Genomic DNA, 71390 nt, shown 5'->3' with positions numbered 1-71390 from the left:
TAAATAAATAAATAAATAGCGATAGAATGAAGCAGCGCCCTGCAGTAACAAACATGTTCTGTATGAGTTCCATCACAGGAAGTCTTCAGCCATGACCACAAACACCAAATGACTCGCTGTTTTCACTAACTAAGAGTAATGCTGCTTTAAAAAAACTGTCATCACACCTCTGGTGCCTAGTTTCACTGTCTTCGAAGCCATGTTGTACAGTTTACTGTTACCTTGTTTTAGAGTAACCCCTGGATTCTATGCCAACATGTTGTGTAGTCTGCATTCGACATTAGCTTAAAGGATCCTTACTGATCCTCTCTTTGTATTTGTAAATAGGTGCATACAGCTCTGCTCCTGTAAAGACACAGTGTATTAATCATAGGGCATTTTTTAATCTAATTTTGTGGAAAGAAATTAACTATTAAAGTAAACATTACTTTTCTTCCAACTGTATGGATTCAATTCTCACATGTGTCTCTCAGTCTCTATTTTTTTTATTGTCTTTGTATTCTCCTTGATTGTAATCTGAAGATGAAAATAAAACATATTTGAGGTTTGGTGGAGGAGGAGCCAGTGAAGGAAACTGATCTCTGTCAGATGTCCTTATATGGAGAGTCTGCAGGGAGGTACACTGTCTTGAGTCTCTATTTGGATATCCTGACTTTTTATTGTTTAACTGTCTCTATTGTACAGTATGCTGACATAGTGAATGTGTATATGAGAAATACAAAGGGGTAGCTTCCTGACCTGGCTGTGTTTGCATGCACAAACAGTATGGGCAACAACAAGTGTTGGGCCCCCACCTCGTTATTTTCCACTGTGGTTTTAACACTTTGTGTATCGGCTAAAGCGAAAGCCACAGGAAGACTGGCCTTCAGCTCTCTGCAATAAAACCACAAGCATCAAAAGCTGCACTACTTTTCACGCAAAAGCTTTACTGCTGTCTCTTCAAATGTAAATATATATTTTGCTATAAAAAAATGCAATCACCTTCTTCACAGATGACGCTGTCAATTTCCTCACACTCATTTTACTCTTTTACCTTCAAACATTTACACCCTGCATGCAGAAAATATGCCTCTTGCAGCCTCATACCTGCACAGCCAGATGACAGTGTCATTAAACTGAGAGCTAGGAGCCTCCCACTGGTATGTGGACAACATACATACCGATACACATTCTGTTTGGTGATTCCCAAACAGCTGAGTCATTAAAGAATCAAACTCACTGGATGGTAGGGTGGGTGCTATGAGCGACAGTGGTTTCTTCCTGGAAGATATGTAAATGAGACCACTGTTTTAATCAGTTATAAATGACTGCAGTCCAGCTTCTGGCCAGCAGTGGCAGCATTGAGCACAGAGCTGCTGAGCAGCACTCCAGCTGGTGGAGGAGGAAGAAAATGTCATGTCATGGCAAAAAGATGTTTGGAGTGTTACTATCTCCTTTGTCACCAGAACCAATGTGATTTTGTGATAATGTTCCAGTATTTATGTAAAATGTACATCGTTAATGATGACTTCCTATTGTTTCTTTATTGTTCCTTTCAAAATCTTCCTGTCACTTTGCCCATTGGACACAGATGACTGTGGGACAGAGTGGAGCAGTGAGTGAGGTACACTCACACAGCAGTAGTGTCTGAGCATGTTTTTAAAGTTGATAATGTGTCTAAAAATATGAATTAACCACTGGCCTAGATTCTGTCATGTAGAGAAAAAAAACTACAACTATTTGCGGCTAGATGTTTTGGAAAGACGCTAACCAGCAGGCAACAAATAGTAACAGTAAAGTCTCAACCACAGGAAGACTAGTGATCACACATAACCACACACATCAAAAGCCTAGCAGTTTTTATAAGATCAAGAATGATGCTACCTAATGAGTTTCCAGTATTTATCAACCCCATCTGACACTGTTTCAACATCAATATCTGATTTCTTGTGGAAAGCTCCAAACTCCCACGTGCACAACCAGATATGAGAGCATTTACTGTGTGCATCTTAAAAGATGAAAGAAGACAATGAAGCTGCATTTTGGCAATCTGAGAGCTACACAGTGAATGAATCGGGGCCCGCCCACTGAGTCACCTGTGCAAGTCCTAGAAGACACACACACACACACACACACACACACACACACACAAAACAATAAATGCAACAAAAAAAACGCTGCATCCAGATTGGGAAGCGTGGTGACCCCTTCTGTACAAAAACCACCACAGTGGACACGTACCATGAGTGTGAATTGTGTACAGTGGGCATGCAGCTATTAGTGACTTGCTGCTCAGAGTTAACTCAGTCAGCGGTTCCTCTGTCAGCATCACAGCATCTCTCCCTCCCTCTCCTCTGGGGCCAGAGTGTATAAAAAACATCAAAATACAATCAACTCAGCGAGGAGAGTTGTGATATTATGACATGCTCATGAAGTCTCGGTTTCCATTTCTTTTCTGTTCTCCAGGGGTTTGATTTCCTTTTAATAAACTCCCTCTCAGCTCCATCTTTTCCCTTTCTCTCCTTCTCCCTGGGCTATTTTGTCTCCACCCTGCTCTGCCACGTGTATCAACAATCTGGTTACTGAAAGCATGTGGTCCATCAGAAAGACCAAAACCTCACGCTACAAAACCCTCAGCAGTAAGCCTCACCAACAACACTGACACTGCCTATTTTTCTGCATGGAATTCTTTTACTTTTAATACTTTAAGTACATTTCCTTGATGATACTTACATTTTACTTAAGAAATATTTTCAATGCAGGACTTTTACTTGTAACAGTATTTTTACAGTGTGGTATTAGTACTTTTACTGAAGTAAAGGATCCCAATACTTCTTCCACCACTGGCAACGAGAGATGCTGTTCAGAGTCAAACTGATGCTTAATTTATACTAATCTGCAGACGGTGGACAGGAGTGACCATAACTTCGTCAAAAGGACAAAAAATGTGCTGCCTTCTTCTTCTTAGTGCTGCGTTTTAATTCTTATCTCTTCTAAAGACGTAATTAGAGTATACATACAACAATTTGACATAATAGCATTTGTATAACAGTGTATTAAATGGTATTTGTAGTTTAAAATAATATACAAATATATCCTCCAACAACAAAGGCCTGCATGTCCCTTAAGAGCACTTATTGATCATGACTTTTTAAAAGGGTTAGCTGTGAACAGGGCTTAATTTGAGCCGGAACACGATCCGGCACCTCCGACGTTGGATCCGGAACTTTTTTTATTGGATCTGTCACCTCCTGTCTCACCGTGAAAAATGAATTGCCTAAATGAAAAAATTAAATTACTGTTTGTGTAGTGTTTAATGTTGTTATCTGTCTTGTTAGTCTTTATTCCCCATTGAAGTTCCACAAAAATCTTGTGTTTGCATTTCCGATGCGTTTTGAGGTGAATTTTCAGGGTAAGACGGAGGGGGGAGAGGTACGCTTCCACTCAACAGCGCCTGCACTTCTAGTGACACAAGCGCTTGTGCTGCTTGAGATTGCTGTTATAGCCTCGTTTCACTCAGGGGGGAAATGTCAAAAAGACAACAAAGTTTGCTTAACTTGTTCAAATCGCCAGCCAGTCGGATCCCAAACAAGCAAAAACCGTTTCTGCCGATCAAGAATGTGGAGACCACGGTGGGTTTCTTGGTTAATTTAATAGTCCAATGGATAATTGCTGCTTGTGAAAACGATTGTTGCAGTGTATTTTTATTTTTACATTTCGCACCGATGCAGTGCATGTTCTAAAATAAAAATAAACATTGCCCTGATGTACACACAGCGTTGTTTAGGTTTTTTTTAGTCAGAGAAGCTACGTAGGCAGTGTCATTTTTTTTGTTCCGTTACCTCCAACCCCCGTTTTGAGATGCCGGATCCACCCCCCCCTCCCTCGTCTGCCTTCCGGGACCTTTTCAGCTGAATCTTAAGAGGTTAAAAGTGTTAGCTCTAAATAAGTGTTAAACTTTTCACCACTTCCTTCTTCTTTAAACTCACATGCCCTGCTATACCTTCACATAGTGTCTCTGTCTATTAACAGGTGTCTGAAGCAGTGTGACAGTTGGACAGTCAGATATAAAAGCTTTACTCTGCCTATTAGTGTTAAATGATCATACATTATTACTGGATGAATCATTCTAATGCATGCTTCAAACAGTTTAATAATGTACTACTGAGAAAGGAGGCACTTTAACTTAGCAATGTTATCTCACATCCCGTTCACTGTTCAGGTCGCTACTTCAGGCTGCGGCCGACAGTAACGTTGCACATCGCGGATAAAATTGTTTGTAAAAGTCGTTCTATTGTTTTGGGGACAATGACGTGGCTGGATAGCTAGCATGTCTTGTTGTTCAACATACTGTCAAATAATTTTTACTGATTGTCACTGTACACCGTGTTATTTGACTTTGTATGTTGCTAGCATAGCATTAGCTTTCTGGCTTGTAGCTAAACTGAAGGGTTCTACCAGCTGAGTAGACTATAACTATCTCCCGTTGCTAAGGGAGGCAAGTCGTATCTAAGGTCTTTCCTATTTCCTGCATGAGTGAATAATGTTTGCATTGCATAAGAACCTGATGGATGGGAATGATTGTTCCAGGTATTAGTCAAACCGTCAGGCGTAACCAGGGAAACAGAGTTATTGTTTGGATAAACTTTAGATTTTGATTGTAAAACAAATTAACATATAAACTAATGTTTTAAAAATATCTTATTTGGCAAGTGACCACGGTATAAGCGGGTTAATGCCCTTCGAGGTGTCCATTGTCATTGGACTTTGGCTGCGCGTCGGATGGTTCACGCCTCGCCGTCGTCCATTAATACCTGACAATGGACACCTCATCAGGCATTAACCTTTACTTACTTACGGTAGTTTGATTGACCTTTTCCCCATCCGCATCCCACAAAGACCCGCCCTACTGATTGGCTAGTACTTGTTGTCTTCTTTACAGAATGCGGTGCAACGGAAAAAAAGAACCCCGCTCGAGCGGGAGGGACAGATGATGGCAGGCTTAATGCTGATACGGCACAATGATTGACAACATTATTTTAAAATACCACTTCAAATTAAAAAAGTAGACTCCTAATTAAATTAAAAGGAAGGAGTCAATTTGGCATCACACCATGTGCAGACGCGGCGTCCGCCGATTTTCCCGGGGCTTCAGTCTCAAATGTGTTGAGTGTAGCCCCGAATGTATTTTGAAAGGTTTACTGACGAATATGAAACCGGACATAAACCTTTGTAAAAACCCCGAAATCATAAGTTGCCTTATTTCATTGTGCTTTGGCTTTGCACATACTGCATACAGCCTGTTAAAATAGACATAGGTCTTAAAAATAATCTAGCCTGTAGAATAAATTTCTTTGCCGTCTCTAAGTGAGGAAAGCTGTGAAAGGTGAAATTTTCGGAGAAATTAAAGCCAAATCTAATACATTGATGCCATCAACACAAAGTTTAGGAGGGCGATTTAATGATTTAGTTTGAAGTTCCCGTGACGTAACGTTTACAGTCTACGGTTCAGACTCAAACACACGGAGCTCTGAAGTAGACCTGTGTGTCGCTTAGTGTCCACTCTCGCTGTAAAAATAGAGATGAGCAGCGCGCCTTCCGTGGTCTGTGCAGCATCAGGTTTTTAATGGATGCGTTCTGCTGTGGAGATCTGCGGCAGATGGGTCGCGTTTGAGTTCCGTAATTCTGCTTTTCCACCTCTGACGTAGAGCAGCGTACGGCCACTTCCCTAAACGTTCGCTCATTCAGAGACCAGAGACCCAAACAGGGCTCTGAGTCTGTCAGATGGTCTGAGATCTAGCGTATCAGCAGAGCGGTCATGTAATACACAGCAGACTATATAGGTCGATTATTTTCTAAAATATAGTGACTTTATTCTTGTGATAGCCTATTATGACTTTATTTTTCTCAAAATATCACAACTCCAAATCTCAGAGAACACATATATTTTGAATGTGCACAAACATTTGAACATGAGCAGAAACACACATAAAAAATATTACAGTCCAGAGGTTTATTAAAATGAATTCATGTATCATTGAGGTGGATAATTGCTATATGCACATTTAAGGAGGTTACTTCCCCAACAAAAGATGCAAAAGAGGGGGGGGGGGAGTAAATGATTCCTATAGGGTACATGTGTGCTGACTCAGCTATAATTAGAAAAGCCGATCTACAGGAGAATAAATAGATGAAAGCAATACAGAATGCCTGAGAGTCTTACTGCAATATATTCCATTATGTTTTTATATTTGGATTGTAATCTGTTTCCCTTTACATAAAGATATTTCCAGCATAAAGTGTTTAATGCTCAAAATCTTATTTCTAGTATTATTTATACAAAGGGCTTCATGTCAAGAGCAATAGTTGATCATGATGTTTTAAAAGTGTTAGATGTAATGCTGATATGGCACAATGATTAACATTATTTTAAAATGGCACTTCATATTACCAAGGTTGCTGACTTCTGAGTTAGATTAAGGAAGGAGTGAGTGAGTTACACATCACGCATCAGTATATGCAAGTCAGTTTGGAATCATGTGTATAACTGTGTGTTAAATGTAATTTGTATTGTTACTGAATACTAAGGCCTTCATGTCCCCAAAGAGCAATAGGTGATCGGGACTTTTTAAAAGTGTTAGCTGTGAATAAGTGTTAAACTTTTCATCACTTCCCTCTTCTTTAAACTCACATGCCCTGCTATATCTTCACATAGTGCCTCTGTCTATTAACAGGTGTCTGAAGCAGTGGGACAGTTGGACAGTCAGATATAAAAGCTTTACTCTGCCTATTAGTGTTAAATGATCATACATTATAACTGGATGAATTATTCTAATGCATGCATCAACAGTTTAACAATGTACTACTGAGAAAGGAGTACCTTTAACTTAGCAACAGCCATAAAACATAATAATTAAAGTGGTAATACTTTTGGTCTATATTTCACTTTGGTTGGTGGTGACTGTAATTTTGCACCCCTTTAGAGACCGTTATAAGATTCAGTAAGATTGTTGTTGCATTTGTTTCCTTTGACTCAATAAAACCCATAAAACCACAGAATCTGTTGTCTGTCCTTCAAACTTGAATAATGTGTGTGGGCCAGAGCCAGACTGGCCACCATCCTTATGATGATAATAATCATCAGCTCAGAGACCCACTGCTGGGAGTATGTATGGATATGGAATGATAACAGATCTTCACACTCACACACTGAAGCATGTTGTGGAGGAGAACAGCTATTCTATTAGATACTGAAAAGTATGTTTTTTTTTTTTTTTATAAAAGTCAATTTCTTAATTCAGCTTGTGCACAACAAACATGAACAGCATCTGTGAGGGAAACCACTACATTCTGAAAATAGATTGCATAATATACTGTAGAAAATAGGAAGTTCCTCGCTTACAGAGCGTGAGAACGTTAAGTTTAAAATACAGACTGTCTGCTAAAGTAATTTTATGGTCCAGATCAGCCAAGGTTATGTGAATCTTATTTTGTATTAGTGGATTTGTTTAGACCGTCTTACATAAAGGCCTCGATGAACCTGATGTAAATTGGTTTCAATTGGTTTGAACATTACTCTGGCAACTTAATAGGAAATGACCTCAAGAATAACTTGGTCTGATATCTGTTGAGGCGATCATTTGTTGTCAAAGACTCCACCTCTGAAGTTGAGAGCAGCCTTCCTGGAGCACAGTTAGACATCACAGAGCTGTGATCATACGCACCACGATGAAACGGAGCCTGATAACAGCTTTAATTCTCTGCAGCATCAGTAAGTACTGACAATACTTTTCTCTCAACTTGATAACTTCCAGCATTAAAACTTATTATATGTATTAAGAGGTATTGTTTACCTTCCTATAACAAGTCTCTGCTGTTTGTTTCAGGCTGGATCTCTGTCTCAGGTTCTGAGTCTCACACTGAGACTGTGGAGGGTCGGCCGGGTGAAGAAGTCACACTCACATGCTCTAACCCGTCCAACCGAGACGCTCTAACATTCTGGTTGAGAGTGGTCAACAGAACCAAGGCCAGCTGGATCTCCACGATGATCAGCTCTACAGGAACACCGTAACCTTATACAGTGATGTAAATCAAAATGGAAGATTCAACATGAGTACCAACATCTCCACTCTCTTTCTCCAAATCAAACATGTGGATGTATCTGACTCTGGACTGTATTTATGTGGATTTTACATTGAAGGACGTTATAATTTCAGCGTGATACACGTCAATGTTAAAGGTAAGATTATAAAAATCCAGTGTTCTGTATTCTTCTTTTTATATATGCTAATATCAAGATTGGCAAAAAAAGAGCACACTTCATCATTTTAAATGTGATACCATTTTTCAAGGTAAAATCAGACATGAACTTATCTTGATTTTGTTTAAAGACAGTTGTTGAAAATTTCTTTTTTAGGAGTAACCCCTTGAGATGCACCATCTCATTTTCGAGGGGGTCCTAAACAATAATTGAATATACATTACAATCATAATTGCATACAACAGTTAACAAAACAGAAACAGGCAACAAAAACAAACAGATAACAAAAGATAACAAAAAAAAGGAAAAAAGAATCAGTCCATCATAATCAAGTTTGTAACAAAGTAAAAATAATTCTGAATACTGCTCATAATAGAATAGAAGAGGTGTTATGGTGTTGTAGAGGCTTAAAAACAGGTACAATTGTTACTGTAATAATAAAACACGGCATTTTTAAAGAAGTGGAGAGATTGAATGGACCGAATATTTACAGGTAGATTATTCCAGTCAAAAAAAAGAGCACATTTCATCATTTTAAATGTGATACCATTTTTCAAGGTAAAATCAGACATGAACTTATCTTGATTTTGTTCAAAGATAGTGATGATTCTCATGATGACGCTGACAGGAAGTCTGAAAGTAAGATTCTCTTTCACATTTCTTTAGTTGAGCAGAGTGACTGCTAGTCCTTTTAAGATAAAACAATGTGTCTATCCTAACTTTGGTTAATGTTCTCACAGTTCTCAAGCCCGTAAATGAAAAACAGTCATAAACGTCTTCTATATTTACTAATTTATTAATTGCACAAAAAGAACACATGTGGCTATTTGAAAATATTCCAAATAAGAGAGTGATAAATATTTCAAAGTAAAATCAAAAGTAAATGTCTTTTATTTTGTTAAAAGGCAGCGATGAATCTCATGATGACGACGACAGGAAGTCTGAAAGTAAGATTCAACATAAAAGATTGAATGTTCTCACAGTTCCTGAGCCAGTAAATGAAAACAGAGTAATTCTATTCTCTTTCTTTCAGCAGAGTCTGATGGAACAGCAAAGCTGATGAGTTTGATCCTGGGAGCTCTGACTGTTCTCCTCTTAATGGTCATCATTGGTCTGGTTGTTAGAATCAGGAAACTTCAGAAAGGTACTTCCTGAAAGCTACTCTATTGTGTGTTCTATTTAGATTGTTTGCGATATGTTGAAAGAATAAAAAGTGTTATGTTTGCCCAATCAAAATAAGAGTAAAGTAACGATGAATAATGATTGTCAGTGACCTGATTGGATGTTTTGTCTCTTTCATTCAGCTGCCAATGAAGAACAGAATCCACAACAGCCTGAGGTGAATCAACTTTGATCATTTCCTATTATATGTTTTAAAGGTAGCAGAGGCATGATTTAGTTGTTCTTACTAACTCAGCTGTTCTGACTCTTTCCAGAATCTGGACTCTGACCTGAAAGATGCAGCACTGAGTTTGTATGCAGCAACAATAAGGAAGAGGAGGCCTGCATCAGAGAGAGAAGTGGAGACTCATGCTGTTTATGCTGTCTGCAGATAGACTCAGAGTGGAACTGATGCTTTATCATATTCATCTCCTGCTGTCTTCTTTTGTGGGTGAATTTTTTTCAACCTGGTCCCCATTTCCCCATGTATTTATGTCTAATAGACTGATGTGACCAAAAATCTTTGAATTTGGTCCAGTATTGAGCGAGATCTTAACCCTTGTGTTGACCTCTGGTCAAATTTGACCCGTTTTCAGAGTTTTTTTTATATCAGAAATATGAGTTTCTTTCAACCAAATTGCCCCAAATAACATGGATGCATGCATGTACATTGTATGGAACCTAGATACAACATTGTTCACAGGTAAAATTAATTGATTACTTTGTTTTATTAAATTTTATAGCATTTGAAAAACTTTTTTTTTATGGTTTCAAAACAGCATCCTGACAAAACTTTGACATGTAACAGTCTGTGGTTATCCACTCAACATCCTCTGATCTTAATTAGTCAACATAATTCATAATTACAGCTTTTTTTCCAACCCAAAAGTAGGTATAATGTCATAAATGAGAAAAATGACACAAAAAAAACTTTAAAAGCGTCAAATAATTGAAAAAACAAAAAAAGTGACAAAAAATGTTGGAAAAAGTGACTAAAAAAAATTAATTTTTTTTTTTTTAGGAAGGACAACAGCTTCATGGTTGACGGGAAGACAACACAAGGGTTAATGATGAGCTGGCGCAAAGCGAGCTACAATGTAACCTAATGGGGCAATTGTGGAGCCTTGCAAAAAATAAAAAAATTAAAATAAAATTAAAAAAAATCACTTTTATTGGACAAAAATCCAATTAAAGTGATTTGTTTTTGCCACTGACAGGCTCAGATTGTTACTAAAAGTGTCTGAGAACATTACAGATCCCAGGATGTGACTTTTTTTCCAAAGACAGCGGTGTGGAGAGTGGAACGCGAGACGAGAAAAAGGTGTTCAGGTAGGCCAGCTAACAATTTTTGGTTCTCAGAACGTTCTGGGAACGTTCGTTTTTGGTTGCGCGAACGTTCCCTGAAGGTTAGGTTTGGTTGTGTTTTGGTTGGGTTTTCGTTATTATGGAAAGTTGGTTGAACGTTTTGGGAACGTTCGTTTTTGGTTACATCGATCGTTCTCCGAACGTTCCCCTAACGTTGCAACCTTTAGTGAACGTTCTAACGTTGTAACCTTTATGGAACGTTCCCCTAACGTTGTAACCTTCAGGGAACGTTCCCCTAACGTTGCAACCTTTAGAGAACGTTCCCCTAACGTTGTAACCTTTATGGAACGTTCCCCTAACGTTGTAACCTTCAGGGAACGTTCCCCTAACGTTCTTTTTTTACATTCCCCTAACCTTTAACAAACTTTAACAACAATGATACTAATTTTATTATTACTTTAAACCGTCTGCATGAGCAGGAATGAATTATATATTAGCAGGAATGAATGAACAGGCAAACTTGATTGGATTTAAAACTTTAATTTACAATATACAAAGAAGAATAAACAAAATACAAAATAGATAAGGATGTAGAGTGCAAAGTAATAGTGCAAGATGCATATTGGAATGATAAAGTATGTAATGTGTAGGTGAATGGCCAAAGTGGGGAGGAGCCCACTTATCAGCAGTTCAGGAGAGTGATGGCAGAGGGAAAGAAGCTGTCCTTTGTCTGGTTGTTTGTGTGTGCAGGGATCTGTAGCGCCCGCCAGAGGGGAAGAGGCAGGAGGATGGCAGCAGAGTAGAAGATGGCCAACAGCTCATGCTTCTGCAAAAAAAAAAAATAGAGCTCCATGGTTTTGAAGGCTCAGTCCTTCTCAGCTGACCTAAAAAGAAAGAAACTAAAGTTTGATATGTCATACTAAGAATAAACACATTAACAAAAGCAAGACAAATTGCCTGACTAACAACCCTGTTTTTATTCTGATCACAAATATTGATAGTTTTTGATTATTATGATTATTATTAACATCACAGAAGAATTTCAATTTACTGTCTGTGTGGGGCAAACTTCAGCACCAATCAAGTCCTCCGCGTCTGCTGCAGTCAGCGCGGGGAAGTTTTTCTGGGAGACCGCTAGAGTAGAAGTCAAAATGAAGCAACGTTACAAGTCAAATTAAAACCTTTTATTAGCCAAGCTAAGCATAATACTGATGTGAACAATAAAGTTATATATTATATAATAACTCCTGCCTGTTATAACCCTGCAGATAGTCAGGTCCTGGAAGGCCTTCTTTCCCTTTCTGCCCCGCAGGATATACAGTTTTAGAACATCATTAGTTGCGACTCGCCGTAGTATGCGACGGATGGCAGTACCTCCGGTCGAACCTCCGGGCTTGTCAGGAAAAGTTGCTGTAAAACATATAGAAACACAAATTATACACGTGGAACAAAGTGGAGAGCTTGTACAATCTCATTTTGTAAGAGAAGTCAGTTCTGTTATAATTTCAGTTATGCAAAAGCCACTGTACCTTCAACTGGGTCCCAAGATGAAGTGGCAGGCCGAGCTCGCGTTAGAATACACCCATCCAGCTCTGGGCAACCAGCTGGTTTCCTGTGTGGTGTTGACTCATCTAAAAAGAAAGTAGATATGAATATTGGTCAGTTCATTTATGGTAGGTTTCTTGCAAATGCCATTGCATAACTACTCTGTTACATTAGATAATTGCAAAAAAGAAAAAACTTACATGCAGGTGGTGGAGGCAGTGATGTCTACTGACCTGAAAAAAGGCAGGAAGAGACAAACACATCAGAACAGTCACATGATAAGCAGCAGGTTGAGGGTCAGTAGTTCCATGGTAGGAATATGACTCTGGTTTCTTAAATGCATGTATAAATGTTAACTTACGGACAGGGCTTCCAGACACACGCTCCGTCCTGGAACACTTTCTTGCTTGTGGACCAGAGTCATCTGAAATAAAAGACCATACAATTTGTACTGATTGCAAAAATATTTGAATGTATACAGTGTAAACAAACATTACAACATAAACATTGTATGTGACGGTATTTCTCAGGACTTTTGCATTGTAGCCCAGAGACTTTCTAATGGGGAGACACAGCATCCATAGAAATGCATGGGGTTAGTTTGTAAAGCCAGTATGGCAGCTGTGTAGCCTACACATATTCCGTCTCTTCCTGTATGCTTCCCCATTCACTTCAATAGGAAAATAGCTTGCCGATAACTGCCCAAAGTACGTTGCAAGGTGGCCGCCGAGTGACTTGCCTAAAATGACTGATTGTACTGGCTATCATGTATGTACTGTACACTGAAACTAATTGAAAGAGCTGGTATGTCTTATTTGTAACAACAACGCAAGCAGGTTAACACGATGACACAAAACATACAATGCGGCAAAGCATACATGTCGTGCACAGCAGCAAACAGTCCATTTAAAGCGTACCTCTCGCCACAATGCAACCTAGGATCTTTTTGTGAATGTACCAGAGTTAAATTTCGTTTAAAAGCATAATTAGGACGGAAACGCCACTTTTAAGACTGATCGTATTGTCGTTTTCGGGTCAAATGGCCTTTTGAATGGGAGAACTAGAGGCTACTTTTATCGCATCAAAATCACTATATGTAAAACACTAAGAAGGCTCGACACAACATGAAACTTTGCACGAAGTCTCACCAGGGGATTTACACATGAACTCGAGCATTGAGAACATTGTTTGTGCACAAAGAGTTTACCAAAAATAAAAAGTTTTTAACAAGTCGCTGCTTGACTGGCAAGATGGCGACGAGGGGAAAAACAAATGCTGAAGTGAGTTGTTGAACCTTTTTTGGTCAACTTGATCAAAACCGGAATATAACAAAGCACTACGAGGGAAAGGGCTTACGGTTAAACCCAAACCGTTACATTACAACCATAACATCATGAAACTGTAACGTATTTCACTTACTTTTTCGTGAGATCGTTTGGCGAAGCAAATAAAATCTTTCTTTGTCCGTGTGATCGTATCAAACGCAAACGGAAGTCAGGAGGACAGGACTTGAATCGGTCACCTGAGAGCAGAGGCACGGTCTTCCCCTACTGGCGGGGGGGTGTAACGGTTGGATTTAAACACTGAACAGAGCCACTTGTTAGAAGTGAAATGAAAGAAGTGAATTGTCTTAGTTGTGAAAATCGATGGATTCTTGTTTGAAGTATTTTCATTTAATACAGTTAAAAAAACGAAATCAAGCACAAAAGTATAGTTTTTAGCAAAATTGATTTCAGCCTAAAAGTAAATATATTATCTTGCTATGTTGTTTATCTTACTTAGATTTCATAAGACCAATCATTTTTGAGTGAATCTAAATCAAGTGACTGCAAACCTTTTATATGCTACTTCAAACACTTATATGAAGCTGGTTTAAATAAACATTTCAAAACCGCACTCTGAACAACCAAAAACAACCAAAAACAACCAAACGGGAACGTTGTGTGGAGGTAACAGTGCAACCACAGGAGAACGTTTCAGTTGGTTGGTTCCCCTAACGTTTAGGGAACGTTATAACCATGAGGGAACGTTCCCTAAACGTTAGTTTTTGGTTTGGTTCAAACTAACCTTTAGAGAACCAAAAACTAACGTCCCCCAACGTTCCCTAAACGTTCTGTGTTAGTGGGGTGTTATCTAAAAGATTTTCAATGTAATGGCTCAATATTTAAATGATTGACAGTGTGGATGAGGTTGTTATAGTTCGGCCAGCCAGAGTAGGCTACAACGTTACGGATGAAGAGAAAGAGAGAGAGAGAGAGAGAGAGAGAGAGAGAGAGAGAGAGAGAGAGAGAGAGAGAGAGAGAGAGAGCGAGAGAGAGGCAGAGGAGGGTGAAGCAACAGCTGAAGGGCTGCGAGGCTCGGGATATGGACAGATGATGGCAGGCTTAATGCTGATATGGCACAATGATTAACAACATTTTAAAATGGCACTTCATATTACCAAGGTTGCTGACTTCAGAGTTAGATTAAGGAAGGAGTGAGTGACTTACACATCACGCATCAGTATATGCAAGTCAATATGGAATCCTGTGTATAACAGTGTGTTAAATGTAATTTGTATTATTAATACATACTAAGGCCTGCATGTCCCCTAAGATCAATAGTTGATCGTGACTTTTTAACCTCTCAAAGATCACCGTCCCGTCAACGGGATACTTTGTGACTGTGGCGTCGCTGTAACCTCGATAAAACTTCCACTCATTAGCGTTTTTATAACTTTAAAGCATTAAATCTTAAAAATATACAGCCATGCGTCACACCAATTGAAAGCTTAGTCTCTAATGATTAATTTAAGCCCACATACAAAGCATAAGATGATTTATAGCAGTTACACAACTGTTACAAAGTAACAGAAAATAAAACAATGCAGCCGTAAACCACGCAGATGGCGATAAGTGGCTAAATCCTTTTTTTTCAACAAAGTTGTATTTTGCCCAAAACTTGATTTTCATAAATCCCCAAGAGTCCAAGGAAATGTAATATCCAAGCTTTATATTCCAAAATGATGTCTTCGCCTCACAATGTTGAAGTTTCTGGCCGAATCACAACGGAAAAACGTGAAAAGTTCTCCATTTCCGCACTTGTTATCGCCGCTCGCTTCTCTGCTGTCAGTACCCGATCCGTTCCACCGGCACAATCCGTTCTGCGCATTCGCAAGATGTTCACGCATGTGCTGTGGTACGAGGATTTACGACACTACCCAATCTGTTCCCACGCTAGCTAACGTTAGTTTAGCCAATAGCTAATTCGGCGGACCGCTAAGTGATTATAGCGGTCTGCCGTTAGCCTCCAACGGGAAGCTAACGTTAGTTTAGCTAACGTTAGTTTAGCTAACGTTAGTTTAGCTAACGGTTAATTTGGCTAACCACTAGCTGATTGTAGCGGTCTGCCGTTAGCCTCCACAGTTAGGCTAACGTTAGTTTAGCTAACAGCTAATTCGGCTAACCGCTAGCTGAGACAGCATGTAAACTTTAAAAGACCCTCAAAATAAAACTTGAAAATAAACGTTAACATATATAACAGCTGTTACGTCAGTTCTACTTGTGCTCATTTAAAATACAATCACTCAATACTTGTCTTTATTGTTATAACTGTAAAGTCTTAATTTAGCTGTAGCCTGCTTTTCCCATTATGTTTGACTTAACGTTATTTTAGACTGAATCTAGCTGTCCGTTCTGCCTGCACGATCCGTTCTGCGCATGCGTTATTTTAGACTGAAGGCTGTCGGCTAGCGGTTAGCCGAATTAGCTGTTAGCTATCCCGGTGGAGGCTAGCGGGGAACAGATTGGGCAGGTCGTAAAACGGTATTATCATCTGCGCATACGTCATGGCATACGTGTCATCTTGCACATGCTTAGAACGGATCGTGCCGGAACGGATCGGGTACTGACATCTGCCCAGCTTGCTACATGCTCATAGTGGGCGTTATCGTATTCCCTAGCTTCTAAGCTTTCGATAGACATCTCATTTGAGCCAATCCGTTCAGGTTTGCTTCTGATATGGCCAATGAAAGAGGACAAGCCGATGACACCATGTTAGGGACCACGAGGAGACGATCGACATTCGCACGGACCAGTTAGATTTAAATGCTACAAGACCCGTCTAACTTTTTAGCCAATGAGCAGACAATTCGATTGATATGCAATATGGGCATGACATTTTAACCCTGTGTTGGCAGGAGCTCTGTCAAAGCAAAAACTTGGCCTATCATCAGAATATCACAGCCTATGGAATTTGTAATGACTTATTTCTATATTTTTATGTATATAGTTATTTCTTGTATGTGTGTGATTGATGTGGGTGTGTTTGTGTATTTGAGAAGTGTTTTATTATATATTTATTGACTTTTTTCTTTGCACTTTTCAAATTGAAATAAGAAAAACGGACAGACATTTCTGTAGAAAACAATTCATATAAAATAAATTTTTGAGTCTTTTGGCTTCTGGATTTTTCTATAGTAAGCTGAGACATGTGGCTATGGCCTGGGTGTATCTGTATCTTACCAGATGTGTTTACAGTATTTTATTTTAATCATTTTACAGATGTATGACTTGGACGGAAATAAAAACCTCCATTCTAGCCTCTGTAACTCTGTGTCAGTAAGGCCTAGAATCACCCTGACACTTGTAACAAAAAATTGAGAGTGTTACCTTTCACACATCCCAGAGTGTCAAAGTATATGGGAGCTGTACCACTTTTAATTTGGGTATGACGTTTAGACCAAAAAGCATGAAATTTCAGCTGAATCTTAAGAGGTTAAAAGTGTTAGCTCTAAATAAGTGTTAAACTTTTCATCACTTCCCTCTTCTTTAAACTCCCACGCCCTGCTATATTTTCACATAGTGCCTCTGTGTCTATTAACAGGTGTCTGAAGCAGTGTGACAGTTAGACAGTCCGATATTAAAGCTTTACTCTGCCTATTAGTGTTAAATGATCATACATTATTACTGGATGAATCATTCTAATGCATGCATCAAACAGTTTAACAATGTACTACTGAGAAAGGAGTCACTTTAATTTAACAACAGCCACGAAACACAACACCTAATAATTAAAAAGTTAGGATGTTTGGTCTATATTTCACTTTGGTTGGTGATGACTAACTTTGCAGCTCTTGGAGACAGTTATAAGATTCAGTAAGATTGTTGTTGCATTTGTTTTCTGTCCGCTTTTAACTTTGACCCAATAAAACCACAGAATCTGTTGTCTGTCCTTAAAATTTGAATAATGTGTGTGGGCCAGAGCCAGACTGGCCACCATCCTTATGATGATAATAATCATCAGCTCAGAGAGCCACTGCTGGGAGTACGTATGGATATGTAATGATAACAGATCTTCACACTCACACACTGAAGCATGTTGCGGAGGATAACAGCTATTCTATTTTAAAAGTATGTTTTTTTTTTTTTAAAAGTCAATTTCTTAATTCAGCTTGTGCAGAACAAACATGAACAGCATCTGCGAGGGAAACCACTACATTCTGAAAATAGATTGCATAATATACTGTAGAAAATAGGAAGTTCCTCGCTTACAGAGCGTGAGAATGTTAAGTTTAAAATACAGACTGTCTGCTAAAGTCATTTTATGATAGAGATCAACCAAGGTTATGTGAATCTTATTCTGTATTAGTGGATTTGCTTCGACCGTCTTACATAAAGGCCTCGATGAACCTGATGTAAATAGTTTTCAATTGGTTTGAACATTACTCTGGTAACTTAATAGGAAATGACCAAGAATAACTTGGTCTGGTATCTGTTGAGGCGATCATTTGTTGTCAAAGACTCCACCTCTGAAGTTGAGAGCAGCCTTCCTGGAGCACAGTTAGACATCACAGAGCTGTGATCATACGCACCACGATGAAACGGAGCCTGATAACAGCTTTAATTCTTTGCAGCATCAGTAAGTACTGACAATACTTTTCTCTCAACTTCATAACTTCCAGCATTAAAACTTATTATATTTATTAAGATGTATTGTTTGCCTTCCTATAACAAGTCTCTGCTGTTTGTTTCAGGCTGGATCTCTGTCTCAGGTTCTGAGTCTCACACTGAGACTGTGGAGGGTCGGCCGGGTGGAGAAGTCACACTCACATGCTCTAACCCGTCCAACCGAGACGCTCTAACATTCTGGTTGAGAGTGGTCAACAGAACCAAGGCCAGCTGGATCTCCACGATGATCAGCTCTACAGGAACACCTTTATACAGTGATGTAAATCAAAATGGAAGATTCAACATGAGTACCAACATCTCCACTCTCTTTCTCCAAATCAAACATGTGGATGTATCTGACTCTGGACTGTATTTCTGTGGATTTTACATCGAAGGACGTTATAATTTCAGCGCGATACACGTCAATGTTAAAGGTAAGATTATAAAAATCCTGTGTTCTGTATTCTTCTGTTTATATATGCTAATATCATAATTGGCAAAAAAGAGCACATTTCATCATTTTAAAACAAGACAGTGATATCATTTTTCAAGGTAAAATCAGACATGAACTTATCTTGATTTTGTTTAAAGACAGTGATGATTCTCATGACGACACCAACAGGAAGTCTGAAAGTAAGATTCTCTTTCACATTTCTTTAGTTGTGCCGAGTGACTGCTAGTCCTTTTAAGATAAAAACAATGGGCCTCATTCACCAATATCTTCCTAAGTTTTCTCTTAAATATGTTCTTAAGAAGGTTCCTAAGAAAAGTCTACGTCGGATTGATGACGTGTTCTTAAACAACCGAATTGTTCGCATCTGTGTTCTTAGGATTGATGAATCCCACGTCTTCGTAACTGAAAGCGCGTGCCAGTTGTTCCTACTTAGCATAAGAAAACGAAGTGTCATGTCCCATATAAGGACATGACACTTCCTGTGCACCTCCTGGGAGACAGGTTTTCGGAGATTGTCGGAGCCGCGGTGGAGGAAGTACTGAATCTCAGTACTTAAATAAAAGTACAAATAACCAGAGACATATTTACTTATACTTATAAAAGTAGAAGGTGTCCACTACCACAAACAAGGCCTGGCTTTCAAAAAAAGTTCCTATCCTAACCAGCATAAAACGGAAATGTGTTGTTAGAATCGGAATGCGGTTGGTTTTATTCATGGATGTATTTTATTTTCTGTAACCATGCAAGTAAGCAAATAAAGTGTGTGAAGCAGCGCAGATGGGTAGATGTAAGAGGTCCAGCCAAATAAATAAGATATGAACGCGTCTTACGCAGCCCCGGCGGAGGAGTTAACGGACGCTGTGGAGAGAAATAGATATAGCAACTTTGATTTAAAACGCAAATAATAAAACAAACGTTTTCATTTTCACTTTTACCGGAGGCTGTATTACCGAGGGTCAGCGGCGCTGTGCCCGGGCTCTGCAGCACCAGCCGGCTTGGATCAGCGGTGCCCCATATATACAGTATCTACGGCAACCAAACTTCACTGGTGAGACAAAACGTGTGACGGTCAGGAAGACATTTTGGCAGGGGGAAACTGATCAGAAAATGTAACGGAACATTGTAGAAATGTAGTGGAGTAGAAAGTATAGATAATTGCTGAAAATATAACAAAGTAAAAGTCAAAAGTAGGCTATGCACTATTGAGTCTACTTAAGTAAAGTACAGATACGTGAAAAATGTACTTAAGTAAAGTTACGAAGAATTTGTACTTTGTTACATTCTACCACTGCATTTTGGCCATATAAATAGCAATCACCAAATAACGCAGGATTTATTCAGTTTAACTGCTAATGTAAATTGCAGTGTTTGTGTTTTTTTGCATAATATGATTTCTTTTTCAACAAATGATCAGAAATACATTACAGTACAATACTATCATTGTAAACGACTGTAGAATTAAATAAAATGCATTAACCAATTATTTGGAGCAAATTGTCATCACTCAAATGTGCGTAAGAGTGCTTTTCAGTGTTCGTAGATTTTGTTCTTAGCTAAGAACAAATCCAAGTTAAGAAAACATTAGTGAATGCCAGAATCTTCGTAAAACGTTTGTAAGAAGGGTTTAAGAACACATTTCTTCGTAAGAACGGTTGGTGAATGAGGCCCAATGTGTCTATCCTAATTTTGGTTAATGTTCTCACAGTTCTCAAGCCCATCGATGAAAAAGGTAATAAACATCTTTCTATATTTGCTAATTTGAAAAGATTCCAAATAAGAGAGTGATACAATATTTCAACGTAAAATCAAAAGTAAATGTATCTTTTATTTTTTTCTTAAAAGGCAGCGATGAATCTCATGACGACGACAGGAAGTCTGAAAGTAAGATTCAAAATAAAAGATTGAATGTTCTCACAGTTCCTGAGCCAGTAAATGAAAACAGAGTAATTCTATTCTCTTTCTTTCAGCAGAGTCTGATGGAACAGCAAAGCTGATGATTTTGATCCTGGGAGCTCTGACTGTTCTCCTCTTAATGGTCATCATTGGTCTGGTTGTTACAATCAGGAAACTTCAGAAAGGTACTTCCTTAAAGCTACTCTCTTGTTTTCTATTTTTATTTCTTCACTACTTGTGTGAATATATTGAAAGAAAAATGTTTGCCGAAACAGCATAAGGGCGAAGTCACGATGAATAATGATTGTCAGTGACCTGATGGGACGTTTGGTCTTTTTCATTCAGCTGCCAATGAAGAACAGAATCCACAACAGCCTGAGGTGAATCAACTTTTATCATTTACTTTTATTTGTTTCATCATTTTAAATTGTGTCAAGTCATTATTTCGTTCAAGATAAGGGAGTGTAAATATTCTCTTTGACAGAACCGGGCCTCTGAAGAGCTGAACTACGCAGCTGTGGCTTTCCGTCCAAAAACAAGAAAAACAAGAGAAGTGGAGCCCAATGTTGTGTATGCTTCTACTAGATAGACTCAGGATGAAACCAGAGAAGAGGTTCAGAATAAAACTGATGCTTTATCATATTCATCTGCCAACCCGGTCTCACGGCAGTAAGTGAAATGGTCACGTTATTTTGAATCTATTGATACGTGTTCACTGGGATGTTTGTGTTTTTTTTCGTGGTGGCCAGCAGGAAATGGTCTATAGGGAGATTAACGGGGAAAGCAAACGCCACACCCCAGGGGAGGACGCCTCACACGCCGGTAGACGGCCGCGACGGGATGGCGAACGGGGAAAGCAAATGCCACAACCCGGGGGAGGACGCCTCAAATGCCTCCTTACGCGGATTTTCAGCATTTCATACTACTCGCTGCCGTAGTCGTGCTGTGATCACGACATATGCTTCCCATTTAAATACATTAGTTTACATTTTCGTGCTGCCCGCCTTGAAAAAAAACGACAAAAACGTTCCTGTGAACACGAATCAATAGATTAAATAATGTGACCATTTCACGTACTGCCTTGAGACTGGGTTGCATCTGCTTATGGTGGACAGGAGAACTGACCATCACTTTGTCAAAAGAAGGACAAAAGTTGTGCAACCTTCTTCCTAGTGCCGAGTTTGAATCGCTTTTAAAGTAAGAAGATTTTGTAAATGCTGACTTGATAGCAGTGCGTCTATGCTGGTATGGGGAATACATAGATACAGCAGCAATCCAGTTTCACATTTGACTTAAAAAAAATTAACTACTTGCTTTTCTTTTTTTTTTTCTTTTACTACTTGTTTCTGTTAAACTCTGACACTGCATTTCATCGGTAGTTCCACTTCCCCTCGTTCACTTCCCCTCAGATAATATAAGCATAAGTCACAGGGAGGCGGTTTCGGTTAATGTCATGCACCTCATTGGAAAGTACTGCTTGCTGCATTACTTGTAAGAAAGGTGCTATAATATTCTAGCCTCGTGAGACAGTCCTGATGTCGCGAGCTCCAGTTTTCTACTTGCAGATCAGTCTGGCATCTTGAGATAGAGAAAATTTGGAGCCGTTCGCCAAACGGCCGACCAATCAGCGTTGGTTTTGAGGCAGGTTTAGGTGTGACGCAACGAGAAGCGACTGTTAGTCAAAACAACATGGCAGCTTCCACGGATGATATGAGCGTAGCAATCGGGCAAGTTTTATCTGAATTAGAAAGTATTCCTTCATTGAAAGAAGAGCAAAACACAGCACTAGAGGCTTTTCTCGGAGGAAAAGATGTTTTTGCTCTTCTCCCGACTGGTTTCAGCAAGAGTTTGATCTGATTGGTTGATTTGGCCAGTTTATCACCAACATAGGTGGTGATAGACAGATGGTTTACCCAATCAGCTAACCAGTATTTTCCCCACTTCCCAAAAGTTCTCCAAAGGAAAGTTCACAGATGGATATGCCGAGAAAATGCAAAGCAATCCATCTGGTGCAGTCAGATTAATAATATAATGCACCTACAACTGGAAAAACACAGATATACATCGTGTGGTTCCTTCATTGATAGAGTAGAAGCTAGGAAACACATACTCCTATCCCCTTGGCTCCTACCTTAACTCTTAGCTCTGAGAACTACCTGAGGTCTGATGTCAATAAGTATGTGGAGCAACTTTTTACTTTGATTATCTGTTCTGATTATCTACCATACAGGAACTATTGTGTTCGTGTCTGTATGTAAAGGTTTTTGTAAAATAATTTCTTGTAATATTTTAAATTAAAAAAAAAAAGGTGAAATACAAATGTTACTTCTAAAAACGTATTATAGTATTACTGCTTCATAGAAAATCACCATAAATACATAATTTCAATGAGGCTTGGTAATCGGCTGTATGAGATTCTGATTTAAAAAGAAGAAGTGTTTAACTTCTGAGAGCAAACAATTATCATAGTCAATGCAAAGCAGCTTGTGAATGCTTATCAGTATATGAATGACACTGGCAGTTGTTACACTGAATCATGACTGGCAGAGAAAAAGCAAAAAAAAAAAAAAACACTTCTCAGACATTCAGGAACTGCTGCAAATTGAATTCTAATTTCAGCCTGTTCTTGCACAGTGTATGGAACCCTGCTCTATAGACTAGTATATTAATAATACGTCCAAAACGTCAGGCGGGGGGGTACAGCTTTGATATATCAGACGTATATGATAAGATTTAACAGAACTATATTTCAATCAGGAGAGACTTCATTGCAGATATGTAATGATTTATTGTATAGGTGCGTGAAATGTACAGTACAGTCTTTGGAGATTAGACTCCACCATAATTTAAAAATTCTGAGAAACTTTTAAAAAGGGGTAGGGCCGAAGTATGAACCCCCCGATGGAGTCTAAACACCGATGGTGGCGTGAGGAGCCCAAAGACCAACGCTGAAGGCCGCTGGGAGAGGCCTGCTGGAAGAGGACCCAGGAGCCGAGAGGGACGAAGACCGGAGAAGCAGGGGAGGAGGAGGGTGGTGCTCGTACCCTGAAATGACAACTGAGCAGCAGAGAGAGGCGATGACAGAGAGAGAGAGACAGGTTTAAAACAGGGATGTCGTGCAGTGATCGGCTCGTAAATTTAATGGCCGCTTCTGATTGGTTAAGACTAAAGTGAACACCTCAACAGCTGATCCATTCAGGGGAATGAGAAGTGATTAAGTCATCGTCCTGAAAGAACTTTCGCTTAAGCTCCATATTATATCCAAACAAGCCTTAGTGATAAAAAAATAAAAAACTTAGCTGTCTGCCATTTCCCTCTGGAAACAGCCAGTTTCCCCCAGAGTGGAGAGGACCTGTATTTGGACCAGGATGGCACGGTTCCGGTCTTCCGCAACTTCATTGCAACAAACATACAAAAGACATTGCAACTTTTATTGCAATTTTTTCCAAAAGCTCCTGCAAAATCAGGCATTTTGGGCCGCAACAATCTATAAAAAAAAACAAAAAAAGGAATTGCTCTGTCATCACGTGCTGTAGTAGGGGGGGCCCGCCTTGATAATCCTGCATAATGGCCCGGTGTTTGCTCGTTACACCACTGTACACAACCAGACATGTCCCAGCAGTAATGGGACACAAAATTGAGGATAAATGGCCAACATTGGCCTCCAAGATTACAGCTATTTGGCGTTAGCATGCAGTTACTTAATAGTTAGCAGTATGCTAATGTTGGATTGTGTGTGCAACCTAGTACCCCGACTACGTTGGTGTTGAGGTATAGAGAGAGAGAGAGAGAGAGATACAGACAGTGGTGTAGTCTACATGATGCGCAGGTATATGCCGTATACCCAATAGGAAAAGTCAAGGATTTCCGTATACCCACAAAAGCGCGATGATACGGAACAATATTGTTTTACGACAGAACTTTCTCACTTTCATTGATAAATTCACCCTGTCTGTGTTGTGCATATATGCGTGTTGTGAAGCACTGACATTTGGACCTTCCGTGGACGTGCCCTGGATCTGACGTAACGTCACTTAAAGTTAATAAGCAACAACAAGTTGCATTCTTTCCTCTGTCTATCCTTTCTTGCAACTAGGTAGAGTTTGAACAAAGTTTTAAAGTAATGAGATATGAAATGTAAATAGACCCAAATAACACCACTTCAGTGTTTTCAAAAGTCTGTCCCTGAAGCTACTGCTGCGTCGGGTGACAATGCACTGCAGCTGCCACAGATCATGATGACCCGATCATTAACATTACAAAAACCTAAATTCGAAAATTCTACTGCAACGTTACTTTTACCTGGTAAGTGAGAGTAGCTTATATGATGGTGTGTGTGTGTGTGTGTGTGTGTGTGTGTGTGTGTGTGTGTGTGTGTGTGTGTGTGTGTGTGTGTGTGTGTGTGTGTGTCAGTAAACAGAATACAATGTTTATATTTCCTTGTTTCAATTGATGAGAGAGATGGTGAGAACTCCTGGCCAGCATTGTGGACTGACAGTCAGGCTAGGGAGTTTATAAACGGGCATCCTTGGTTAGAGTGGAAGGACAGGAAGTTAAATATCAGCAAACATGCAAAGCTGATATAAGCAATGGAAATTCATAAGATCACCATCTCGTCTCCGGCGTGCGTTTCCCGGCTTATGAGGCGTCCTTTCCGTTGTTTTTGGCGTTTTGTTTCCCCATCTGCGGCGTGTATTTCCCAGCTTTTGAGGCATCCTTTCCCCGTTGTTTTTCTCCTAAACCCAACGTCCGCGATTCACCCGTCTCCCGGCGTGTGAGGCGTCCTCCCCCGCTTGCTGGAGTCGCTTTATAGTGGCGACCAAGCACGTTTACATGAGACGCTAAAGGAGACTTTTGACGTCAAATAAGAACGAGAAAGGCTCCTGACCGAACGTCCTTATTTTACGAGTTGGGTGTGAGAATGTGTTGTGTTCAGGTTTGGTTGAGTTTCTCAAAAAGTTAAATCGAAACAGTGCTTAGTGTATGGGGTGTCGCTCTGGGACAGCAAGTATGAGGCTGGGAGGACACACACACACACACACACACACACACACACACACACACACACACACACACACACACACACACACGTTTTCACTAACCAAGAGTAATGCTGCTTTAAAAAAAAAAGAAATAACACATGAAGCACATTGAAATGCTGGGACATTGTTAGGTCCCAGCTCTTAGGCTACAATAAATAGGAGAGTGAGTGATGGATGTGTGAGAGTAAAGTGCAAACAAAGCATAACGATGAACTGAAACATAACCAAACTGAACCAACAGAAATGAAGGGAGAACTGGAGCAACAACAACAGCAGACAGAGAGAGAGACACTGCAGCCAGGCTTAAATAAACTGGGAACACTCAGCTGTTCCAGGTTAGTCTAAGGCCCTGTTTGCACGATGACGCTCTCGGGTGAAAACGAAAAAATATATTTTATCGGATGTGCCTTTCGTTTATACAGCGACGGCGTTTTTGGGGCTTAAAAACACAAAAAAGTGAAACCACCCTCCAGAGTGGAAATCTTAAAAACGCTCCACCGTCGCGTTACCGTCTAAAGGGTAAAAACACAAAAGTTTGAAGACAGCGGCGTGGAGAGAGACGAGAAAAAGGCATCTGTTGTTACGGAGTAGGCTACAGAAATTATAGGCTCCTGTTAGAATTTCAATGTAATGGCTCAATATTTAAATGATTTCAACAATGTGGATAAGGTTGTTATAGTTCGATGACGATATGTAGGCTGTTCATTTGAGCCAGAGCAGGCGACAACGTTACGGATGAAGAGAGAGAGAGAGCGATCGAGTGGCAGCGGGCAGAGGTCAGCGGTCAGAGGTCAGCGGTCAGCGGGCAGAGGTCAGCGGGCAGAGGAGGGTCTGCTTCAGCCTCCTCTGGCCGCTGCCTCTCGCTCTCAAGCAGCGGCTGAAGGGCCGCGAGGCTCAGTGTATTGGTAGTGCTCCCGTGGGTGCTGTGTTGAGGCTTATCACGGTCAATTGTGCCGGTCATCATCAGACAAACGTGCAACTCCACCTCCTCGTCTTTCCAGACGAGCTTTTGTTGTTCGCCGGCATTTTTGTTTGTTTTAGCTACAGGAGAGAAGTAGAATGAATGTTCTACGCCAGGTGGGTGCCCTTGGTGTGTTTTGTTTGGCAGTGCCACCTAGTCACCTGGAGTGCATACTACATCGAATTTCACACACTTTTGCGTCACCATATGCACACAGATTTCCCCTCCATAACGCTCGTCTAAACGCAGAATAAAAAGTGATAACGCAACGCCACTTTTGCGTTTTCTCTTCAGATCGTTTCCGTGTAAACATAGCCTAACAAGCACCAGAAATCTTTGATCTTTTGGATAGGTTTTCCCTGCGTGTTGCATTCAACGTGAAAATGAGACTCCACTTGCCTGGATGAGTGCATGTCCTTCCTTCTTCTAGAAGAGTTTGTGCTGTGTTAAACTGACTCACCCAGACACTGCATGTGTTGGCGTCTGAAGAGGTCTGCTTGCTTCGGTGGCCACGCCTTCTCTCCAGAGTACACTGCCCTGCGTGCTCCGTCGCGGCCCTCGCCCGGTCCAGCCCCCCGCTCTTCCTCGTTGTTGTACTTTAGGTTTCAAAAGTTGTATTTACAAAAGTTTGTATGGTAGGAGAACAAGAACAGTCCGTCAGCGTCTTTGTCTTCAATAGTGTTCTCTGTGTAGAAGGCGTCTGGTTTGCAGCCGTCAGCGTGCCGTTTCCGCGACTGCCTGAGACATGAATCATCTGAGACATGTCCTGAATGAATCTCACCCCCCCACACAGCTGCAATACCAGGGTTAATCAGCGCCACACAAACACACAACAACACGTCACGTGTCAGCACTTGCCCTAACAGCTAACTTCTCGAAAGACCTCTCGTCACAATAAACTGAAACAACATAACCAAACTAAACCAACAGAAATGAAGGGAGAACTGGAGCAACAACAACTAGCAGACAGACAGAGAGAGAGACACTGCAGCCAGGCTTAAATAAACTGGGAACACTCAGCTGTTCCAGGTTAGTCTAACGAGCAGCTGCAGAGTCAGAGACACACAGGTGAATCACATTAACACAGCAGTGTTAAATTAGTATTTATTTGATTTTAGTTTTGGCTTTATGATTTCATTTTAGTTTAAGTTAGTTTTACGAGTGTGTTTGCTAGTTTTACTTTCAGTTTTTCTTCTTCGGTTTAGTTTTACAGTAGTTTTAGTATTTGTTCTGGCCAGTGATAATGTTCTAATAGTATGTAGCTACATAGATATAAAGAAAACATGGTTGGAGAATAGCCATGATGTTTAATGTTTGCCGATGTGAAGCAGTTACGACACCATATAGCGCCATCCAGGGTGAGATTTGTGAATAAAGCAGATTTGGGAGGGGGGGGTGGTCGGTATTATTTGTTTTGTTTTTTTGATCATGCACAATACAACAAAACATGCAAGAATTAAATCCCCCTTTCAGTACCACTCGGCCAGTAATACCAAAACACCTTTTTATGCATTTTAATATCCAATATAAAATAATCTCAGAATGAAATAGCACAACCTGGTGTCAACATAAAACACAGCACTTTCAAGACGGAGAGCGGGGTTCACTTCACGGCGGAAACAAAATACTTTAATCCAGGAAACTCTTGTTCATTCATTGGGAATGTCTTAATCCAAACCATGATCTTTTTCCTAAACTTAACGAGTCGTTTTGGTTCCTAAACTTAACTGAAATCAATGCATGACGCTCACTTCTTCTGGCTTAACACAACTACCACGGCCCCTGAAAGGAGCGTCATCTGGTGGTGCCTGTAGGCTCACAGTCACCTGTTGGAGGCTAAACAACTGCTGTTGGTAGCCGGCGTCCCAGAGCTCTGTAGCGGCTAAATACAACCAGAAACTTCCGTTCAGATTTTATCGTTCTATCGCTCTATAGACACGTTACTATCACTTTCTGTCCTGTTGTTTCCCATCATGCCACTGTGGGCTCATATCATATCGTACGTAAACATTTGCACATATGATATCCTACGAAATTAGGCGACGCCCGGCTGATCCCGTGACGACCGGTTTAGCGGTCTTTACAGTTAAATTTACCCGACAAAAGGTTACTGGGAGCTGGCTTCAGAGCACCGTGTCGTTGCAGTTCGTTGGAATTGAGTTTAGTTGACAAAAAGTGAGCATCATGCACCAAAATGTCACCAAAATGTCACCAAAATGACTAGTTAAGAGCCAAAACTAAAATGGTTTGGATTGAAACACTCCCGGGAAATGAACACGCGTTTCCCGGGTGACATTTGTGCGTTTACCCTGGGATGAAAACCCTGCTCCCCAGGTTGAAAGTCCTGAGTTTTCAGTCCAGAGCGCTGAGTTTTCTGTTGCACGACTAAAACAACTTTTAAACGTACACGTTCCACCAAAACAAGTTCCTTCCAGAGGCTATTTTGCAGAGGCACCGTTGCTCCTTCCGGCACTTAGCACCGCCCAAGATGATTGTGATTGGTTTAAAGAAATGCCAATAAACCAGTGCACGTTTCTCTTCCATCCCAGAATGCTGTGTGGACTAACCAGACCTTACTTCGCAGCACTGTGGAGGAAGGTCAATGTGAGACTAACGTGGTGCATACAGTAATAAATGTGTGGAATACATACAAATGACTGTGCTTTTGTAGCTATGTCAACAAATTGTTCCTGAGAACAGCCTGGCCACTGTGGTCACAAACAGCACTGTCTGCATCTGTATCATTGATGAGATCTGAACCAGAGGAAGCTCGGCCTTCAGCTTTCTGCATCATAACCACACACAACAGAGACCTCAATGTTCTAAGAGAACAAAAATACTGTATATAGTGAAGATACTTTTTTAGAGACATGATCAGTAAGCCTCCAGTTCTAAAAACGATGTCACTGCTCCCCTCATCACACTTTGTCACACTTAACAGACTCGATACTCACAAACTCACCTCTCTGCTTTATGGTGAAAAGATGCATGCTGCAAGGTGACACTTCCTCACGTACCAAAGTGTTGACTCTGCCAAAGGCTGCACATGATTCAGATATGACAAAATACAGCAAAGCTGCAGCAGGTGGAGGTTGCATCCATCTCCTCTAAGACAGGCATTTCAACTTTTAATTCAATAACTAACATTGGCAAGGTAAGATTTAAACTGATGTTACTGATACAATTGTTGAATCAGCTTCTATTGTGTGTACATTATAGTCAAGCAAAGATCATGACTTGCACTCTTCTGAGTTACTGGAGCAGATTGGCCACTGTTCATTAGTAACATCAGCATCTCTGCACTTTTTCATTTTATAGCCGTTCATATCAAATACAAAATGAATCTGTAAATACAAATCTTCCTTTAACATGACAACAGAAAAAACTTGAATGGTAAGTCTCTTATAATTGTATAACAGGACACAAAAGCAAGGCTCCTGATGGTTAAGTCTTGATAGAGGAATATTAAACTGTAGCTTATAATAGTCTGCGTCATGCTATGTCACCAGTTATGCAACTCTAACACATGATGAGAAATGGGTTAAACGGAAGAAAAAAAAACTATATAACCACAGCTTCTGGTTTAGCCTGTGGTAACTGGACATGGTATATAAAATATGGTAAATACTTAATTTCCAAATACTACTATTGGTTTATAAAGCACTGAAAGGTTTAGGGCCAAAATAGAATGTCTGATCTGCTGCTACATAATGAACCACCCTATGAAGAGCTCTCAGGTGGTCTGGGTCAGCTCTGCTCTCTGTCCCCAGAGTCACAACTAAACATGGGGGAGTTCAGTTTGTATGCACCACATATCTGGAGCAAACTCCCAGAAATCTGCAGGTACGCTGCAACTCTCACTTCTTTTAAATCGAGGCTGAAGACTTTTCTTTTTGATGCTGCCTTTTTTTAAGTCAGTGTTCAGTTCTTACACTGTGACTTTTAACTCTTCCTCAAAAATGACCTAGGATTGTCCAAAGTGTAAAACATAATAACTCTGTCCTGCTCTCCTTGCAACTATGAACTTGCAATGGTTTTTGGTGACAGCATTTCTATTGTGACTGTGAGCAGCCCGCCCCTCTTTACGGTGAGACTTCTCTTACTGGAGCACAGTTCACTTCCAGGCGTTGAAGTGGTGCAGACATACTGTTCACACAAAGATGAAGCTCGCCTCGATAACAGCTTTGCTCTGCACCTTCAGTAAGTACACTTTGGTTCTCAACACAACAATTGCTAGTTTTCCTTCAGTACAGCAATCTGCCAGAGCTGAAACTTCCAGACTGATTCATCAATGATTGAATGTGCGTGCATTGTGTTGAATTCCAAGTTGAAGTGAAGGAATGAGCATGTTGTTTGTTTCAGGTTTGATCTCTGTCTGTGTTTCTGAGTTCCACACTGTGGAGCTCCAGCCTGCTGAACAAGTCACACTGATGTGCTCCAACTTCAGCAGCTCTACCGGGCACATGTTCTGGTTCAGACTGGACAGCAGACCCAACATCAGCCGTATCTCCTCTATGCAGAGCTCTGATTCAAATGCTTCACTCTACAATGGATTTCAAAATGGAAAATTTAACATGACATCCAACACCGCTACCCTCTTCCTCAACATCACCCATGTGGATTTAGCTGACTCTGGACTGTATTTCTGTGGATTTTACTTAGATGGAAAGCCAGTAATTGTTAGTGCAACATATCTAAAGGTTCAAGGTAAGATTATTTTTAAACTGCAAAGAAACAGATATCTTATAAGCATGGACATATGGACCACAAGTTTCATTTAATAATCTTTCTTGTAGAAGTGTTTGATGGAATAACGAGCCTGACCAGTGTGATCCTCCTTGGTCTGATTCTTTTCCTCGTTCCAGTCGTCATTGGTCTGGTTGTCAAAATCAGCAAACTTAGCACAGGTACTTGTTTTTATGTTAGTTGCAAATGCAAAACTTTGTGTTAGAACAATTTAGAGATGATCGGTTTCTGTCATTTAGCTCAGAAAGAGGGACAGACTCCACAACGCAGCGAGGTAATCACATTTTAACCACATAAAGATTATTTAAGATTCTCTGGTTCAAGTCATTAATCATTTAATGATTTTATGTTTTCTTACAAACTGACTGTAAATATTTTTAATTTTCAGAACCTGGACTCTGATGCCCTGAACTATGCAGCGCTCAGTTTCGATCCAGAAGCAAGAAGCAGCAGAAAGCCTGAATCAGAGAACCAGCTGGAGTCAAATGTTGTGTATGCTGCCACCAGATAGACTCAGGAAACATCTGGAACTGCAGCTCAGAGTGAAACTGATTCTTTATCAAGTTAAATGTGCTCTAAGCGATGTTGGGTTATGTCATTTCTTGTTGACCTTCGAAGTATTGTCAAACAAAACGGAGGCTAGCTCGCCCCTCCCTCCTCCTCATCCCGTCCCCTCCCCCTCCCTTCCGTGCTTCCTGAAACAGTCATGAACGCATTGTGGAATTAGCCTGCGTGCTAACGCTGCTGCGGTGATGGCTCAACCAGCTCCTTCTTGTCGGTTATTGGAACACTGTTTGTTATGTTTGGTGGTGCAGGTTGGCGCAGTGTGTTTTTGTTGCCGTTTGTGGAGCCTGGACTGTCTACAGAGACCGTGTTTTTTACAGTGTGTTCAAGGGACAGGCAGCTCGCAGACAGTGAGGAGAGGTTTGCTGTATGTCACAGAAAATGTTGTAGACAAAAAAACGCGTGACATCACTTAGAGCACCTTTGATCTGCTGTTGAGGTTTTGTTCGGGTGGCAGACAGGAGGACATAACATCACTGTAAAAACAAAAAGATACAATCCTGTAATAAAGATTATTTATACGGGCAAATAGTACAATCTCTGCTACAATTCTTATTCTACTTTGTTTGGGTTCCATCCTAATCTGAGAACAAAAGAGTATGATTGGTGTTTAATGGAGGAGACTGTCCAGAGTCTCTTATACTGAGAGTTAGATGGAGGGAGAGAGCTATGCATCACTTGTCTGACAGGAAGAGACAGCGCAGTGTGGTCTGAGGTTTGTTAACTCAAAGCTTTGTGGAAATCAAATTTGAAAATGCAACAGTGAATGCTGCTGTGCTGTCTGTTGTCAAGGAGACAAAATAAGAAACAGGTGTGTGAAATACATAAAATACATCCATGTTAAAACTGAATCCTTTGAACAAATAAATATGTCAAAGACACCACAGCTGTATGGGTCTGATATTGATTGCAAAATAAAACTGTTTCCTCTTTAGATATGTTTTTCCTTTTTCTTCTAACCTTATTAAAAACCAATGTAAAACTCCAATAACATTAATGCAAATGCACTTATATATTCATTTAACTAACTCAAAGTTTTACAGCTGGGGACTAAAAAACCCAAAACAGAAAACTGTCACAAAGTATGAAGATGATGAAAACAATATTACAACAACTGTTTATTATTATTATTAAGATTTTTTTTATTACTGAATAGCCAAATTGAAAAGATTGATGTTGGAGGTAACTGGATCACCCGGAGTAAACCCATGCAATCACTGCATGGATTAATGAAGGTTTTAGGAATATTTGCCAAATTAACAAAGTGTGTATGGGTGTGTGGGACTCCATGCTACTAAAATATGACCCCACAGTATCACATCTGGGAGCTGATGAGCGGTTCTTTCAGGGAGTCCTGTTGTCTGCGTTTGTTCTCTGTCTTCCACCTCATCGCCGTACACTTCCCCTCCAGAGCTTTTTCTTTGTCCGCCTTTTTAGTAACCTTCTCTAGTTCTTTATGAAGGTTTTTATTCAGCCGGTTCAAGGTGTTTTTTTCCACTTTCAGGGAGTCGTATGTGTTGGCCCAAACGCTCTCACCTCGGAGTGTGTCACCGAGCTCCTGAACTTTAAGCTGCAGAGCGCTGTTCTCTTGGCTCACAGCTTCGTTCTCGGACTTCAACTCGTTGGTTCTTTCCTCCAGAGTTTCTTCTTTGGAGAACTTTTTCTCCAGCTTCTGAAGTTCTTTCTGCAGAGTGTTGTTCTGGTTCGTGAGAACTTTTTTCTCTGCCTTCAGTGATTTATAATTTGCCTTAAAGGTATTCAAAACTCTGAGGTTTTCATTGAAATTTTGGATTTCCTCCGTGGCTTTGTTGTTCTGGAGCGTCAAGGCGTCTGTCTGTTGTTTCAGAACGTCGGATTTGTGCTTCCAGTCTTCTTCATTCAGAAGCTTCTTAAAAACTTCAGAATGGGTTTTACCCAGGGCTCGGTTTTGTGCCTGCAGAACCTTCTCTTCATCTTCCAGTTCTATGTAATTGTCCTTAAATTTATTTTTAATCCTGAGATGTTTGTTCACGACTTGGATTTGGTTAATGTAATCATCATTGTCTTTCTTCAAAACGCCCATGCGGTCCAAGGTTTCCTTGTACATGTCACGCCAGATGTTTAAATTGTCAGATTTATTTTTGAGAGCCTGGAGTTCCTGCAGCAAGGCATCATTTTCACAGCTCATGTGTTCATTTAATGCCTTCACGGCCTCGATCTCTTCCTCTTTCTCGGCTTTTGCATCGTTGTAGGATTGCTGATGCCTCTCCTTGAGCTCCAGGAGTTGTCTTTGCAGGGCGGCATTTTGCTGGCTCATCGCCTCTGTCTGCCGTTTTAATGCAGCACACATTATGTCCACACTAGTCTCATTTTGGAGTTCTTCCTGCAGGTAGCGAATCTCACTCTGCAGCTCCTCGTGCTCTTGCCTCACGGCCTCATATTCTTCTTTCACTTCATCAAAGTTGTTGAGCCGGTTTTTGAGATCACCTACTGTTTGTTGCAGAGTTTGACGCTGCAGGTCCATCGCCACATTTGAAGCTTTGGTTTCTTTATACAAAGCCTCAATAGTGCTGTAATTTTGGACCTTGTCGCTGAGCTCCCTCACTTCTTTTAGAAGGTAGTCACATTTCTTCTTTGCAGCGGTTTCCTCTGCCTTCCCTGCGGTGAACTTTTCCTCCAAATTTTCCCAGCCGTTGAACGGTCTCTGGCCCTTGTGAATTTTGTGGCGCAGGGTCTTAAGCTGTTGGGTGATGACCTGTAGGCTCACCCTCATTTCATCTTGGTTGTACAAAAAAAAACGGGTGTTTCCCCCCGCGGGGGTTGAAAAAAAAAAATAAAAAATTCGTTTTAAAGGACTCCAGAGGAAGGACCATGTTTTGGTTGCAACTTATGTTCTGCTCTCTTAAAGCTTGTCGCTGAAAATTACTTCTCTGTTTAGCACAGAAATACAGAAGCAAGCTGTATTGTCGGTGTTGAAGAGATGCTAATCAACGCAGTAGCACAGTAAAACCGTGATGAGATTCTCAGTACTCAGTGAGAGATCGCCTGTCAACCAACCTTCTGACACATAACTCTGATCCTGGTAAAGGTAGAATGTGTCACTTAGAATGTTGACATGAAAGGCACATGCACAGGATGTGACATCACTGCATTATGTTTCTATGATGCAACCTATAGGCAGCTGTTGCCTTGGTGACAAGGAACTGAGGTGCATTATGGGTAACAGGCAATAAAATAAATGCTTACAATAAAAAATGTATTATCTCTGGTTGTGCTGCATCAATTGTTTTTTTTTTTTAAAGGGGTGATAGAATGGTTATATTCAGTATTTCACGCTGTTCCTTAAGGTCTCCTAATAGGGTATGTAACATTGGTTGGGCTGAAAATGTCTCTTTTGCTGTTTATTTTGGCCATAATGCTACCCTGCTCATGAATATTTAGATGAGCTGCATGCTGATTGGTTGAGCTTAGCACGAACACACACACACACACGTTCCCCTCTTATGCCCTCCCCGCCGCTGCCGCTGCCGCCGCCACCACACACACACACACACACACACACACTTTTTTCCTCAGCGGCAGCTTTCTTAACACTGTCCAGGCATGCCCGCTATGCCGCTGGCTTCAAACTTGATTTCTGCCCCGAGTCCCCGACACATAAACTCATCAACTAATCTTACTGTACAAAGCACCAGATACAGAGTTTCGTTACAGTCTATTCATCCTCCATGAATTCCTTACACACACACACACAGCTATGCTTTTGACACTGTTCCCTGAGGATCCTTGTTGGAAAAGCTCCTGCACACCATCCATTGCAAGTCCACTGCGCCCAGTGATTTAAATCCACATGTCCCGCTCAATTGTCCGATATGTACTCCTTTTCTCTGGGCTAGTATTCCGTATCTCCCGAGAGAGCTCCAGCCAGCGTGCAGCGGGGTCTGACAGTCCAGGCAGAAAGTCAGCGATTCGGGCAGGCACTGCGCCGCTGTCACAGCATACTGTGGAGCTGCTGAACTCTGAAACAGTCATACTAAATTTGCAATTAGCCATCAATTTTTGTAAAACGGCCCATATTTGAGCTTTATATAGTTGATTTCTCGCATAAAAAAGTCTCCGAAGTGAATTTAGTAATGCAACAGCAGATGAACAATGTATAAATTTCTGAGATTTGCGCGAACAAGATTTAGAAGACTAACTGACCTCAGATCAGTTAGTGGCCTATGTAAATTTTGGGGCGTTACAAAGATAGAAGGTAGAGCCAAATGAGAAGTAGTTGAGAAGTTCGCCCTCAACTTTTAGCTTTGTTCAGATTCGCCTGTTTTCAGAGGCAGTTTCAAATTGTGAGATTTGCAGAGGAAAGAGGTGTCAATGGGATTTTGAGCTTCTATGTATGTCCTATTTACCCTCCAAACTGTCGTTTTTCAACTATGACAAGGTAAAATCAGTTTTGCATTCTATCACCCCTTTAACAATGTTATAGGAGTTAAGCCCAGTTCAGACCAAAGATTGGCGACAAATCGAAACCGTTTAAGAACGTCGCAGGGAAAAGTTGCAGCAGTCTGAACCGGCCCGTTTCAGCTGGACTCAAACCAGCTGATGGCGTCGCTTAGACTCAGCTGGTCGAGTCGCCAGAGGCCGGTTTTAGAACAATGTGTGTGTAGCAATGTGAACGCTTCATAGGAGGCTGAGCAGCATCTTTTCACAAGTTTCTGATAGTGAGATATTTCTCATACATATAACTGCATGCATTTGGGTTCACACCACACTGTGCTGTCTCTTCCTGTCAAAAAAAGTGAGGTGTTGCTGCTTTCTGAGAGATTCACATTCTTCTGCTCTCAGATGAAAACGCAAGGCAGTCAAAAGTATGACACACGAAAAAAAATAAAGAAGGCCATCAAAAATCAGCATGAACAAGATTATTGTACATTTTGTACACACAATGACGATGGTACACCAATCAAACAGACTAAAACATTGTACAACAGTGTGCTTAAAAAAAACAACAGGTGCTTCCTGAGTCTATCTGGTGGCTGAATAAATAACAGTTGACACCACTTCTGTCTTTGGCGCCAGCCGGTGGTTTCTTTCTGTTTTGGGGCGAAAGGTCACTGCTGCATAGTTCAGATCATCGGAGCCCAGACTCTGTGAATAGAAATATGTTCAGTCACTATTCTCAACATGACATTATAACTGACAACTTGGAAGTGGTTGTAGCACCTGCTGAAATACATTTTCAGATAAAATGGAATACACTTCACCTCTGTCTGTTGTAGATTCCGTTCCTCAATGTGAGCTTAGTGACAGAAACAATATGGCCGGTCAATTCACACTCACTGGTATTTGACACTGTATTGCACAATATTGCTGTTAATACATTTTGTTAATTAGGAAGTTGTTTAAAGAAGTTGTGAAAATACAATACAACTAAGTATAACTCTCAAATCTGACCCGTTTTCAACGCGTTTTCTATATCAGAAATATGGGTTTCTTTCAACCAAATTGCCCAAAAATAAAATGGATGGTTCCATACAAAACTCTTCGCAAGTAAAAAATTAATGATCAGTTTAATTTTGTGTTTTTATTCAATTTCATAGCCTTTGAGAACATTAAAAAAGGTTCAAAACAGTATTCTGACTAAACTTTGACAGTCTGTACAGAAAAAAAATAGTGACAAACATTGAAAAAAAAAAAGCCTTAAAAACTAGGGGTGGGGGAGAAAATCGATACAGCATAGTATCGCAATATTTTCCGTGGCAAGACTGTATTTATACACAGACGTCAAGTATTGATCTATTATTATATATGTGTTGGTCAGTTTGTCTACTTGACAATCCCATTTTGCAGCAATGAAATGGAAGTGAGATGAACAAACAGAGAAATGTATCTTTTTAGATAAAACAGATGTTGACAAAGTTTCCTTTTGGGGACATCATTTGAAAATCACAATATCATATCGTGATTCGTGACATAAGTATCGTGATGATATCGTATCGTGAGCCCTCTGGTGATTCCCACCCCTAATAAAAACGGCAAATCAGGGAGGACAAGAACAAGTTGCAAGGTCAGCAGTAAGACAACACAAGGGATAATTACCTTTCTGAAGCTTTTTGATTTTAACAGCCTGACAAATGATGATCATAGCGAGGAAAGCAGTCAGAGCGCCCAGGATCCCACTCATCAGCTTTGTTATTCCATCAAACACATCTACAAGAAAAAAAATATATATAATAATTTAATAATCATTAAATTAGACTCTGTACATTTAACCTAAATAAATAAATATATAGGTCCACATTACCTAAATTAAATGCGGATAGTATTCCATCAGTAGGCCACATCAATCAAAACAGACAGACCAAACTTTGCAACACTCTTACCTTGAACCTCTAAATATGTCGCATCGACAATAACCAGGTTTTTTGTTATGATATATCCACAGAAATACAGCCCAGAGTCGGATGAATTCACTTGTTTGATTTTGAGAAAAACAGCAGACATGTTGGATGTCATTTCAAATTTTCCATTTTGAAATCCATCACAGAGTGTAGCAGGCTCAGGAGCCTCGAACATGAAGGAGACACAGCGGGGCTGGGATCTCTTGACCGCTCTGAACCAATATATCTGAGAGGGAGTACTGGAAAAGTTGGAGCACAGCAGAGTGACGTCTTCCCCAGGCTGAACCTCCACAGTCTGAGACTCAGAAACTGAGACGGAGATCCAGCCTGAAACAAACAGAATTATTCATCGTTTTGCTGACAGAGCAACAGGAATGCAACCAGTGCCTTTATATGATTTAATGCAGTCAATGCTGTGGAGTAATCCAATGGCAGCACTTACTGAGGCAGCAGAGAAGTAACACTGTCATCAAGGTGAAGTTCCTCATTGTGCGAATGATCGTGGCAGTGCAATGGTACTTTACACTGAGCTCCACACACACACACACACACACACACACACACACACACACTTAAGAACTTTTGTGACTTACAACAAACCGTGCTGTTTGTGAATGTCACATCTTGGGATAGGAATGAGTAGTGTGTTGAGTTTGAAGGCTTACCCATCATGTTGTTAGTCCACTCAGTAATACTCTTTAACGTGATGTTATTTCAGGTGCTTTTAAACAGCTTGTCAGTGCCCATTTAGATTTCCATTTGGTCATATTGTTCTGTTAGGGAAAAGCAACCCGAACAAAAAGGGCCAGAGATCATGATTGTGGACATCAAAATTAACATTGATACTTTTTTTCTTAGTACTACTGGCAGTTAACTTTAGCCCCTCGGTCAAGTTTAGCGGTTGTTACAGTAAAGTGTAACCAACAAAGAGGAACTGTGAGCCGGTGTAGCACTCACCGTGAGGTGGCGGTCGTGACAGTTATGTTTAGCTTCAGAAAGGTGACTGTCATGTGACGACATGACAATTACGGTCTTTCCATTCTTTTTAAATTTGGTTAGTGTGTTTAGGCCGCACGGGGGACAATTTTAAATCAACGCTAGAGAACTTTTCCCGCTTCAGTCCCCCTACAGGTTGGAAGCAGAATTGTCCATTACATTATATTGTCCAGTTCATTCAAACTAGAGGGGAGCACGAAGTAACACTTTTTGGTTTTGGCTAAATATTTCTAAAACCATTTGAGTTTTACTGCTCATATTTTTATACAAGCAACATACATATCTCTGCTACAAATGTGCACTGGAAGTTTGTTTGTAGGACCTACCGTTCTTGAACAATTCCACAGAGCGTGGTGACAGGTGAAATATTACAACCTGCCCCATATGCAGGTTTAGTTGTAACAGATAGAGGGTTAGTTGTAACACTTTTTTTTTGTGATCAAATGTTTTATTTATTTTATATCATAAAAAGAAATAAACAACTACAAACAATATACTGAGACAGAGAACGTGTCCCAGGGCCAAAAAAGAAAAGGGGGAACAAAGAGGAGAGACGAGAGGGAGGGAGACAAAGACAACAAGCAGAAACAGACACACACACATACAGACATAAGACAAGGAACCAAACACGGCTACAGCTTGGACTTAATAGCCTCAGCAATGTTCACCCAAGTGTCCAGGGTCTTTCCTGGCGCTCCATTAATGCGCGCCGTGGACAGCTCCATATACACTACATCCAAGAAGGAAACGGTCCATGTGTGGATAGACAGGTCGTGAGGTGGTTTCCAACGAGTTGCAATCATTTTCTTTGCAGCTGTAAGTCCAGCAAATACAGCACGTTTCCGAGTTCCAGATAGTTGAAAGGCTGACAGATCATTAAAAATCAAAACATTGACAGTAACGGGCACAGTAACATTAAATAAGGCAGACATTTTGGATGCAATATTGTTCCAGAACCGACTGACTGGAGGACACTCCCAGATAATGTGAAGGTATGTGCCTTGTGCTTTTGTTGGGCAGAAGGTGGCAAACGGGCTGTTAATTATTTTCATGTGGTGCATTTTCACAGGGGTGAGATATGTCCTATGAATAAAATTGTAGTGAATCTGTTGGTGGTCCGATTGCGCGATACTTCTGGAATGCTAGACCATACATCATGCCAGTCAAAATCGATACTCAGTCCTGGAGCAGCCGCGTGCCCAGATCCTCTCAATGGGGAGGACAGAGCGCCAGATATCAGTAAGAACTGATAAAGCTTAGATACCATACCACAGTTTCTAGGGTGCACAGTAAATAACTTCCGGATCGGATGGATGGGCAAAGGCCTCTGCCAAGGGACACCGTATGCCTTGAGTGCCGATCTTAATTGAAGGTAAAAGAAAAAAGAGGAACGTGGTAGATTGAATGCGTTCTGCAAGTCAGAAAAAGGCAATAAGCCAACCTCGCTAAAAATGTCTTTTAGACAATGTAGTCCCCTCTGCTCCCATTGTGGAGACTTTATTGGCCTCCCCCCAATCAGGAGTGCTGTATTATTGAATATAGGGGAAAAAGTGTGCCAGTTACAAGCTATATGGCAGTGTGTTTCAACTAATCTCCAAGTATTGATAAGATGTGAGACAATGGGGCCAAAGCGTAGCTGGCACTGTTTGTTAGATAAATTGGCAAAAAGAACGTCATGGAGTGACCAAGGCTCTGTAATAGCACTTTCTAAGGAGCGCCAGCAGACAGATACATCTGGGCTAAACCAAATCAGGAGGGGCCTCAACACGAAGGACCAGAAGTAATGTTTGAAGTTGGGAACAGAAAGGCCACCATCCTCTTTCCTCCTCTGCAAAGTGGACATCTTAAGCCGCGGCCGCTTGCCCTTCCAGATAAATTTAGATACCGCTGATTGTAATTTACGCCAATAGTCAGCAGGAGGGGAGAGAGGTAGCATAGAGCTCACAAAATTAATCCTGGGTAACACATTCATTTTAACCACTGAGATGCGAGCTCGAATCGACATGGGGAGATTCATCCACTTCTCCATATCTTTCAAAACATTATTTAGAGCAACAGAATAGTTATGTTTCACAATCTGGTTCAAGCAAGGCAAGACCTCAATGCCCAAATATTTAAACTGCTTAACAATGGGGATGTTAGCAGGAAAGGTCGAATCGCGGGCAGCGTCATTTAAATGAAGTAAGGCGGACTTTGACCAGTTAATTTTGAAGCCTGATAAGCTTCCATACTCCTCGCACAATGATAGAAGGTGAGGGAGGGACTGAGAGGGGTTCTCTAAAAAAACCAAAACATCGTCCGCAAATAATGAGAGATGATGCTGAGTACCACGAATGTTTATCGGTGACACCATAACTGATTGGCGGATAGCTTGAGCTAGGGGCTCCAGAGAGATGACAAATAGTGCAGGACTCAGGGGGCAGCCCTGGCGTGAGGATCTAGAAACTGGAAATAAAGAGGAGGAGGTGCGTCCGGTTAAGACTCGAGCTGAGGGATTAGAATACAAAACTTTAATCATACCTATGAAAGTTTTACCAAAGCCCATCACCTCTAAGACTGACCATAAAAAAGGCCACTCAAGCCTGTCAAAGGCTTTCATTGCGTCCAGAGAAAGAAGTGACATTGGGGTCTTACTGTCCTCCGCCGCATCAACAATGTGAAGAAGGCGTCTAACATTATCTGCTGCTAGTCTCGTTTTAACGAATCCTGTTTGGTCGGGGTTCACCAGTTTAGCCATATGAGACTCCAAACGGCGGGCTAGGAGCTTTGCAAAGATCTTTATATCAGCGTTAAGCAGGCTCAGAGGACGATAGCTAGAACACTCTGTAGGATTCTTATCTTTTTTCAAGAGTAAGGAAATTAAGGCTGTGTTAACATCCCTAGAGAATTCACCCTTTTCAATAGAGAAGTTAATCATGTCAAGAAGAAAAGGGCCCAACTGTTCCCAAAAGGTTGCATAGAATTCAGGGGGAATCCCATCAAAGCCTGGCGATTTTCCTTTTTGCATATTCTGTACTGCCACGTTTAACTCTTCAATAGCAATCAATTTGTCCAGGCTAGCTGATTCCTCTGTTGATAACTGAGGCAAATGAAGCTGATTCAACCAGCTGTCACAGCGAGATTTATCCAAAGTGACCTCTGATTCATACAGATTGGAATAGAATGTCTGAAAGGATTTATTTATTTCGACAGGGTCAGTACTAATATTACCATCTGAAAACTTAATAGCTGGAATATCTGCAAAATAATCACAGGATCTTAACCTCATTGCCAAAAGGTGGCTAGGTCTAGCACCCTGAAAGTAATAGCGCTGCCTTGTTCTGTGAATTAGAAATTCAGACTTTTGTTTCAGAATGTTGTTTATTTCCTTCTTGACTAGTGATCGCTCTAAGGCTATTCGTTCCGTAAAATTAGTTTGTAACAGTGAGTCTAATCTGGTGAACTCCGCTTCAAGATTTTGTAGTTTCAGTGACGTAGCTTTGCGCCTATTAGAGCAGAACAGTATGGTATTGCTCCTGATAAATCCCTTTATCGCGTCCCACAATATTCTGGGCTCCTCTACAGAGCCGACATTAATGTCCGCAAATATCTGGAACTCCGCTATAAACTGAGTGATGTAGGATTCATTTTTCAGTAAGGAAGCGTTAAAGCGCCATCTAAGAGCACGCTGAGACAGACGGTCTAAGGTGGCGGCGCAAAGAACCCCTTTATGGTCAGATAATGCCATGGGGAGCAACACCGCTTTGTCGATTGAATGAAACAATTGGGGGGATACAAAAAGAAAGTCGATCCTAGAAAAAGATTTATGACGACCTGAGAAGAAAGAAAAATCCTTACAGGTGGGATTAACTGCACGCCAAATATCTATAAGCCCCAAGCTGCTGGCCCATGATTTCAGAGCATTTGTGGCCTGAGCCTGGTCCCCAGTGACCCTTGCGTTCGACCGATCAGTATTCGGGTCCCACACAGCATTGAAGTCCGCACCAACAACAAAAGAACACTCCGTTAACCCTAGCATATGATTGGTGAGCGTACTATAGAAACCGCCATCAAAAACATTTGGAGCATAGGCTGACACAAGTGCAATCTTCCTAGAACTCAATTCTACTACAGCAACCACGATTCTGCCTGCATTGTCTGACCAAGAGGACAAAACCTTAAGCGGGAGATTTCTTTTAACCACAATAGCCACTCCTTTAGTTTTGGAACTCGCTGATGAGGATGCGATCGTATAGTAGAATCTGCCGGCTAAGCGGCCGGCATCACTCTGCATCAGATGAGTCTCTTGCAATAATGCAGCGTCGACATTTCTCTTTTTAAGTAAGGCCAGGGTGCTGGCGCGCTTGTGAGGTGCATTCAAGCCACCACAGTTCCAAACTAAAAATGTAAGATCACCCATTGTCAAAAAAGATGGGTATTAAATGAAGACACGCGTGGAAAAGCAACATGCTACTGTCCTTCACCTTTTCGAATCCTAACAACAGTGCATCCAAAGTAAATACCCTCAAAACACAAAACATGTAAGACATAAGACAGAGACACTTGAGACAGTGACACGAAAGGGGGAGAGGGGGGGAAGCCGCCAGGCTAACACTAAAACTAGGTCAGTGATCAGAGATCGAACACGGGGCAGCACAGGGGTACAGCGAATATGGGCCCTGTTAACCTGCTTGTAAGATCAATTTGGATCCACACTAAAGTAGCTCTGAAGTAACCACATTTCTCGTCAACAAAAACAAAAAGGGCAGTTGGTGGCGAACATTTTCCAACAAGATAGATATGTCATTTAGAGAACAGGCTCTATAATTGTATAAGGTAACATTGCGATCAGACAACAACGCAATAAAACTAGTTCACATTAAGAGATCAACACAAACCAAGAGACCAAGTTCATCAGGCAGCCATCTTAAGCCTGAGCTTCCTCCACGGCGTTCTCCGCGATGTTGGTCGTCTCTGCTGCTACAGACCGAGGGAGAGCAGCGCGGGCCACATAATCCTCAGCCTCTTTAGCGGAGGTAAAAGCTCTGTATCGTGGGCCGTCTTTTATCTTCAAAGTGGCTGGATAGATCAAGAAAAAATCCAACCCTCTGGCTCGCGCTGAATCCATGACTGGGGAGAAGGCTTGGCGCCGCTTGACCGTGAAACCGCTGTAGTCTGGGGCGAAGCGGATCTTCCTTCCCGCAACTACGGGCGGGGATCTCCGTGCCGCCTGCAAAATTGCCTGTCTGGTTGTGTAACGGAGCACATTGAAAATCAGCGTGCGATTGTCGGTGTTGTTCCCCTTTGCGCTGTCACTGTAGATTCGGTGAGCTCTCATAATTTCGATCTGGACATCTGACAGGTTCGGGAACCACTGGGGCAGAGAGCGTGAGAGAAACTGAATAGCATTGGAGCCTTCTAGGCCTTCCTTTAGCCCGATAACGCGAATATTGCATCTACGGTTTCTGTCCTCCATATCTGCTAGCTTCACCTGCAACTCTTGGAGAGTTTGGCCGTAGCCGTCGAGAGTATTTGAGTTGCTCTCCACGGCCGTTTTAAGAGTGTCCACATCAGATCTGATAGCGCCGATGCTCGCAGTCAGGGATGCTAGTTGAGCATGTATAGCAGTTAGCTTCTCGTCACTCCGAGAGAAAAGCGACTCAAGGTAGCCCTTCTGTCTCTCAAGCACCGCATCTGCCATTGCGTCCATATCGGCACGCTGAGTTTTGCTCTTGTTTGCCATTCTGCATCAGATGACTCTATCGAGCACAAAGTAATAAAATATCAATGGTGGAACCACAAAAAAAACAACTATTTGGCGAGGTTAGGCCGGGAGCTAAAACCCTAAGCCGCCATCACTGTCGAGCCGATCACGTGACTCCCCGGTTAGTTGTAACACTTGTTAAAAAGTTGGATTTAACACAAATAATTCAATAGCATTGTGCTATACACCTAATAAAATTCTATAAAACACTTCCTTACTAACTCTGCATAATATAATAGTTAAATGTATGGATCTATTAAAAAATAATAAAAATAAATAGATAAAAAACATTTAAAAAAAGAAATGTGGACAAAAGAAATGCAATACATAGTTGTTCACGCTGTACTTTAATACTTTCAAAATATTGGTTTTGAAACATTAATGCACATAAAAGACTTTGTGAGTTAAAAATGGCTCCTTTTGTAGTATAATTATAGGTGCGGCTTAGTTGTAACACCGCAACTAGCCCCGCTGTGACGCGTTTACCTCAGGACTGGCTAGCACTTGCTAAGCGATGGTCACATCTTTTAAAATGGTACGATGTTTTAGCCAAGAGGATGGTGATCAAGACAATATAAGATTAGATACACTGACTTTCACACGCTCTTTAGAAATCGAAAAATACTTCTGACCAAAAAAAATACTTACATGATGCCAAAACACAGTTTCTTCTCTCTCTCGGAGACAGCGGAAGTAAACAGAATTCCAAGTTGGCGGGAACACGTCTAATGGCAATGTCATTACATGCCCTGAAGCACATCCGGTTCTACCCTGTGCAACCATTTAAAAAAAACGTGTTACATTTAACCCCGCGTTACTTTTTGCCCCGCGCTCCCCCAGATCCGCTACCCAATCTGGCAAACTTGCATTATGTAACGTAATGGACAATTCCGCTTCCAACCTGTAGGGGGACCGAAGCGGGAAAAGTTCTCTAGTGTTGCTTTAAAACAATGCTGTTTTTTCACTTTTTGACGGAAACTGAGCGCTGCATAGTTCAGAGCATCAGAGCCCAGGTTCTGTAAGAAACATATTAACAGTCATTAATATGTTTGTAAGAAAACATAGAATCATTAAAGGATGAATCAAACCAAAAATGTCTGTCCCTCTTTCTGAGCTAAATGACAAAAACATCATCTCTAAATTGTTCTAACACAAAGTTTTGCAACTAATTTACAACTAACACAAAAACACAAGTACCTGTATGAAATTTCCTGATTTTGACAACTAGACCAATGACAACTGTAACGAGAAAAATAATCAGACCAAGGAGGATCACACTGGTCAGGCTCGTTATTCCATCAAACACTTCTACAAGAAAGATCATTAAATGAAACGTGTGGGTTGAGATCAGTCCATATTTGACAGTAGAAAAGTGCACACATAGGCCGTTTCTTCACAATAAAAAAATAATCTTACCTTGAACTTTTAGATATGTTGCAGTGACAATTACTGGCTTTCCATCTGAGTAAAATCCACAGAAATACAGTCCAGAGTCAGCTAAATCCACATGGGTGATGTTGAGGAAGAGGGTAGTGGTGTTGGATGTCATGTTAAATTTTCCATTTTGAAATCCATCGTAGAGTGAAGCATTTGAATCAGAGCTCCACATGGAGGAGATACGGCTGATGTTGGGTCTGCTGTCCAGTCTGAACCAGAACATGTGCCCGGTAAAGCTGCTGAAGTTGGAGCACATCAGTGTGACTTGTTCAGCAGGCTGGAGCTCCACAGTGTGGAACTCAGAAACACAGACAGAGATCAAACCTGAAACAAACAACATGCTCATTCCTTCACTTCAACTTGGAATTCAACACAATGCACGCACATTGTTATTAAAGGATTGTTTTACATTTCAGTGCTGCTTTAAAAAAGTGGTGGAGATACTTACAGAGTAAAGCTGTTACCAAGGCGATGTGTACAGGAGACTGCAGCAGACTGAACTGTGCTCCAGTAAGAGTGCTCTCAGCGGGGGTAGGGGGGAAGAGGCGGGGTTTCTTTTGCCTATCCAGCTGCTCAGACTAACAACATAGATGCTTTCAGAAAGATGGCAGTCACAGCCACAGCTGTTCTTATTAAAAGCTGATTTTTATTCATCTGACTGCTGTTGACACATTACTATGCAATGGTTGGGTTATTCACATTTTGATGTGAGAAACCCACCGTGTCATGTTATATATCTTTTCACCTGAGTTATGTTCACACCACACCTCTGTCTCTTCCTGTCAGACAAGTGATGTGTAGCTCTCTCCCTCCATCTAACTCTGACAGGAGACTCTGGACAGTCTCCTCCTCCATCAAACACCAATCATCTTTTGTTCTCAGATTAAGATCTAACAAACAAGAAGTCAGAAGGAGACTTTGGCTGGAAAGTAGAACTAGAATTGTAGCAGATGTTGAATAGTTTGCATAAATATAAAATCTTTATTCCAAAATTATATTTCTTTTTTCCAACAGTGACAGTTCTTTAGTAGCAAGTGAAGCATCAGTTTCAATCTGAGCTGTAGTTCCAGATGTTTCCTGAGTCTATCTGGTGGCAGCATACACCACATCTGGCTCCAGCTGGTTCTCTGATTCAGGCCTTCTGCTGCTTCATTTACACATTTACATTTCTGCAGTGGTGGAAGATGTATTGAGACCCTAAAAGAACTAAAACCACACTAAAAATACTCTGTTACAAGTCAAAGTCCTGCATTGAAAATGTTACTTAAGTAAAAAAATAAAAACAAAAATAAAAAAAAATTATCATCAGGTAAATGTACTTAAAGTATTAAAAGTAAAAGTATTCAATGCAGAAAAATCCTTACCGTCCCGCCGTCTGCTCGTCTCAGTGCCCTCTGCCCTCCGGTGCGCCTGCTTCTCTGCTGTACTCGGTCAGTGCTGCTTCTCCTCTGTGCTCCCTGTCCGTGTCGCTTCCCTCTGTGGCTGTGTTGCTGTCCTGTCTTTCGGTGCCCCCTCCGCTCCGAGGTGGCTAGGGGCGGAACTATCACTCGCTGTCTGACCGTCTTCCCCTTCTTCCTGGTTTCCGTTCTGCTGTCGACCACACGTCTCACGTCATAACATCCCCCTGCGTACCCATAGAGCATCTCCACAGGTCTCGCAGATCTCCACCGTCCTCTCGTCCAGCCTCACCTCCAGTCCTATCCTCGGTCCTATCCGCCACCTGAGGGCCCCCCCATTTTACCACTCCTGCCTTTGCTGCTCTCTCCTGCGTGTTCCCCGGTATTTCTCGTTTGTTCCTTTTCACTGCTTCCAAGTTCCTGCCACACCTGTCTTTCATCAGTTCATTACTCCAGGCATGGTATTGCACGCCTGTCTTTGATCAGCCTATCAGTCCAGGCGTGCTGTCAAAGTCAGAGGGGCGGGGTCTGTCAATGCCTAGGGCGTGTAAATATTAGCCCCACAATAACCTAAAAATAAAATAGCTCAACTGTTAATTAAAACACACATGCTATTTGTAATTAAGAACCCACAAGGTACAAGCAAAAACATAAAAATCACTACACCGCAATACACATGCAAAACGGCAGATGTTCCACATTTGACATTAACACATAAAGCTAAAAAAAGTTTCTTAAATGTGTCATGTCAGTCTTATGCACACCCCTTAAAATTAAATGTTAACCAAAAACAGTGAAAATAATTGTTAATTAAGAGTGTTAGGACAGGTAGACTCTTTCTATTTAGTTACTACAGTCATGGGATTATTTTATAACAAGTAATTGACATTTTTTAAGTAACAGGCAGGCAGCTGCATTGAGAGGAGTAGTCTGGTCTGTCATGTCTTAAACACGTGAAATCTTTCATATGAGGATGTGAGAGTGTCACACTGCTTCAGGCCTCTTTTCACAAGTTTGATAGATGCTCATGTGAAGATAAAGAAGATATAGAGACAGATAACTCCCTGATACTGTTTGTGACCACAGTTCAAACTGCAACAACGGGCATGTGGGTGTCAAGACATATTTATTAAAAAATAAAAAACTATACCAATCTTTTTTTAAATACAGAGAGAGAGAGAGAGATGAGATACATGAGTGAAAAGCACTTAGAAAAAGATCATGTTTGCTAAATCTTGTTAATGAAGAGTGTTAGGACAGGTACAGTAGGCCTATGCAGTTTGCAGGCAGAGAAAAACTTACATTGGATAGTTTGGCTTTGAGTCTTTAGCCTGATTTTGTTGGTGTGTCTTCCATTGTTTGTGTACAAGAAAAGCATGTAATGAATGGTCTTTCTGTCCTTTGTTAGATATAGCATGTAAGAGATTAAAAATTAAAGATTTAAAAATTGTTAAAAAGTAAACTGTCAAAGTGGATTGCCGCTGTATCTCTGTTTTGTTATTCCCCAAAACTAGTATAGACAAACAGCTTTTAAGTCAGCAATAATAATGTCTAATGATTAATATGATAAAGCATCAGTTTTACTCTAAACAGCTTTTCTCGTCGCTTCCTGAGTCTATCTAGTAGAAGCATACACAACATTGGGCTCCACTTCTCTTGTTTTTCTTGTTTTTGGACGGAAAGCCACAGCTGCGTAGTTCAGCTCTTCAGAGGCCCGGTTCTGTCAAAGAGAATATTCACACTCACTTATCTTCAACGAAATAATGACTTGACATCATGGGTAATTTTAGACCCATAAAATCCCTTTTTTTATCAATTTGGGTGCTCCAAGTGAGAGAACTTGTCTGTTAGTGACAGAGGACAAACAATTACAGGTTCAAAGGGCTTGAAACAGGTTTAATATCCTGTGCCTGTCACTGATGCTATGCACCTGTAACCCAGTCAAGGAAAGGGTTAACAGAAACCTAGTTTTGGCCAATCAGAGGAGGTTGTACCTAGGCCTGTCGCGATAGTCAATAAATCGAGTTATCGCATGATAAGAAAAAATGAGCTCGATAATTTTTCCGGCCGCGATAATTTCCGTTTGCATGCTTGTTTATTTTCCTCGTTTCTCCCTCTCTCTCTCTACCAAAGAGACTGGAGGACCACCTCGGTTCCTTAAGCGTAGCGAGAGTGAACCCTCTTGTCAGCGCATGGTCTTTGTGGGCGGTAGGCTACTCCAGGCGGAGAGAGAGTTGGAGCAGGGTTTCCGCAGCACTTTGCAGTTAAAGCGCGCCGTAAAAGAAAGTATATGAGCGATATCCACCGTGTTACTCGGCGTCCCGTTTTCTCCGTTTCATTCCAAACCACACAGCTGACAACCTGCAGGTGGAGACTGTGGAGACGGGCTCGACATACGCCGCTGTGGACTCTTCAGTTTCGCAAGCGGTTTCAGGAAAGTGGCTCCATGTGTCCGGCAATGCACCGAACATTAACGGTACAAGCCTACAGCTGTCCGCGGACACGGAGTGTGGAAAGTGTGTGTGTGTGTGTGTGTGTGTGTGTCTCGTGTGTGTCGGCCCGCCCCTACCGAAGCTCCGACCTGCAGAGGAGTAGAAGCCGCACCTTCGCCAAAATGAAGGCTGAAAAACAGAACTATTTTGGTACATTTACTCGCACGCGCAGCTAGCCATACATTTAGATTTTATTTTTTTATTATATATTATTTAAATGTAATATTTAGTGTTAAATAATTGTAAAATGTAGTACAGAGTCTCTAGTCTGAGAACTTACGTGTCACAAACGGCAATTCCACAACTGTAGCCTACATCAGCGTGAAAGACGACATACCAAAGGAGATCAAAGACATATTGTGGATATTTAAAATGTCTTCCAGTTCCAGTGTTAAATATTCTTTAGAAATAAAAGTGTATTGATCTTTGGAAAAGGTGTACCTGTAGTAGTAGTAGTAGTAGTAGTAGTAGTAGTAGTAGTATTAGTATTAGGCCTATTATTTGGACATTATCATTATATTAGATGCAAATGGTCTCTCATGACAATATTATCGTTTATTATGCAATAATTTCTGGGACAATTTATCGTCCAGCAAAATTTGTTATCGTGACAGGCCTAGCAACGGATAGCTCATTCGCAAGCTAATATAGCAACATAATTCAGGTTAATAAAATACGGTAATGTAACCAAAGTATTAAAAACTACTTACATGTGGCTATAGTGTGACAGGCCTACTGCTGTTCAGTCTCGCATTGCGAGACCTAACTTAGCTAGTTACAGTGCTGCGAGGCCTGTTCAGATGACATGTCGGCGGCTGTGTGTGAGCTAGCTAGATTGCTTGTGAAGGATGGGTCAAACATAAGGAGATATGAGTCAAACAAAACAACGGCATTATAGTACACACAAATATAAAGACATTTCTGTGATATAGCTATGTCAATAATACAAAATACTGACCGAAATGTGTTTTAATCCAGTAACATTAGTCGAACAGCTCCACTGTAGACGGTATTTGCCGTACCAACAAGTGTTGACTGAAAAAGACGGTTCCTCCTAGATTTTTGTTTCCTGATATTGCAATCTAATTGGGACAGACGCCGCCCAATCAGAATTGACCTTTTGATTCTGCGATGGTTGGTTTTGTGGCACACTTGTAACGCTGTGAAAATCTGAGCCAGCGTGTCTAGAGTTGAGCGCAGAGAGAAGAGGTTGAGAGCGAGGGAGACGGTACCGGCGGCGCAGCTTTTACTGCGCGCAGCAGAGAAAGACATGCAAATACATTTATTGTGCCCAAAATAGGTTTTTGTTTACTCAAACTAAATTTTTTGTGAGTGTTAATTTCTGTTCAAAATGTAATGTAATGTGCCTTGCAAAATATAGTTCTCTGCGCTCAAAACATACAATTACTCGCGCCAGGAATGTGACACATATATAACGCCATAGAAATATTGTATAACTCTCTTATTTGGAATCTTTTCTATAGCCACATGTGTTCTTTTTGGGCAATTCATGAATTTGCAAATATAGAAAGACATTTATGACCGGCTTGAGAACTGTGAGAACATTAACCAAAGTTAGGATAGACACATTGTTTTTATCTTAAAAGGACTAGCAGTCACTCTAAAGAAACTAAAGAAATGTGAAAGAGAATCTTACTTTCAGACTTCCTGTCAGCATCATCATGAGAATCATCACTGTCTTTAAACAAAATCAAGATAAGTTCATGTCTGATTTTAACTTGAAAAATGCTATCACTGTCTTGTTTTAAAATGATGAAATGTGCTCTTTTTTGCCTATTGTGACATTTGCATATATAAAAAGAAGAATACAGAACACAGGATTTTTATAATCTTACCTTTAACATTGAAGTTTATTGCTTTGAAATCATAACGTCCTCCGATCCACATAAATACAGTCCAGAGTCAGATACATCCACTTGTTTGATTTGGAGAAAGAGAGTGGAGATGTTGGTACTCATGTTGAATCTTCCATTTTGAATTCCATCACTGTAAAAAGGTTTTCCTGTAGAGCTGAGGCCTGTACTACGAAGCAAGATCAACATGTCCTGGATTTCTTTCAGTAATCCGGCTTCACCTAACCTAACAACCGCGGTCCCGCATAACCTGTATTACGACGCTGGTTATCAACTAGTTCAGTCAACCCAGGGTTTCCCAATCCAGCGGCGCGCGCGTTCACATAAAAGAGGCGGTGTTTGCGCACCACGACCAATCGCAAACATCTACCAGAGCCGCATGTTATATATAAGAAGAGCAAATTACAATTCTACATAAATATGAAGAACACCGACTCGGTTTTACAGGGAAAACGCAATACAGTCGCTGCTTCCTAAAAAAGGAAGGAAAGCCGGAAAAAAAAAAAATTGCCGATCACGCTGTAGATGCGTAAGTTACTCTTATCAGTATCACTTTCCCCATCAGTCAGGACCAAGCTCTGACCATAATTACACTTGTGCTTTCCATAAACTGTCGTTGCTTTAGCCTATTATTTCAGTTGCAACCCTGGCAGTGGGAAGCGATCGTGAGAGTAAATGAAAAATATAAAAACATAATTCAAACCGATATGCGCATTGGCGACACACGGCTCAAGAAGCCGATATGTAATTCCCTCCTATTAAAATATATATATTTCATAAAAATACCCAACAGGGAATGTCAACGGGGGTCTCTAAATGTTTTAACTTTTATGAGCGCACCTCTCTCCCTCCCTCCCTCTCCCTCTCTTTCTCTCTCTCTCTCTCTCTGCACCGAGCTCCGCCTGATCTTCTTTAAGAATGGTGACGCCGTTATCAATCTATTGATTGGTCAGTAGGCGGTGCTTTAACACCGGTTGATCTCTAATCTCCAACTTAACCTGCTCCCGACCAGGTTAGGTGTTCAGCATGAGTTACCATGGTGATTGAACCCGATAACAACTAATCCACCTTCGTAGTACAGAAAATCCTGGGTTGAACCTGAAGTTAGCTCGTTAACGCCAAATCATGCTTCGTAGTACAGGCCTCTGGTCATCGTGGAGATCCAGCTGGCCTTGGTTCTGTTGACCACTCTCAACCAGAGTGTTGGAGCTTCTCGGATGGACGTGTTAGAGCATGTGAGTGTGACTTCTCCACCCGGCCGACCCTCCACAGTCTCAGTGTGAGACTCAGAACCTGAGACAGAGATCCAGCCTGAAACAAACAGCAGAGATTTGTTATAGGAAGGTAAACAATACCTCTTAATTAATATAATAATAAGCAAATAAGTTTTAATGCTGGAAGTTATCAAGTTGAGAGAAAAGTCTTATCAGTACTTACTGAAGCTGCAGAGAATTAAAGCTGTTATCAGGCTCCGTTTCATCGTGGTGCGTATGATCACAGCTCTGTGATGTCTAACTGTGCTCCAGGAAGGCTGCTCTCAACTTCAGAGGTGGAGTCTTTTGTTCTTGCTTATCTAGTTGTTCAAGTTAAAATTGTCGATGTGCGTGGTCTAGCAGGGCAGATATAGAATGGACAGCGCAGGCGAAAGAGAGAAAGAGAAAAAGTCGAGGCGGAGAGAAAGAGAAAAGCTTGAGATGAGAGAGAGAGAGCATTAAAAGAGAGAAAAGCCCTGGAGGTTAGGTGCAGCTAAAAAACTAAAAACTAAATGGTAGCAGGGCCGACCACAGCATGTGTTACAGGCCTCAAGCATGAGTAACCTGTTAACAGATAAATATGCCCTGTTTTGATTCAGGAAATGGAGAGAGAGGCTATATTAGTTGTGTTCTTTCAGCAGGCTGTCCTCTGTCTTTATTAACAGCATTTATAACTTTCTCTCTCTTTTCTTTTTCTCTCATTTTAACAAACTTCACATCTTTTTTATATTAAACTTCTTATTCAGTTATTGCACAAATTTGCCATTCACATTGCAACACAAAAGGATTATATTTTTAACCACTGAAATAACATAGTATATTCTAAGAACTTACAAATCTGTTTTTAAGTCCTACAGTACTGAATTATTACCAACATTGTTGTAATCTTAATGTGTTCTATGACATTTACTAGCTGTAGTTAAGCATATTAACTTGCTTCTCCTTTCATTTATGGAATGGACCACTGGAGGAAAATAGGGGAGGGTCATGTCTTTAAATTCTTTGTTGAAAGGAGGGTCACCCAGTGTTTTTTAGTCTAGGGGGGAGGGTCACCCAACTTTTGTATTCATGAAACCAGCAAAATTTTAAAATGGCTTGTTTGGCGCATACTTTTCTCTCTATATATATTTTTTTTTTTACGCTATTTAAAACACGCAGCGTATTCGTTCAGCTGCCTTTCCTTTTCCTGCTCTCCTCCGTCTCTCGCCGCGCTCCGCGTCGCAGACACAAACACACACACACACACACACACACACACACACACACACACACACACACACACACACACACACACACACACACACACACACACACACACACACACACACACACACACACACACACACACACACACACACACAGCCCCTCCCCTCCGGGCACACAGCGTCTGTCTCCATCAAAGCGATAGAAAGACGGCTTGCGAAATTCACAAGTTCACGAAAGGTTGGTATCTCATGAACACCTTTACACAATCACTAATTAAAAAGTCCTATAAAAAATATATATTATATTCTGAATACAATGTTGTCAGTGTGTTAATGCTGGAGTCCCGACCCGACTCTAAGCAAACAAGCGATTGCGGCTGCAGTTGGGTTGTCGAGGTCACAACACTATATGTAGCAGCTGTGAATCAAATAAACTTATTATACGTAATGTTATGTCATTTTTTTACTCTTACACTGAATGTTTACTGATTCAATCCAGATGAGTATTGAAAAGTATTTTCCGCAACTGAAAAAGGCACGTGTTGAGGATGAGGACCAGCCTGAACCGGAGGTATCAGTCTGAAACAAAGCTCAACAGTGCCCCCAGTGGAATTAGTTAGGTTATTAATTTGTTTACAATATTTTCAGGCTTCAACCAGTGCTGCTCAAGCAGAAAGACAGGGTCAGAAAGAGAAAGAGATAGATTTGTTAGGCATTAAAGAAAGAGTAGGAGAGGAGGACAGCATCCAACAGCGTGTCCTCCTCAGTTTTTGATACGTGATTGTTACGAAAATAAGTATTTCAATTTTCGTAAAACAGCCCATTTTGGGGCTCTAAATAGTTGATTTCTATCATAAAAAAGTCTCAGAAGTGAATTTAGTAATGAAATTGACGAACAATGTATGGTATGGTCATAGACCGTATATAAGAATGGACCAACAGATCCCGTGTCTCTGGACGGAGACCAGTGAAGGATATTAGAAGCACTTTTCCGGTGATAGCTGAGCGTTACTGCGCAGTCTCCAACTGAGCTCGAAGACGTAGATGTGACGTGACCAACCAGTCTGAAAGTTGGAAGTCTTCTGGTAGCTGTGCCAAGAGAAATCTCAATCATTCCCAATCTTACAGAGACGGAGAGCGTAGATATATGTAAGGAGATAACATGGGCACAGGCTAATTATTGCTAACTAAAATGCTAGTTAACATTAGTAATTAAACTTAAACAGCTCATGTAAGTCGAAACTGCCTGCAAGCTTTTCCTGTACTGTACGGTAATTCCTCTACTATGTAACACAATCGTTAGCCTATTTTTACAAAAACGTTTGCTACGGATCCATAACGTGAGATACAAGGTAATGGAGCCTTTTATACATTGTCACGTTTCTTTAGAAATAAACAATGGACAAACAGAGTCTTTAAACGCTTCAGATGTAAAGTTATTCGCTGTCAAAGTGATGTCAAAATGAATGGCAGTCAATGGAATGCTAACAGGAGGTGATCATTTTGTAGCATCAAAATGGCACCATAGGAGGTTCGAGTTCTGAAGCGAAGCTTACCCCCTTGGGTATGGTATGTAAGTTTCCATTTGTAGTTCCAATGAGACAACCTGTAGGGGGACCGTGGCGTGAGTTGTAGTTCCAATGAGACAACCTGTAGGGGGGACGGTAGCGCGAGCTGTAGTTCCAATGAGACAACTTGTAGGGCGGACCGTAGCGAGAGTTGTAGTTCCAATGAGACAACCTGTAGGGGGACGGTAGTGAGAGTTGTAGTTCAATGAGACAACCTGTAGGGGGACCGTAGCGCGAGCTGTAGTTCCAATGAGACAACCTGTAGGGCGGACCGTAGCGCGAGCTGTAGTTCCAATGAGACAACCTGTAGGGGGACCGTAGCGAGAGTTGTAGTTCCAATGAGACAACCTGTAGGGGGACCGTAGTGAGAGTTGTAGTTCCAATGAGACAACCTGTAGGGGGACCGTAGAGCGAGCTGTAGTTCCAATTAGACAACCTGTAGGGGGACTGTAGAGCGAGCTGTAGTTCCAATGAGACAACCTGTAGGGGGACCGTAGTGAGAGTTGTAGTTCCAATGAGACAACCTGTAGGGGGACCGTAGAGCGAGCTGTAGTTCCAATTAGACAACCTGTAGGGGGACTGTAGAGCGAGCTGTAGTTCCAATGAGACAACCTGTAGGGGGACTGTAGAGCGAGCTGTAGATCCAATGAGACAACCTGTAGGGGGGACCGAAGAGGGAAAAGTTCTCTAGTGTTGCATTAAATTTGAATTTCTGATTGGGTGGGCCAGCTGTCAATATGGGTTATTACCCAATGTGCTTTGCTGCATGGTCTCAATGTCACGTGAATACTAGTTTACTAGAGGAGTAACTTAGTATTTGAAGTAATGCAGTAAGTGTGCATTTAGTTCCCATGCTTATTGTGTTTCCACAACAATGTTAGTGAGTAAATCTACCGGAATGGCCACCACACCATAACAGAGGAGTGTAATGCCTCAGATGAGAAAGCAGAGGTTGCATATGATATATGGGATAATTTTTTTAAATCAATGATTGTGTTTACATCTATGCCAAACTTAAATCTATACAGAAAGCCTCAATACATAGTTGGGGAACTTCATTCCTTTATTACCTCAATATTTCAGAGGTTTGTAGAAATGTTCGTTACTGACAAAAGGAGTGCCAAGTTAATTTGGACTAGAGATCCCAGCACTCCTCCGGTAGTCCTTTTAATAAAAAAAAAAAAACAGTTCCTTACATGCTGGAACTAGGAAAACTCTGCTAGACTACAGAAATTTGAGTTTCTAACCCAAATAAAAGCCTCAAGCTTTCTCAGATAATGTTCCAAATGGTTTTATAGTGCTTTGAAACATATTTTGGTGTAGTAACCAGAGATGGGAGTAAGTCACACGTGCAAGTCGCAAGCAAGTCTCAAGTCTTAACCTTCAAGTCTCAAGCAAGTCCAAGTCATTTTTTGTGACAATCAAGCAAATCAAGTCAAGTCATAGCTTTGGTCAAGCAAGTCACAAGTCAAGTCATACAAAAGTTTCCATTTTTAAACAAGCTAAAGACAGTGATTATGAACTGCTGGAGTTTTATTTGCATTTTTTACTCAAAAGACTTTGTGTCCACATACATCTGAAGAGTTTAAATTAACACAGATAAAAAAAATCACAGCCTAAAACTGATATTAGGCCAACAATAAATCAATATTGTTCAATATGCCTCAAACATGACATTAAATCATGAAATTCCTTCAAATAATTAAAGTATAATGGTTCCTAAGTCAAATAATATTCTTCAAACATGCCTCACTTTTATGAGACAGAAACACATCCTTTAACCTTTCCTTCTCTTAAAGAACAAAACATATTCTTTGAGAATAGCTGAATCCCACCACATTTGCTTGTCACATGGAATGGAAAGTATATGTTGATATTTGACAGTGTATTTGTGAGTGAATGTGTGCGTGTTTGAGAGTGCAGAGTGTGTTGTATGTGTGCCTAGCTTTATTCACATACTTACGTCTGCATGTGTGTGTGTTTATGAGAGAGAGAGAGAGAGAGAGAGAGAGAGAGAGAGAGAGAGAGAGAGAGAGAGAGAGAGAGAGAGAGAGATTTGTGTTGTGTGTGTAGGCCTATGTGTGCCTAGTTTTATTCGCTCTACCGCCACCTTGAACAAAGAGGGGAGGGTGTGCTTATTCATGGCCAAAAACTGAAGGGACTTCTGTCCATCACAAACGTCCAAATAGTGGTTCAGCTGAATATGGGGACTGGAACCCGAATCTCTCCCGATTTGAAGTGTCTGGTGAAATTTGACGTCGGAAATAAGTACTGCAGACCTTGCAAACTGCCGTTTCTTTTTTTTTTCTTTGCCTTGTCATATGTGTAATCCTTATAGCCAAACTTTATTATTTTCTGTGCAGAGGGATAGGCGCCGATTTATGTTTTCCTCCGTGGGTGCTCACACGCGCACAGTAGGCCAGTGCCTATTAACGTAAAAATGAACTGGCAGTCTGGCACTCGTGGGCGGTCAGTATTTTCCGTGGGTGCTCCAGAGCTCGAGCACCCACAGTATCGGCGCCCATGAGAGGGATCCATGACGTTAGGCTAACAGTCCATGGCTACTAGCCATAGCCAGTGTTGTTTACTGACGGTCTGCCGCGCGCCGCGTCATCATATCAACGGTTCCTGCGCATGCAACAGCACTAAAATCGTAAATTTAACTCCTCCTCAATATCAGAGGGGGAAAAATATATTTATTAAACAGAAAATCAAGTCATTTCAAGTCATTTGACTCAAGTCTAAGTCAAGTCTCAAGTCATGAATATCAAGTCAAAGTCAAGTCGAGTCTTTTATGAATGTTAATCAAGCAAGTCTCAAGTCCTAAAATTTGCGACTCGAGTCTAACTCGAGTCAAGTCATGTGACTCGAGTCCCCCATGTCTGGTAGTAACACACACTTACTAACCTGTTTTGATTCAGGAAAAGGAGAGACAGGATAAATTAGTTGTGTTTGTTCAGCAGGCTGTCCTGTGTCTGAGGGATGGAGCCTCGGCCGTCGTTACAACTAGCACTCACCTAACGATACTCCCCCTTGTGACGTAAGTGCATAATAACACTTGTAAAAGTATAAACTGAAAATACATGTAAACCTGATCTCTTTCACAGAAAAATACATATAATCAGATTGCAAACATAACAATTCTGACCATAAATTTGTGGGTGTCACAGCATGTCATACTACCCTTCCTGAGCTAACAGAGCTTTATGATGATCAACACAAGTCCAGTCAGGAAATACCACTCCAAAAGTATACACAATCATATATATGAATATTTGCATCTGTAGCCTTAATTATGGAAGTGCAAACTGACTCTTTAAACTGAAGAGACTTGGCTGGTTTTTACTATTGTGGCTGCTGTTTGAAGTACTTTTTGTGTGTAGTAATGAAACTAAAATATATGTTACTGGCATAAGCTAAACTGATTTTCTCTTTTTTTTCAACAAAACAGTATAAGTGGTATTTTGTCATTTTTCACAGCCTGAATGTAGCTGATCAACAAGCTCTATTTGGATGTTTTGTATGGAGAGGGAGGGAGAGATGCTGTGCTGCTGCCAGAAGAACCACTGACTGAGTTTACTCTGAGCAAGAAGTCACTAAAAAGGGTCTGAAAAGTCTCTAACGGAGCATGCCCACGGTACGAGACCCGACTGGCGACAGACATCACACTCATTCATTGTCTGTGCACAAAGCATGCTGGGATACCTCGACACGAACAAAGCTGGCGGTGCGACGGTAAGAACACGCCCCAGAAATGGTAGAACATGCGGCCCATGTACTAAGGCTCAGTCCTTAATGCACTTTGCTGCATGTCATCCTCCTCTCTCTACCCCCTTTACTGTCTTCATCTGTCCTATCAATTGAAGACCAAATAGCCCCGCCCCCCCCCCCAAAAAAAAGAAAAGAAATGCTGCCTCAGGGAAGGTGGCAGCTATTTTTGGTGAATCCGGTGGGTAAATGAGCAGTGTGTGTGTGTGTGTGTGTGTGTGTGTGTGTGTGTGTGTGTGTGTGTGTGTGTGTGTGTCCGTGCGTGCGCAGAGGTCCAGGCTAAGCAACTTCTGATATCTATTTTATTTAGTTAGTCCGAGATGGAGGCCCTTCCAGAGCAGGCACAGGTGATTCAGTGTGCGGGCCCCGACCCACAATGCTGCCCGGTGTGCTGGACTAGAGCTGCATCTCATGTCCATTAAATCACATTCCCCAACTCCTTAAGCCTGGCTCACACCACAGGAGTTTTAAAATCCTAACCGAGTTTGAAATCTGGTTGCAGCACACACTTGAGGAGAATCTTTGCAGATTTTCTTCCATCAAATCTTAAACATGCTCACACTACAAGATTTGAAAATAGTGGGGCATCACACACTACAAGATGTTCTTAAGATTATCTTAAGATAATTTAGCACCTCACGCGACGCGATCTCACGGGGAAGCACATGTAAACAAAATGGATGCTGTGTCACGGCAACTTGCTGTAGTAATACTTATCCTTTGTAACAATAAAGAACAAAAGAAAATAAAACGAGCGTGGACGATAATATTATTCAAACAAACTACCGTATTTTCCGGACTATAAGTTGCATTTTTTTCCTACTTTGGCTGGTCCTGCGACTTATAGTCAGTTGCGACTTATATATCAAAATATATATAATTTAACATGTTTTTACATGTTAATTCATACTGAAAACATTACCGTCTACAGCCGTGAGAGGTCGCTCTAGGCTTGTGACAACTATATGCTGCTCCTAAAGACAACTGAGAAAGAAAAGAGATTACAAACTGCAGGTAGTAAAATATGCAGCCGAAAACGGTCATCGAGCAGCAGAAAGAAAGTTTGAAATGGGGGAGAAGCTTGTGAGGGACTGGCGAAAAGGTGTCTCTTACTGCAATGAAGAAATCAAAGAAAGCTAATCGGCTAATCGCGGGCTGAAAGCAAGACGGCCAGAGCTGGAGGAACGAGTACACAGGTGGGGGCTTGAACACCGTGCTGCCGGGAGGGGCTTGTCAACGGTGCAGTTACATCTCCACGCCCTGCTAGTTGTTCTGTGTGACTTATACTCCGGAGCGACTTATAGTATGAAAAATACGGTATGTGCAATGCATCTTTTGTTAGACCTGAATGTAGCAGATGATCACTGACCTAGATCTAATGTTTACATTTTGCTAGCTAGTGCCTAGCAACTTTGTACACTCACCCGGTAGGTCCAAATCTGAAGCGATCTCTCCCCAGCTCTTCTCTTTCTCATTCCCATTATGATACTCTTCTGATGAGACATTAAACAGGCACTCGTGCTGTTGCCACATCTCCACCATCCTTTCTTCCAACTCAGTTGTCCACCGGACCCGTACTACAGCTGCTTTCGCGGACATTTTTCAAAAGTTTCCGACACTTCTGTCTCCTTGCAGACCTGTCTGTCATTGGCTATTGTGGAAGTACTGACGTAATCATAGTCGTTTCACGCCCGATTATAATCCTAGATATCAAACATGTTTGATATTATCGTGGCGGCCCCGATGTGTTTGCGAGCAGATCGGGAGGTGCAAGATTCGATCTGTGAACGCCTCACATTACCAGATAATCTGCGCCGAACATCGGAACCGATCAAGGTCCTCGACAAGATTTTTTCTCAGATTCTCGGGAGGGGTAAATCGGGCATAAATCGACCTAAAACTCCTGTAGTGTGAGCCAGGCTTTAGTCTATATCCACGACATTCCACTTCCAGGATTGCTCAGTTGCTGTCAGAAATTCCGCCAGATTTCACTCTTTTCAGCCGGATGTCTGGTACCTTCCATTTTGTTTGTGTTGGCATTCTAAACTCTGGTGGATTTCTGAGGACTATGGTTAGCTGCTCCTCAGATCTCTGCAGGGTAAATCCAGACAGCTAGCTAGCTAGATCTGTTCAATCTTAGTTTTAGTTTTCTGTGGCACGACTAAAACAACTTTTGAATGTACACGTGTTCCACCAAAACAAGTTCCTTCCTGAGGCAATTTTACAGAGGCACCGTGGCTTTCCCGGTGCTTAGCGCCACCCAAGACGATTGTGATTGGTTTAAAGAAATGCAAATAAACCAGAACATATTTTTCTCCCATTCCGGAATGCTGTGTGGACTAGCCAGACCCTCCTCCGCAGCGCTGTGGAGGAAGGTCTGGCAATGCTAGACTACCGACTCCTCCCCTTGCCTCCCTTCCTCGCGTCTTAGTCCCTCCCACCAAGTAGGCACAGGAGAGATTCAAGTACCATATTTTCCGTACTATAAGTCGCTCCGGAGTATAAGTCGCATCAGACAAAAAATAAGTCGCATTGATTCAGAATATTTTTTTTTTTCCCATCTGTCAACTACACAATAGCACACAGAACAACAGGCTGAATACGGTATGTTACCGTAACACATTAACAGTTATTGAACTATACAATAGCACACAGAACATCTAGCTACCAGGGCGTGGAGCATGGATGTATTAAAAGGCGTGGAGACGTAACTGCACCGTTGAAAAGCCCCTCCCGACTCGTTCCTCCAGCTCTGGCCGTCTTGCTTTCAGCCCGCGATTAGCCAATTAGCTTTCTTTGATTTCTTCATTGCAGTAAGAGTCACCTTTTCGCCAGTCCCTCACAAGTTTCTCCCTCATTTCAAACTTTCTTTCTGCTGCTCGATTACCGTTTTCGGCTGCAAATTTAACTACCTGCAGTTTATCTCTTTTCTTTCTCAGTTGTCTTTAGGAGCAGCATATAGTTGTCACAAGGCTGTAGACGGTAATGTTTTCAATATGAATTAACATGTAAAAACATGTTACATTATATATATTTTGATATATAAGTCACACCTGACTATAAGTCGCAGGACCAGCCAAAGTAGGAAAAAAAGTGCAACTTATAGTCTGGAAAATACGGTATATCATGTGAGGAGAGAGGCAACGAGCAAATGTGCTTTAGAGGGACGAGACGTCCTTTCCTCTGAAGCGTTACATGAATTCATCAGCTGGGCGCAGTCAGCAACTCCTTCAGCTGAACGGCTTCCAGGAAGGCTGCTCTGGTGTTTCCTCAGTTATAGCTCCTCGATGATCCCTCCTCGATGATCCCTCCAACGTCATCGGGGCAGAAATAAGAACCATGAGACGGACTTCACCGAGGAGGGACAGAACAACTTCTGGTTCAGCCGAGGACTGAGGAGCTATCAAATAAGGGACATGGGATGTACCTATAGTGTTATTTGCTAAAATGTGCTCTGGCTGCTTGTTGAACATAAGTTTCCCATTTCTAGGTTACTAAATATGATGCATATTTTATCACATTCACTTTATTAATGTGTCTGCATCTGAAGCTTAACATTTCCTCGTTCTGTAAGTGAGGAACTACCTTTTTTCTATACGTTATCCATTTGCAGACTTAAAGGGTTAATCACACAGACGCTGCTCATGTTTGTTCTGCACAAGCTGTTGGCATCCATGACATCTGAATTAAGAAATGTATTTTCATAAAATAAAAGTATATGAAATAGCCGTTTCCCCCCCTAAGATGCTTTATAGTGTGTGAGTGTGAAGATGTGCGTTTCCATTCACACCCACTTCATGCAGTGACTGGTCAGCTGTGTGGAGGTGAGAAAGTTAGCCTGGTTTGAACTTCTCTCTCTAACCCCAGCAACTATTTCTGCCACTTGTTGTGTGAACAACCAAGTGCAACACTAATCTGCCTTCCAGGAGAGGCCGTCTGAAAATGTACGCCTTCATCTCCATATTTAAATGATGCTGGGTCTCTCCCCCACAGTTAATGTCAGAACAATGTAACTACATTCTCTCTTTGGTCGAGTTACTGCAGTAATGGGATTCTTTTTCTAAATGACAACGAGCAGGTGAAGGGAAGAAGTATGCAGATCCTTTACTTCAGTAAAAATACTAATACCACACTATGAAAATACTCTCTTCCAAGTAAAGGTCATGCATTGAAAAGGTTACTTAAGTAGAAGTATGTAAGTATCATCAGGAAAATTAACTTAAAGTACTAAAAGTAAAAGTACTCCATGCTGAAAAATCCTCACATTTTAGAAACTGGAAACGATCCAAACAGTTGTGTGTTGAATGGTCTGATCATTTTAGATGTACTTGTAGGCCGTTATATTGTTGGGTAGTTTCATTTATAATAGAGTGTAGTGTTTCTTGTCATATTTTTATTTTTAGAAACCTTTAAGCTAACAGGCCTCATGCTTTCACCCCCAGACCACACTGCACTGCCTCTTCCTGTCACACAAGCCTCTCTCACACCTCCACCTAACCCTCACTATCACACACTCTGGACTGTCCTGTCCTCCGTCAAAACGCACATTTTTGACTAAATCCACTCTGGCTGAGAGAAAGTAAACGTTGAGATGTAAAGATCTGCAGTGGGAAATTAATGAACATTACCTCTTTATTGGTCAAATTGAAATGTTTAGGCCACACAGAAGCTCCAAAAGCAGATGTATTCGACACACGGCATTAGTTGTAGTTGCCTCCCGAGTCTTATCTGGTGGCAGCGTAAATAACATTTGGCTCCAGCTCTTTTCGCTTTCCTTTTGCAGTTCAAAATGTCACTGCTGCGTAGTTCAGGTTATCACAGTCAACATTCTGTGAAAAGAGTATTTGCAGTCTTAATGTGTTGACTTGGCATGATTTAAGAGGCCCATAATAACCTACATACACTTAGGAATTAAGAATGAATGAGTTATCTGTGGGATTGTGACAGGTATTTACTGAGCAGGACATTTGTTGGTGCTCTCTAATGAACAAACTATAAAAACGAGACACTGTTTCTAAAGTTCCTCACACACCTTACTGTACTACAATTCCTTGTTACGTATTGGCACAATACAAATGTATACATGTATACAAATACACCAGTATTTCAGGACGTAGCCAATATAAGCTGATAGAATATAGTTCTGGCTACTTTTCAGTGGGGCTTTATCAAACAATATATAAAAGTCAAAATGTTAAAATTGGACTTACCTCACTTTGCTCTGAATTTGGATCTACTTCATCAGCTATGTGAGAGAGAAACATACAACTGGTCAGTTCATTGACCGTTGTCCTCTGCATTTTTCCAGCATAATGATGCAATGTTGAGCAACAAAACCTCTGAAAAAGTACCTTTCTGAAGTTTCCTGATTTTAATAACCAGAACAAGGATGACATTTAAAAGGAAAGCAGTCATAGTGCCCAGGATCACAATCGCCAGCTCTGCTATTCCGCCAGACTCTGTTGTTCCGCCAGACTCTGCTATAATAAAGATCATCAAGTTAAACTCCAGTTTCTCTTTAGAGACTTGAGACCTGGCTATATAAAATGGACCAAACTGCATTTAGCTGAACTGTTTTACCTTTACACATTCATCTGTACAATTTAAAGAAATCATTAGGAGAATCTTACTTTTGCGCTTGTTTTCCACATCATCGTGGGACTCATCGCTGCCTAATAGGGGTGTAACGATACACTCAGCTCACTATTCGATATGTATCACGATACTGGGTTCACGATACGATATGTATCACGATATTATGAAAAAAAATGCAAAAATTCAACTGAAAATCAAATAAATAACAGATTTATTTAACATTAACAGTGTTCAATAACTGTCTATTTACACACAGTTCATGTTTTGTCTGTTTTTTTACCATCCTCCTGTTGAGTAACTGGAAAACCAAAATGCTGCCAGACGTCGGATTTGTAAGTGGACGGGGCATCCTCTATTACAATTTCAGTCGAAGTCGAACTCATTTTGCCCTGCTACTGCTCAGTTCAAGCGATTCATTTGAGCGTTGATGCAGTGAATGTAAGCGTTACGCGGGTGCGGTAGCTCAACCAATAGGGTTAAACAGATGTCATATCCTATTCATTGGAGCATGAATGCAGTGAATGTAAACATGACGCGGGTACGGTAGCTCAACCAATAGGATTAAACGGACGTCATAGGCCGGGACACACAGGGACGATTTTCGGCCATTGGACAGTCTGGCGAGGTCAGTGACACGTATCTGTTCGGTGTGTCCCGTGCCGTCGTCAGTCTGGGGGGCTGTCGGCGTTCATTTTCGCCGACCTGACATGTTCGGTCGGCGGCAGGGCAGTCGGGACTCACCCGGAAATGGCGAGCAGAATGAGGTGACTAGAGTCTCTCAAAATCTGATGAAAATCTTTTAAATTGACCTTTGTTGATCTGAAATGAAGACAGATTCAGCAACTGCACGGCCTATTTCTCACTTAAAATGTTTTCAGAAACATGTTTCAGTGAACTATTTTAGTACAATATGAGATCGTATTCTGAACAAGCCGCCATGACAGTCTGGCTTTGAATTTTCGGAGAAAACAATCCCATGTGACGCATTCGTCCAATCAGCTGCCGGTTGTCATTTCTTGGGCAACAATACAGATTAGCGCCGCCTGCTGTTATGGAGGCGTACGTCTCGTCTCCTCTCGTCTTTTTGACGTGTCCCGAGGCAGTTTTTTGGACTCGTGGATGTGACTGATCATCTCGACTGGCTTTTCTGCCGACGGTCGGCCGTCTGGTATGTGTGTCAGCACCTATATGGTGGTAGTAAAAAATAAATAAAAAATAAATAAAATAAAATTATAATAATATCGCCATACCTCTACGATACATATCGTAACATTTTTGCATCACGATAAATCGTACCACAATATATCGTTACACCCCTACTGCCTAATGAAATGAAGATAAAGGAGTCTCTTATTTGGAATTATTCACCATTTACTTATTAACTATTTTACAATGTAAGCAGAAGAACCGAGGAATGGCTACCAAAATGGCTACCAAAAGACACAAAAGACTTACGATTTAACTTACCTTCAACTTTTAAATGTGTCACACTGAAAAGAAGTTTCCCACTGGTAAAAAATCCACAGAAATACAGTCCAGAGTCAGATCCATCCAGATGTTTGATTTGGAGAAAGAGAGTGGAGATGTTGGTACTCATGTTGAATCTTCCATTTCTAAATCCCTCACAGTATTCAGCTGTGTCAGCGTTGAACATAACAGACACACAGCTGACATTGGATACATTTACCAGTCTGAACCAGAACGCCACAGATGATACAGATGACATGTTGGAGCACATCAGAGTGACGTCTCCACCAGACTGGACCTCCACAGTGTGAGACTCAGAAGCTGAGACAGAGATCCAGCCTGAAACAAACAGCAGAAACAGGAAGAGAGTTACTTTCAATTAAACAAAAAAGGGACACAAACAATTCCTTTAAATAATCTTTTAAATAAGTGAATATCAGCAGTTTAAAATCTTTCGGGTTAAAGTAAACAAAAAGAAATTGTAAATGTAGTTGAGAGTAATTCAGCGCCAGTACTCACTGAAGCTGCAGAGAAGTAAAGCTGTTCTCAAGGTGAAGTTGTTCCTGGTGCGTGTGACTGAAGCTCTGCAACATCGGTAACTGAACTGTTCTCCAGTAGGGCTGCTCTCAACGTAAAAGAGGCGGGGGCTTCACTTTTAGTTGTCCATCCTGTTGATCAAACTGACCACATTAATGCTTTCAGGAAAACATGTGTTGGTACAGAAAGTTAGTGTCAAGTTATTCTTCAGAAGGTGTGTTTTGACAATACTTTTAAGTTGCTATTATGTAAAAATGACACGTCCAAACCTTTATTGTCTAATCCCCTCATTAAAAGTAAAAGATACAGACAGACATTCGGTTAGCCTTTTATCATAAAAACAACCTAAAATCGTTAAAGAGAGCTTGTCAGTAACAGTTTTAACAGTCCTCTGCTGAAAAACAGCATGAAAGCTGCAAATATTGACACAATAGTCAACATGCTTATGGTGGGACTGAATAAAATGCCTTATGTGTAGTCAAACCTAAAGGGGGCACCTGCTGCTTAACAACGTCTTATCAAATATTGTAACACATGCAACATGCAGACGCTGTAATGGATATTCTCACAAGTGAGAATATACATTATTTTTAAGTTGCCTACAGCTTTAGAAAGTTGTGTAGAAGCAATAATCATTTACCTGCATGTAGGGCTGTAGCGGTTTGTGTATTCATACTGAACTGTCACGGTCAGTCATGGTCAAGGGGTCACGGTCTGGGGGTCACGGTCCGGGAGACACAGTCCAGGGGACACGGCAGGTCAGGATCCGGGGGGTCACGGTCTGGTGCATGCAGCCACTCGTGAAACAAAAGTTCACAAGCCCAAAAATGTCAGCTGCACGCCATGCTGTTAGCACCATGTGTGCACAACAAGCTGACTGGTGTACGAGGCAGTCAAACTATTACGAGTGCAAATGAAAACGCCTGAGCATGAAGACCACCTGCGGGTTTCTGTCAGCTGCAACAGCGAGCTAGCAGCATTTGGACGCTAAAGCAGAATCACTGTAGCAATTGCCATTTACATTGGCATATAGCCAAGGTGAAAGTAATTGTAACAGCACTCCTAATGCACACATTTTATTTTTTATTATTTTCATAGTATAAGAGATGCTTTTAAGCCAGCAGAGGTGTCAAAAGTATTCACATTCATTACTCAAGTAGAAGTATAGATACTAGGGTTTGAAAAGACTTTTGTAGAAGTTGAAGTATCAACTCAAGATTTTTACTTAAGTAAAAGTGTAAAAGTACTGGTTTCAAAACTACTTAAAGTATAAAAGTAAAAGTAATGTAAGGCAGAGATCTTCAACGGGGTCCTCAGAGTCATTGCAGGGGGGCCTCCAAATTATTGTACATTTTTGAGTCTTTAAAAAAAATTAAAATAAAATGCCTTAACATAATTCCAACATATTATTCGCAAATATAAATTCCCACTGATGATAGGCTTACTGGCCTATAGGTTAGGTAGTCACTAAGATATCAGCCCACATATACAGTTAATCCTAGGGTCCCTGCTACATCTCACTTTAAGTTAAGGGGTCCTTGGCTTAAAAAACGTTCAAGACCCCTGATGTAAGGGGGGAATGCCATTAAGGACAACAGCTTAACTCTAAAACGCAGGGACAAAATCATATGACTATAATAATGTTATATTAAAATCATACCTGCAAACTCAGAAGGGCTGAAAAAGGTGACAAGTAGGCTACATCTCTTCTGTGTTTTTCAGACAACGGCAGCTACAGTCTGGTGTTAGACTCCTCTCCAGTGAATATAGACACACTTTTACACCGTTTAGCTCTCAGCATTTTACCATGTTTACTCCGGCTGCTAGCTAACGCTAGGCTAACCTGCTTCCAACTGTAGTGTTGACTAGCGTCCCGTGCGGCGATGTTTCAGTTCCCTCTAACGTCCGTTTTCGGAGCATCGCGCAGGCATTTAAGTGGCACCTAATAAGGCACCGAAATCCGTGTTGCTATTCAGTCCGGTAGATAACGGTCGTTAAGACACCGGTGGCGTATTAGCACCGGGTCTGTACAGGTGTTATGGATCGCGTACAAACCAATAGGGTGTCGGAATAGCTATGTTTATACTTCTCATCCAACCACAATCAAATTCACTCTCTCCGGATGGAGCGATTTGGATAGGGTTTTTGTGTGTTTTTTTGAACGATGACTGACGAGCTGGAATGAAAACAAGCCGAACTGAAATAGGAGTAACGAGGCTATTTTTAAAATGTAAGGAGTAGAAAGTACAGATAATTGCGTGAAAATGTAAGGAGTAGAAGTAAAAAGTATGCTGTAAAATAATTACTCCAGTAAAGTATAGATACCCAAAATTTCTACTTAACCCTTGTGTGGTCCTTCGGGTCCCAGTGACCCAAAGGACAACACAAGGATTATGTTCTTCCCTTTACTTTGTTGAGAATTGCTCTCTAAACCCTGTTTCTTGTTAAGTAAGTAAAGTTTATTTCTAGAAAACATTTAAACACCGTTTAAGCTGACCAAAATGCTGTACAAACAAGAACTAAGGTGCTGTATTAACCCTTGTTTAGAGAGCAATTCTCAACAAAGTAAACGGAAGTACATAATCCTTGTGTTGTCCTTTGGGTCACTGGGACCCGAAGAACAACACAAGGGTTAAGTAAGGTAACGAAGTATTTGTACTTCGTTACTTGACACCTCTGTAAGCCAGTGGTTTAAAAATCTTGCCTCATCCCCCAGCAGTAGGATTTTGTCTTTCTCTGACATTTGCCCAACAATCCGTTGCCCAAGTATCCTTGTGCATTTGGTTTTTTTTTCTCCTGTGCACCGTTACACCACATGAATGTATTAATTAACAGCATCACCAGTGAACCAAATGAAACTTTCTGCACGGGAAAGAAGGAGAATTCTGTTAAATTACAGATGTTTCCCCCACGCTCCCCTCTCAAATGCTGTACATGTGATGGTCCTTTTTGATTTCCATCACAGTTGAACTGAGACTAAAAATAGTTTTCATTGATTTGTGTTTAACATATTCATACATACAGCATTCACAGCAAGGGATCCTAGAGCAGAATCCTGCCGTTTAGGTTCTGCCTCCCCAGGAGGTTAAAGGTTTTTCAGTTCCTTCAACCACAGGCAGACTGATCTTCTGGACGTGCTGGAAATTTCCAAATGTAGCGCATCCTGCCACTGTGAGCCCACCACCTCTGCAAAACAGAGCCATGTAGCCTTGCAAGAGTGGAGGACTCTTCTGTTCACCATTAATATCCTGTGCTAGGACTCAGATCGAGTTTGCCCCTTTCATATTAAATTAATAATTAGAAAAACCTGTATTTGCCTCTCCTTGCTCTGGATTCTGTTCTTTATCAGCTAAGTGACAGAAAGAAAAGATCTGTGTCACAGGTCAGGAGTTTCAGGTTGGGACCCAAACGCAGAAGAGGAGACAAGGAGGTAGCAGTGAGAGTTTTAGCGATTTAATGACTTAAATAACGTAGAGACCAAGTCAGGCAGACAATAAATCCAAACCGGGAACACTGGGAAACAGAGCGCCAAAAACAGGCCAATAACTTCTCGTCACAAAATAGGACAAAGAACTGACAACATACTACATACACAAGGAGATAATCACAAGACAAGGCACAGCTGGAGTGGGCAGGGGACTGGAATAACGAGGGAAAACACTGATTGGGTAACAAGACAACGAGGCTGACGAGGCTAGAAACAAAACAAGGGCATGTTCAGCCACGACAAAACGACTGTATTTTCATAACTCTTTTCTAGTCTCTACGAATACTTAAAACGCTTTAACATGGTACAGGAACCATTCACACACTTTCGCATACTGTGGCCGAGGCTGCAGATAAA

The 71390-nt window shown here is 41.1% G+C and overlaps 3 protein-coding genes and 2 long non-coding RNA genes across 9 annotated transcripts; 2 read left to right on the top strand and 3 right to left on the bottom strand.

Moving 5' to 3' along the window:
• Nucleotides 1–11962: 11962 nt before the first annotated feature.
• LOC120572404 lies at nt 11963–13845 on the bottom strand. Its single transcript, XR_005641436.1, has 5 exons — nt 13670–13845; nt 12612–12674; nt 12451–12483; nt 12235–12336; nt 11963–12115 (listed from the first exon to the last, which is right to left on the bottom strand). It is a non-coding gene; the product is annotated as an uncharacterized LOC120572404 (long non-coding RNA).
• A 3804-nt stretch (nt 13846–17649) lies between these two features.
• Nucleotides 17650–21466, top strand: LOC120572369. Of its 5 annotated transcripts, none has more exons than XM_039821654.1 (8): nt 17651–18148; nt 18264–18611; nt 18769–18810; nt 20337–20360; nt 20474–20512; nt 20602–20709; nt 20870–20904; nt 21009–21466. In XM_039821654.1, the coding sequence occupies exons 1-8, from the start codon at nt 18106–18108 to the stop codon at nt 21111–21113; spliced, it is 744 nt and encodes a 247-aa protein (XP_039677588.1). In that variant the 5' UTR covers nt 17651–18105; the 3' UTR covers nt 21114–21466. The 5 variants fall into 5 exon arrangements, with proteins under 5 accessions (XP_039677590.1, XP_039677589.1, XP_039677588.1 ...); XM_039821652.1 differs by having other exon boundaries at nt 20599–20709; XM_039821656.1 differs by lacking the exon at nt 20337–20360 and having other exon boundaries at nt 17650–18148.
• Nucleotides 21467–23292: 1826 nt separating this feature from the next.
• LOC120572412 lies at nt 23293–27101 on the bottom strand. The gene is made up of 2 exons (XR_005641445.1): nt 26988–27101; nt 23293–23581 (listed from the first exon to the last, which is right to left on the bottom strand). It is a non-coding gene; the product is annotated as an uncharacterized LOC120572412 (long non-coding RNA).
• Nucleotides 27102–30222: 3121 nt separating this feature from the next.
• LOC120572390 lies at nt 30223–32060 on the top strand. The gene is made up of 5 exons (XM_039821690.1): nt 30223–30727; nt 30890–31234; nt 31324–31434; nt 31513–31547; nt 31662–32060. The coding sequence occupies exons 1-5, from the start codon at nt 30688–30690 to the stop codon at nt 31782–31784; spliced, it is 654 nt and encodes a 217-aa protein (XP_039677624.1). The 5' UTR covers nt 30223–30687; the 3' UTR covers nt 31785–32060.
• Nucleotides 32061–36833: 4773 nt separating this feature from the next.
• Nucleotides 36834–39628, bottom strand: LOC120572385. The gene is made up of 7 exons (XM_039821683.1): nt 39172–39628; nt 38880–38987; nt 38657–38739; nt 38197–38541; nt 37913–38023; nt 37078–37112; nt 36834–36961 (listed from the first exon to the last, which is right to left on the bottom strand). The coding sequence occupies exons 3-7, from the start codon at nt 38700–38702 to the stop codon at nt 36839–36841; spliced, it is 660 nt and encodes a 219-aa protein (XP_039677617.1). The 5' UTR covers nt 38703–38739; nt 38880–38987; nt 39172–39628; the 3' UTR covers nt 36834–36838.
• Between the last annotated feature and the right edge of the window lie 31762 nt (nt 39629–71390).

Source organism: Perca fluviatilis, chromosome 14 (assembly GCF_010015445.1).
Source record: "Perca fluviatilis chromosome 14, GENO_Pfluv_1.0, whole genome shotgun sequence".
Lineage (NCBI taxonomy): Eukaryota > Metazoa > Chordata > Actinopteri > Perciformes > Percidae > Perca > Perca fluviatilis.
The sequence above is the reverse complement of the archived record's forward strand: the minus strand, read 5'-3'. Positions and strand labels throughout refer to the sequence as shown.

What these genes read in the sequence shown, in the direction of transcription:
- LOC120572369 (XM_039821652.1), top strand. Translation starts at nt 18,106, where the DNA reads ATGAAACGGAGCCTGATAACAGCTTTAATTCTTTGCAGCATCA. An exon ending in CAAGCCCATCGATGAAAAAG is followed by an intron (nt 20,361 to 20,473) that starts GTAATAAACATC and finishes TTTTCTTAAAAG; the next exon opens with GCAGCGATGAATCTCATGAC. An exon ending in AATCAGGAAACTTCAGAAAG is followed by an intron (nt 20,710 to 20,869) that starts GTACTTCCTTAA and finishes TTTTTCATTCAG; the next exon opens with CTGCCAATGAAGAACAGAAT.
- LOC120572390 (XM_039821690.1), top strand. Translation starts at nt 30,688, where the DNA reads ATGAAGCTCGCCTCGATAACAGCTTTGCTCTGCACCTTCA. An exon ending in AGCTTTGCTCTGCACCTTCA is followed by an intron (nt 30,728 to 30,889) that starts GTAAGTACACTT and finishes TGTTTGTTTCAG; the next exon opens with GTTTGATCTCTGTCTGTGTT. An exon ending in AGACTCCACAACGCAGCGAG is followed by an intron (nt 31,548 to 31,661) that starts GTAATCACATTT and finishes TTTAATTTTCAG; the next exon opens with AACCTGGACTCTGATGCCCT.
- LOC120572385 (XM_039821683.1), bottom strand. Translation starts at nt 38,702, where the DNA reads ATGAGGAACTTCACCTTGATGACAGTGTTACTTCTCTGCTGCCTCA. An exon ending in AATCAAAAAGCTTCAGAAAG is followed by an intron (nt 37,113 to 37,912) that starts GTAATTATCCCT and finishes TCTGTCACTAAG; the next exon opens with CTCACATTGAGGAACGGAAT. An exon ending in GGAATCTACAACAGACAGAG is followed by an intron (nt 36,962 to 37,077) that starts GTGAAGTGTATT and finishes TTCTATTCACAG; the next exon opens with AGTCTGGGCTCCGATGATCT.